Raw genomic sequence first — 72089 nt, 5'->3', positions numbered from 1 at the left:
AATTTTCATCCGATTTCGCTGAAAGTTGGAACAAAGACTTGAGTTATGATTTCCAACGTACATGCGAAGAATTATCTGAACTGGTGTATAAACTGATATAGCCCCCATATAAACCGATTCCCGGATTTGCCTTCTTGAGTCCCTAGAAGCCTCAAATTTCATCCGATTTGGCTGAAATTTGGAACAAAGACTTGACTTATGACTTCCAACATCCATGCCAGGTATGAACCGAATCGGTCTTTAAACACATATAGCCCCCATCTAAACCGATACCCGGATTTGCTATCTTGAGCCCCTAGAAGCCTCAATGTTCATCCGATTTGGCTGAAATTTGGAACAAGGTCTTGACTTATGAACTTTAATATTCATGCCAAGTACGATGCGAATCGGTTTTTCAACACATATAGCCCCCGCATAACCTAATCTCCGGATTTGACTTCTTCAGCCTTTAGAAGCCTACATTTTCAACTGATTTGGCTGAAATTTAACCCAAAAACCACTCTTGTACATGACCTTTTCCAATATTTAAATGGAATAAACGTCATTTAAGTCATTAGCAGGAAAAATTTTCTTCATTTGTGCAAAAAGAAAATAATTTTTGAGAAAAAAAAACCAAAAACTCATCACCCTAGTGCACCCAGTTTTGAGCAATAAATAGACAATTATTTATTGAAATTTCTTTGTAACAGCTACAGCTATTAAAAAAAAAAAAACCAATATACCATTAAGATTTTCTATACCTTGCAAAACTCTATAAGTTTTTTGTAAGCGCCTTCATTGGATTTAGTCTTTCGCGCTACAAATCTTAACAACATGATTTCCGTCTTGTTGCTCGTGGCATTTTTCATAACCTTGTTGGTCTACATCACCTTTTGGTATTGGAGAACCATAAGCCATTGGTCCAGGAGACTCGTAATGGGACCGAAACCTCATTGGCTCTATGGCAATTTAGATGGCCTACGGAAGCAGCAGTCTTTAAATGACATCTTCGATGGATGCTATCAACAGTTTCAAGGACATTCAGTACGCCTCTTAGGCGTATACCTCTTCGTTTGGCCCGGTGTACTTGTAACAGATAGGCATTTGGCAAAACGCATCTTAACCAAAGATTTTCGCAACTTTCGCAACCGTGGTATGTACCACAATACCGAAGATCTTTCCGGAAATTTATTCACTCATGACTATGAGAAATGGAGAATGTTTCGTACAAAACTATCATCCTCTTTTAGCAACTTTAAATTGAAGGCCATGCTTCCGACATTTGTCAAAGCCTCCCAGGAGTTGATCTATGTCATGGAGAAGGATCTGGAGCTTGGTAATACCACATTGGATGTTAAAGATCTGATGTTACGTTTTACCATAGAAATTATTGCCACCTGTGCCTTTGGCTTACAAACGAACAGTTTAAGGAATCCCAATTGTGCATTCGCTCAAATAACTGAAAAGGCTAATATTGGAGAAGATACATCCATTCTGGCAAAATTCATAATGTTATGCTTTCCGAATGTGGCTAGAATACTGAGACTTCGCTACATGCCCCAGTATATGGTGGAATTGTACATTGATATGGTGCGTAACATTTTGGAACTAAGAAGTCAACATAAAATTCGTTACAACGATATCATGGACACACTGAATGACATGAGACTGCAAGATCCTTCAAAGCTATCGCTGAAAGAGATGGCTGCCCAAACTCTAATATTCTTTCAAGCTGGCTATGAGACTTCTGCTTACACCCTGACCTATGCCCTATACGAATTAGCCCATCACGAAGAGGTGCAACAAGAGGCTCGTCTTGAAATACTTAAGACCCTGGACAAATATAACCATAAACTGACCTATGAGTGCTTGGGCGAAATGGTATATTTAGAGCAGATCATTAATGGTGAGTAAACAGAGTGTTTCGGTAAATGATGCAAAAGTAAACGTAAACAAGTTATACTACGATTCGGACCATAAATGAATGCTGATTATTGTAGAAGGCACTGTGTAGTATTTTAGTTCATTCGGATAAGAATTGCGCCTTGTAGGGGCTCAAAAAGCAAAATCCGGAAGATAGGTTTATATGGGAGATGTATCAAGCTATTGATCGATTTGGACCATATTAGACACGTATGTTGAAGGTCATGAGAGAAGCCGTTGTGCAAAATTTCTGCCAAATTGGATGAGAATTGCGCCCTCTAGAGACTCAAGAAGTCAAGATCCCAGATCGGTTTATATGACAGCTATACCAGATTATGAACCGATTTCAACCATACTTAGCACAGTAGTTGAAAGTTATAATTAAACGCTTCGTGCGAAATTTCAGTCAAATCGGACGAGAATTGTGCCCTCTAGAGGCTCAAAAAGTCAAGACCCAAGATCGGTTTATATGGCAGCTATATCAAAACATGGACCGATTTGCACCATACTTAGCGCAGTTGTTGGAAGTGATACCAAAACATCACATGCAAAATTACAGCCAAATCGGATAAAAATTGCGCCCTCCAACAGCTGAAGAAGTCAAGACCCGAGATCGGTTCATGTGGCAGCTATAGCAGGTTATGAACCGATTTCAACCATACTTAGCATATGTGTTGGAAGTGATACCAAAACACCACGTGTCAGTCAAATCGGAGATTTGCGCCCTCTAGAGGCTCAAAAAGTCAAGACCCATGATCTGTTTATACGCCAGCTATATCAAAACATGGACCGATTTGGCCCAATTACAATCCCAACCGACCCACACTAATAGGAGGTATTTGTGCAAAATTTCAAGCGGCTAGCTTTACTACTTCGAAAGTTGGCGTGCTTTCGACAGACAGACGGACGGACGGACATGGCTAGATCGACTTAAAATGTCATGACGATCAAGAATATATATTCTTTATAGAATCTTAGACGTCTATTTCGAGGTGTTACAAACAGAATGACGAAATTAGTATACCCCCATCCTATGGTGGAGGGTATAAAAATCACGATTTTTCATAGGCAGAAGCAAAATTGAAAATTTGGGGAGGGTATAGCTTTTTATACCTACCTCCATAGAATGGGGGTATACTAATTTCGTCACTCAGTTTGTAGCACATCGAAATATTGATCTGAGACCCAACAAGGTATATATATTCTTGATCGTCTTGACATTCTTAGTCGATTTAGCCATGTCCATCTGTCTGTCCGTCCGTCTATCTATCTGTCTGTCTGTCGAAAGCACTCTAACTTGCGAAGAAGTAAAACTAGGTGCTTGAAATTTTGCATAAATACTTCTTATTAGTGCAGGTCGGTCGGGACTGTAAATGGGCCAAATCGGTCCATGTTTTGGTATAGCTGCCATATATACCGATCTTGGGTCTTGATTTCTTGAGCCTCTAGAGGGCGCATCGTCGTTACATTTTAAATCCATCTAGCCGTGTTCGTCTGTCTGTCCGTCCGTCTGTCTGTCGAAAGCATGCTAACTTTCGAGGGAGTAAAGCTAGCCGCTTGAAATTGACCACAAATACTTTTAGTTAGCGTAGGTCGGTTGGGATTGTAAATGGGCCAAATCAGTCCATGTTTTGATATAGCTGCCATATAACCGATCTTGGGTCTTGATTTCTTGAGCCTCTAGAGGGCGCAATTCTTGTCCAATTTGATTGAAATTTTGCACTTGGTGTTTTGGTATCACTTCCAACATCTTCGCTAAGCATGGTTCCAATCGGTCCATAACCTGATATAGCTGTCATATGAACCGATCTTGGATCTTGATTTCTTGAGCCCCTAGATGGCGCAATTCTTATCAGATTTGGTTCAAATTTTGCACAACGTGTTTCGCTATGACTTCCAACAACTGTGCTAAATTAAGTTCAAATCGGTCAATAACCTGATATAGCTGTCATATAAACCGATCAGGGGTCTTGACTTCTCGAGCCACTAGAGGGCGCAATTCTGATCGGATTTGAATGAAATTTTGCACGAAGTATTTTGTTATGATATCCATCAATTGTGCCGAGTATAGTTCAAATCGGTTAATAACATGATATAGCTGTCATATAAACCGATCTCGGGACTTGACTTCTTGAGCTTCTAGAGGGCGCAATTCCTATCCGATTTGGCTGAAATTTTGCATGAAATGTTTTGGTTTGACCACCAACAACTGTGCCAAGTATGGCATAAATCGACTCATTACCTAATATAGCTCCCATATAAACCGATTTTTGACTCTTGACTACTTGAGCCGCTAGAGGGCAATATTATTGTTCGATTTGGCTGAAATTTTGCATGAAGTGTTTTGTTCTAACTTCTTAAACTGCCCCAAGTATGGTTTACATCGGTTCATAATCTAATATAGATCCCATATATTCCGATCTCAGATCTTGACTTCGTGAGCCTCTATAGGGCGCAATTATTATCCGATTGGGCTGAAATTCTGCATGAAGTGTTTTTGGTTTTACCAGCAAACACTGCGCCAAGTATGGCCCAAAACGGTTCACAACCATATATGGCTCCAAAATAAACCAATCTCCCAATTTTATTTCTTGAGCCACTATAAGGGGCAATTCTTATCCGACTTTGCCCAAATTTTGCACAATGAATTCCACTTTGGTCTCCAATACCAAATCTTAGTATATTGGGTTGCCTAAAAAGTAATTGCGGATTTTTCATATAGTCGGCATTGACAAATTTTTTCACAGCTTGTGACTCTGTAATTGCATTCTTTCTTCTGTCAGTTATCAGCTGTTACTTTTAGCTTGCTTTAGAAAAAAAAGTGTAAAAAAAGTATATTTTGATTAAAGTTCATTCTAAGTTTTATTAAAAATGCATTTACTTTCTTTTAAAAAATCTGAATTTACTTTTTGGGCAACCAGTTTCAGCATAGCAATTCTTATCCATTATTCTTTGTTTGCCTATAAAGAGATACGGGGCAAAGAACTTGACAAATGCGGTCCATGGTGAAGGGTATATAACATTCGGCTCAGCCGAACTTAGCACGCTTTTACTTCTTTTATTGTCCATCAAAGTTGAAAAATAGTGAGAAAATGGGTACTTCTCATACCCGCCATAGGATGGGGGTATACTAATCTAGCCATTCCGTTTGTAACACCTCGCAACATTCGTCTAAGACACCATTGAGTGTATATATTCTTGATCGTCGTGATATTCAGAGTCGATCTAGCCATATCCATCCGTCCGTCCGTCTGTCGAAATCACCATATAGCCCACTGCAATCTCCGATGGCTTACGTCAATGGTTAGTATCTGTGCAAAATTTAAAATTTCGCTTGAAATTTTGCACAGTAGTAACCATTGACGTAGGTCGTCGGGGATTCCAAATGGGCTACATCGGTTCACATTTAGATATAGATCCCATATAAACCGATTGCCCGATTTGACTTCTTGAAGCTAGAACAAGTACGGTCCAAATCGGTCTATAACCTAATATAGCAACCATATAAACCGATCTCCCGATTTTACTACTTGAGACCCTAGAAGCCGCAATTTTTGTTCGATTCGACTGAAATTTGCATTTAGTTTTCTGTTAAGACTTCCAACAACTGTTATAGCTCCCATATAAACCGATCTCCCGAGTTGACTTCATGAGCCCTTACAAACCGCCGTTTTTGTCGGATTCGGCTCACATGAAAATTTTGATTTTTACCACAGGTTTCCTCTGTCCGCTCCATTAAGCAATGCCTCAGTAGCTTGCTGGACGGCGACGCAGAAGTGGCGCATCGTAAGGACATACCCAAAGGTTCAGAGAACATATTGTCTTGACATAGGTGGGCGATGAGAACCAAGCCTACTAGGAGACTGGAGACAGTTATACATGTTCCACCCAGAAGCCATACACATGAGGCAGCCACCGCGGTTATGAGACTTAAGACGTTGGGAGAGTGGATAGAAGATAGCAGCGGGTCATACCAACGAGAGATAATCGAGGCGGCGACAGAAAACCCGGAAGGACTAGAAGAGGTTACGTATCGGACATCTGAGAACACACTTGAGGTCGAACGCGAGGCTTTGCTGTCAGCAGATTAATGAAACCTGATTTTGCCATCTAGAAGCCATACACATTAGATATGAGGCAGCCACTGCGGCTATGAGACTTACGACGTTGGGAGAGTGGATAGAAGATAGGAGCGGGTCATACCAACGAGAGATAATCGAGGTGACGACAGGAAACCTGGAAGGAATAGAAGAGGTTACGGATCGCATACCTGAGACCACACTTGAGGTCGAGCACGAGGCTTTGCTGTCAGCAGATTGATGAAACCTGGTTTTGCCATCTGGAAGTTAGTGCTGCACGGATGGATCAAAGCTAGAGGGTAAAGCGGGTCCGGGGGATTTTCATTGAGAATCCAGGAACTGAGATTTGTTTCCGAGTGCCTGACCTGACGACAGGTTCAGAGAACATGTTGTCTTGGCATAGGCGGAGTGATGAGGACCACGCCCACTAGAGCAATGGAAACCATTCTAGATATCCGACCCATTGACATACAGATTAAGTTAAGGCGATGGGAGAATGGATTGAGGATGGCAGCAGCTTATACCGCCGCGGTACAATCGAGGCGACGATACGAAACCTGGAAGGAAGGGAAGAAGTTTCCGATAGGATACCAGAAATGAACCTTGTGGTCGAGTGAGAGTCGCTGCTGCCAACGGCAGAGTCTTGGATTGAGGGAACCCTAGTATTGTCATCCGGAAGATCATGTTACACGAATGGATCAAAGCTAGAGAACAGAGTGGGCCTGGGGGTCTACATTGAGAAACCAGAGACTGAGATCTGTTTTAGACTACCTGACCATAATACGGTCCTGCAGGCGGAGATCCGGGCGATCACGGAATGTGTGAAGTGGTGTGGTGCTTACGCAAGGACGTCGAGTGTGAACATCTTTACGGACAGTAAAATTGCCATAAGGGCAATAACAACCTGCAGGGTAAGGTCACCAACAGTCTTGCAGTGTAAGAAGGAGATTAACGCCTTCTCTGAGTATGGCAAAATCCGCATCGTTTGGGTGCCGGGCCATAACGGAGTAAGGGGAAATGAAAGGCCAGAGGACTGCCGTCAATAAACTTGGTTAACCCGAAGCCTTTGGGGTCGATGCAGTCCGAGTTAAGGGAGTGGGCGTCGAATGCGCATGCTACATTGTGGCACAGCGAAACGGTCGGTAGGACGGCGAAAATCCTATGGGGAAATCCAGATCTTGAGAAGACGAGGCTATTACTGAAAGGTACAGAAAAAATGTCAGTGAAATTTTCTCTAAAGAAAAAATTTCAGTGAAATTTTCTCTAAAGAAAAAATTTCAGTGAAATTTTCTCTAAAGAAAAAATTTCAGTAAAATTTTCTCTAAAGAAAAAATTTCAGTAAAATTTTCTCTAAAGAAAAAATTTCAGTGAAATTTTCTCTAAAGAAAAAATTTCAGTGAAATTTTCTCTAAAGAAAAAATTTCAGTGAAATTTTCTCTAAAGAAAAAATTTCAGTGAAATTTTCTCTAAGAAAAAATTTCAGTGAAATTTTCTCTAAAGAAAAAATTTCAGTGAAATTTTCTCTAAAGAAAAAATTTCAGTGAAATTTTCTCTAAAGAAAAAATTTCAGTGAAATTTTCTCTAAAGGAAAAATGTCAGTGAAATTTTCTCTAAAGAAAAAATTTCAGTGAAATTTTCTCTAAAAACAAAATTTCAGTGAAATTTTCGGTAACGACAAAATTTCAGTGAAATTTTCTCTGAAGACAAAATTTCCGTGAAGTTTTCTCTAAAGACAAAATTTCCGTGAAATTTTCTCTAAACACAAAATTTCCGTGAAATTTTCTCTAAAGACAAAATTTCGGTGAAATTTTCTTTAAAGACAAAATTTCGGTGAAATTTTCTCTAAAGACAAAATTTCGGTGAAATTTTCTCTAATATAGTCACTCTGAATATGTTGCAAGGTGCTGTGCGAACATAGACAGCAGTGGTTCACTTATGTCGTCGGCGTCGCCTTTTACGTCCTCGTTGTCGGACTTTGTGACCCCCCTGACCTCTTCCGTGAGGCAATATACGCAGCAGCAGCACCCCAGTCCCAATATTCCCAGTCCAGTGCCGGGAAGTGAATCTTTTTTGCAACTGTATTGCAATGGTCTGAGAGGTAAGATCGACGAGATAGTGGACTTTACGAGTCAGAAGAACAAATTGGTTGCAGCGATCCAGGAGACAAAGCTGACCAATACCTGCAGTTTGCACAGTTGTCACGGATACAATGTGCTACGTAAGAGTCGCTTAAGGAATGGAGGTGGGGGATTGGCCTTCGTGATTCACCATTCCGTGTAGTATAGACCCATCTCGCTTGCGCCTGGCGCTAGTGACCTCAACATGGAGTGCATGGGGATAGCAGTTAGGTTCGGCACTTCCGATGTAGAGCTTTACAGCGTGTTATACCGCCGGTTGGTAGCAGTGGCTTAGTTAATGGCCAAGCTTACAAGCCCGACATAAGTGGGCTACTGTACGGCCATAATCGCCAGGTTCTATTGGTATCATAATGGGATACATAGGACTACGAGCTTACTTATGTAATATCGGTGCAGCAAGTGATAGCATGTGTAGGGCATGCGGGGAAGATGATGAGACGTTGCCGGGCTTTCGCGTCTAACAGATACTGGCACTTAGGTGGAGAGACAATACCAGACATGAACCAACTTAGGGGAGTGGTATTGAAGACAATTAAGGATTTTGTAAGTAGCACGGAATTCCCAACTTAAAATTTTCTTATTAGAGGTTACTTCATAGTTTTTAGAGCGCACAACAAACCGATTACTGGCTTAGGTGTATGTCCATAGTGGCATAGCGGCAGATTAATATCTGCACCCTCTTTTCAACCTAACCTAACACAAATAGCGCTCGTATGTGAAAACGCTCTAAGTACGTATAACCTCAAAAATGTCAAGCTTTACGATAGAGCTGTCAGTTGGCAGATTGAAACACAATGGTTGTCCAATCCCGAAATATAAAGGGCAACCCTCGTACGATGGAGATATATAAGATTTGGCCCATCCGAACTTAGCACGCTTTTACTTGTTAAGACTTTCAACAGCCATGTCAAAGACTGTCCATATCTGTCGATGACTTGATACAACTCTTATACGGTCTGAATCTAATAAATCTAAATCTAATATCTGATATGCAAATGCAAACTTCTTACATACCAATAAGATTTAGCTATAGCTATTAGGTTGCCCAAAAAGTAATTGCGGATTTTGTAAAAGAAAGTAAATGCATTTTTAATAAAACTTAGAATGAACTTTAATCAAATATACTTTTTTACACTTTTTTTCTAAAGCAAGCTAAAAGTAACAGCTGATAACTGACAGAAGAAAGAATGCAATTACAGAGTCACAAGCTGTGAAAAAATTTGTCAACGCCGACTATATAAAAAATCCGCAATTACTTTTTGGGCAACCCAATACATATCCATCACCCGATTTTATAGTCTATAGTCTTTGCCACCGCATTTATTACAACAACACTTTCTTCTTTTCATTTCAGAAACCCTTCGTCTATATCCCGCTTCTCCTCTTATAATACGACAATGCACCGAGGACTATAGAGTAGCAGGTACAGAAAATATCTCTATTGACAAAGGCCAAATGGTTATAATTCCGGTGTACAGTTTGCAACGTGATAAACGTTACTACTCTCATCCCAATAACTTTAATCCTGACAATTTCAGACCAGATAGCATAGATTCAGAGTCAATACTGAGCTTTGGCGATGGTCCACGCAATTGCATTGGAAGGCGTTTTGCCAAAATGCAAATAACGATAGGCCTAATAAATCTCCTTAGAAAATTTAAATTTCAAATATGTGAAAGCACTCCAAATCCCATTGAATTTAAAAATTCGAGTGTTCTGTTATCACCGAAAAATGAAATCTATTTAAAAGTAGAGAAAATACAAAATTAAGGGTCGTTCAGGGCGATAACAAATCCAAGCACAAAAAACTACATATTTTTATACCCACCACCGTAGGATAGGGGGTATATTCATTTAGTCATTCCGTTTCCAACACATCGAAATCGAAATCAGTATCCGACCCAACAAAGTGTATATATTTAGGATCGTCGTAAACTTCTAAAACGATTTAATGATGCCCGTGTGTCTATCCCTCCGTCCGTCCGTCTGTCCGTCCGTCTGTTGTCATCACTCTAGAGTCTTCAAAAATTGAGATATTGAGCTGAAATTTGGCACAGAGACGTCTTTTTGATGCACGCTGGTTATGTTCTTGAACGGGCCAAATCGGACCATATTTGGATATAGCTGCTATATAGACCGATCTGGGGATAATGGGTCTAATGCCCATAAATGCTTTATTTTTTATCCGATTTTGCTGAAATTTGAAACAGTGAGTAGTTTCAGGCCTCTTAACAACTGACCCAAATATGTTTCAGATCGAACTATATTTAGATATAGCTGCCATATAGACCGATCTCCCGATAATGGGTCTGAAGCGCCTGAAAGCTTTACTTATTACCCGATTTCGCTGAAATTTAAAACAGTAAGTAGTTTTAGGCCTCCCAATACCTGACCTAAATATGGTTTAGATCGGACTATGTTTGGATATAGCTGCCATATAGACCGATCTCCAGATAAAGGGTCTAATGCCCATAAATGTTTTATATTTTATCCGATTTAGCTGAAATTTTAAACATTGAGTAGCTTAAGCCTCCATGACATCTGACCCAAATATGTTTCAGATCGAACTATATTTAGATATAGCTGCCATATAGACCGATCTCCCGATGAAGGGTCTGATGCCCATTTAAGCTTTACTTATTACCCAATTTCGCTGAAATTTGAAACAGTGAGTAGTTTTAGGCCTTCCAGCACCTGACCTAAATATGGTTAAGATCGGACTATATTTGGATATAGCTGCCACGAAGACCGATCTCCCGATAAAGGGTCCAATGCCTGTCATGTTAGGTTAGGTTGAAAAGAGGGTGCAGATATTAAGCCGCCCCATGCCACTTTGGAAATACACCGTATCCAGTAATCGGCTTGTTGTGCGATCTAAAAACTATAAAGTCACCTCTAAAAAGAAAATTTTAAGTTGGGAATTCCGTGCTACTTACAAAATCCTTACTTATTTTCAATACCACTCCCCAAATTTGGTTCATGTCTGATATTGCATCTCCACCTAAGTACCGGTATCTGTTGGACACGAAAGCCAGGCAATGACAAAGGAAATGCTCATCATCTTCCTCGCATGCCCTACACATGCTATCACTTGCCGCATCGATTTTACATAAGTGAGCTCGTAGTCCTATGTCTACCGTTATGATACCAATAGCTATACTGACCTCCTTCTTGCTACCTTTCAGTAATAGCCTCGTCTTCTCACGATCTGGATTCCCCCATAGGATTTTCGCCCTCCTGCACATGCGCATTCGTCGCCCACTCCTTTAACTCGGACTGCATCGACCCCAAAGGCTTCGGGTTAACCAAGTTTATTGACGGCAGTCCTCTGGCCTTCCCCGCCAAATCGTTTGCCTTTTCATTTCCCCTTACTCCGTTATGGCCCGCCACCCAAACGATGCGGATTTTCCCATCCTCAGAGCAGGCGTTAATCTCCTGCTTACACTGCAAGACTGTTACCTTACCGTCCCGGTTGTTATTGCCCTTATGGCAATTTTACTGTCGGTAAAGAGGTTCACACTCGACGTCCTCGCGTTAGCACCACACTACGTCATGCATTCCGTGATCGCCCGGATCTCTGCCTGCAGGATCGTATTATGGTCAGACAGTCTAAACCAGATCTCAGTCCCTGGGTTCTCAATGTAAACCCCCAGGCCCACTCTGTCCTCTAGCTTTGATCCATCCATCCGTGTAACATGATCTTCCAGATGGCAATACTAGGGTTCCGTCAGTCCAAGACTGTGCCGATGGCAGCAATGCCTTGCACTCGACTTTAAGGTTCATCTCTGGTATCCAATCGGAAAACTCTTGCCTTCCTTCCAGGTTTCGTATCGTCGCCTCGATTATAGTATGAGCTACTCCCACCCTCAATCCATTCTCCCATCGCTTTAAGTCTCATAGCCGCAGCAGCTGCCTCACACTTAATCTGTATGTCAATGGCTCGGATGTCTAAAATATTGGGTTGCCCAAAAAGTAATTGCGGATTTTTCATATAGTCGACGTTGACAAATTTTTTCACAGCTTGTGACTCTGTAATTGCATTCTTTCTTCTGTCAGTTATCAGCTGTTACTTTTAGCTTGCTTTAGAAAAAAAGTTAAAAAAGGTATATTTGATTAAAGTTCATTCTAAGTTTTATTAAAAATGCATTTACTTTCTTTTAAAAAATCCGCAATTACTTTTTGGGCAACCCATACAACTCACATGTATAGGCTGGAGCTACAAAATCATCCCTGGAGCAACTGGACCGTGTACAGAGGAGACGCAGTGAAATTTGACGCAGTGACGTATGTTGGGCGTTTCGACATCCTTGACCTTTATGGTTCAGATCGGTTTATATTATTGGACTAGCTGACCCGGGCCCGCTCCGCTGCGCCTTCTTTTACTTTATGTGGAACAAAATTTTCCTTGGAATATTCATTTTCGACAATTAAAGAGCTTATAGTGAAATACCATGCTACGAAAATATTGCCATTGGCTTAGGGGAGTTTACACGATGAGGCGTCCCCCTAACACATGGCCCCCAAGATAGATTATCAAATTCGTTTTCTAATCCCAAATACCTTTCATTTGAGCCACATATTGGCATGGTCGAAAAATTTTTACCCCACGGGGGGTGTTTTGGAGAAGGGGTGATGCCCCAAATACATGGTCCTACATTTGGATATCGAATTCGTATTCTACTCCTAAAAACCTTTATTTGAGCCCCATATTGCGATGGTCAGTAAAAAATTGCTGTTTGTGGCTTATTTTGGGAAAGGGGTCGACCCCCAGAAAATTGCTCCCGAAAATGGGTATCAATTCTTTCTCTACCCCCCAATTCCTTTCATTTAAGCTCCATATTGACATGATACCCCGAGTTAGGGGTATTTTGGGTATTGGGGTGGTCCCCCAAACACTAAACCCGGAAATATATCAGCAACGTGCTCTATTCTCATATATCTGTATATCATTTATTTGAACCCCATATTGCCATTGGCCTCAAAATTGGATATCAAATTCGTTTTCCAATCTCATTTAAACTCCTTGTTGCAAAAGTCAGCAAATATGTCCGGTTTGGGGTATTGGTCCTAAAAACTATAAGTATTTAGTTCCACTCTCTTTAAGACCCAAATTGTCTTGGTGAGCAAATATGTACTATTTGGTGGTTGTTATGGTGGTGGGACGTCCCCTAGACAGGTCCCTAACGTTGATATCAGATACGTGGTCTACTGCCAAATACCTTTAATTTGAGCCCCATATTTCCATAGTCGGCACATGACTGGCTTGGGGGGTGTTTTTTTTTTTTTGGGGGGGGGGGGGTGGGGGCCACTCAGTGAGTTGGTCTTGAAAATATATATCGGATTCGTGTTCTACTCTAAAAACCCTCTTATTTGAGCCTCATATAGAAAAAGTCAGCAAATACTTCCTATTTAGGTGGTGTTGTGGGGGTGGGTTGACCCCATAAACACTTTTCCTGAATATTGATATCAGATTCGTGCTTTACTCCCAAAGACCTTTCATTTGAGTCCCATGATGCTATGATCGTAAATTTGTCCCCTTTGGGGGAGGTTTTCAGGGAGAGGCGGCCCCCCCAAAACACTTGGTCTCATATCTGGATATCAGATTCGTATTCTACATTCAAATACCTTTTATTTATGCCCCATATTCCCATGGTCAGTAAATAAGTCCTGTTTTGGAGGTGTTTTTGGGTAAGGGGTGGACCCCCAGAAACGTGGTCCCACATTTGGATATCAGATTCGTATTCTACTCGCAAATACCTTTCATTTGAGTTCCATATTGCCATGGTCGGTAAATATGTCCGATTTAGGGGTGTTTTGGGGCTTGCGGTGGTTCCCCTAGCAGTTGGTTCGACAAATGGATACCAGATACGTTTTCTTATCCTAAATACCTTTCATTTGAGTCCCATATTGTGGTGATTGGTCTAAATATATGTTTGGTAGGTTTTAGGGTGGGGCAGCCCCCCTAGGTACCCCATCCGAAATTAGGATACCAAATTTTTATTTTTAGGGTACTATATGAGAGCACACAAAATTTCACCACCCATCTCCGAGATCTGGCGTTTCTGAAAATTAGGGTAAGGGGGAGGGTCCGCCCCCCCTTCAGATATCAAAAAATGTAGTACCCTATTTTCACCACGGCGTCATTATGCACCATCTGTGAAAATTTCAAGAGAATCGGTTCAGCCGTTTCTGAGTCTATAAGTTACACACAAACATACAAACAAACAAACATACAAACAAACACAAATTGATTTTTATGTATAAGAAGATATAGCTGCCAAAAAGACCAATATTTTGTTCTACAAAATTGAACAGTGACTTAAATTTATTAGACCACTCAATGTCCGTGCCGAATTTGGGTACATAAGTTATGCAATATTCACCGGACTGTGACGTTTAGTGACGGAAGTTTACATGTACACCCGAGGTGGTGGGTATCCAAAGTTCGGCCCGGCCGAACTTATTGCCTTTTTACTTAAAAATTCTATTATGCAAAAAGAAAAAAAATTTGGAGAAAGGTTTTATTAATTTTTTGTGCTCTAGGCCATATGATTTCGTGCCAAACTGTGTCGACAAATTGACCCCGCACCCCATAAAATTTATGCACTTCTTATTCGGCAAGACATTCTAAATCATTCTAACTTCGTCTTCTCTTGAAAAAAAAAAACCAACTGATTCTTGTTTTCTTAATTTGTATTTTATTTATTTAAAATTAATTAACAATTAAATAAAAGTTCTAAGTTTTATATATAAAATGAAATTCACTAAGGGACAAATATTACGGGAGCACACGCGCAATGCATGTGTGGACCCAAATAACATTCAACAAAAAGCAAAAATAGGACATGAGTATACAAATCGAATGCCTCGATGCTGCTACAGCAGCATCCTAGCATTTGGGGGGATATAAATAAAATCAATACTAATAAACTAGAGTGGCATTTGCTCATGGCATACTTCAATAAAAACATGAAGCAGGACAATGCCAGCAGGGAGGAAAGGGATGGCAGGGAAGGAAAAGGTTTGGGCAGTTAAATGATCATCCATGGCTTTAATACAAGCTCACGTGTCGCACGAATTCCACAAAACCGGCAAAAGTTTCCTTACAAATGTGTATGATGTCAGAGTTGGCCACCTGGAAATTATCACCGGGCAACTCCAGGGTAAAGGACATGGGTATACCCAAATTTCCATAGGCATAATCATCCAGGCCACCCGAAGCTTCGTACAAAATGTTGGCAGAAGTGCCCACATTGTAAGTAGTGCCACGATATTTGGCTATTTGACTTGCAGCACGTAACGCCACCTGGTGCAGGAAACCTCTGGTGGGAGCAAAGGCGTTTCTGTAAAAAAACACAGAGAAATTTTCATTAGTAACAGTTTTCCCCTAGGACCACTTATGTACCTGGCATATCCGAAAGGATAGAAAATAAATTTGCCAAATGAATGCACATCCAAGCTAAGCTTGACACGATTACGATTGTATTCCAAGTAGCGGGAAATAGCTGCTGTTTCGGGTTCTGAGGCGGGTGAAGTACCCGAGAAGACTTCCGAGCATAGCTGAAAGTATGGCAGAGAATTTGAATGTTAGATCTGTTGTAAAAAAAAAATGATGTGCACAATTCAGATTACATTTTGACTGGCACCACGAGCATTCCAGTTATTGGGGAAATTGCGATTGATATCAACACCAACACATGAACGGCCGGGATAACGATGTCTGTTCTTACGCCAGAAACGATCCTGAAAAGAAAAGTCAAATATTAAACAAAAAGAACAACAAAATCTTCTTGGTTTATAAGAAACCTGCCAAGTTTCTAAGAAACATCGTAAGATCCTTTTACATTCCAAGCACCTCCTAAACTCCAAGGGACCTCTTAGGTTCCACAGGACCTCTTGGTTGTCAAGGGACTTCTTAGCTGTCAAGGAATCTCTTAGATTCCAAGGGTTGTCTTAGATTCCAAGGGACCTCTTAGGATACAATATACCTCTTAGGTTCCAAGAGACCTCTTAGTTTCCAATGGACCTCTTAGGTCCTAAGGGACCTCTTGGATTCCAAGAGATTCTAAGGATCCAAGGGACGTCTTAGGTTCCAAGAGACCTCTTAGTTTCCAAAGGACCACTTAGGTTCCAAGGGACCACTAAAATTCCAAGAAATCTCTTAGGATCCAAGGGACGTCTTAGGTTCCAAGGGAACCCTTAGGTTTCAATGGACCTCTGAGTTTCCAAGGGACCCCTTAGGTTCCAATGGATCTGTGAGTTTCCAAGGGACCTCGTAGACTTCAATGGACCTCTTAGTTACCAAGGGACCTCTTAGGTTCCAAGGGACCTCTTAGGTTCCAAGGGACCTTTTAGGTTCCAAGGGACCTCTTAGATTCCAAGGGATCTTATAGGTTCCAAAAGACCTCTTAGAGTCCATGGGACCTCTTAGTTTCCAAGGAACCTCTTAGTTTCCAAGGAACCTCTTAGTTTCCAAGGAACCTCTTAGTTTCCAAGGAACCTCTTAGGTTCCAAGGGACCTCTTAGATTCCAAGGGATCTCATAGGTTCCAAGAGACCTCTTAGGTTCCAAGGGACCTCTTAGCTTCCAAGCGACCTCTTAAGTTCCAAAGGACCTCTTAGGTTCGAAGTGACGTCTTAGGTTGCAAGAGTTCTATTAGGTTGCGAAGGCGCCTCTTAGATTCCTAGTGACGCCTCAGGTTCCAACGGACCTCTTAGGTTCCAAGGGACCTCCTTGGTTCCAAGGGACCTTTTAGGTTCCAAGGGACGTCTTAGGTTCCAAGAGACCTCTTAGGTTCCAAGGGACGTCTTAGGTTCCAAAGGATTTCTCAAATTCCAAGGGACCTCCTAGGTTCCTAAAAACCTCCTTGGTTCTCAAGAACCTCCTAGGTTCTCAAGAACCTCCTAGGTTCCCAAGAACCTTCTAAGTTTCCAAAGAACCTCCTGGGTTCCCAAGAACTTCCTAGGTTCCCAAGAACTTCCTAGGTTCCCAAGAACTTCCTAGGTTCCCAAGAACCTCCTAGGTTCCCAAGAACCTCCTAGGTTCCCAAGAACCTCCTAGGTTCCCAAGAACCTCCTAGGTTCCCAAGAACCTCCTAGGTTCCCAAGAACCTCCTAGGTTCCCAAGAACCTCCTAGGTTCCCAAGAACCTCCTAGGTTCCCAAGAACCTCCTAGGTTCCCAAGAACCTCCTAGGTTCCCAAGAACCTCCTAGGTTCCCAAGAACCTCCTAGGTTCCCAAGAACCTCCTAGGTTCCCAAGAACCTCCTAGGTTCCCAAGAACCTCCTAGGTTCCCAAGAACCTCCTAGGTTCCCAAGAACCTCCTAGGTTCCCAAGAACCTCCTAGGTTCCCAAGAACCTCCTAGGTTCCCAAGAACCTCCTAGGTTCCCAAGAACCTCCTAGGTTCCCAAGAACCTCCTAGGTTCCCAAGAACCTCCTAGGTTCCCAAGAACCTCCTAGGTTCCCAAGAACCTCCTAAGTTCCCAAGAATCTCCTAGGTTCCCAAAAACCTCCTACGTTCCCAAGAATCTCCTGGGTTCCTAAGAGCCTCATGGGTTCCTGAGAACCTTTCAGGTTAATAAGAGCTTCAAAGGTTCCTCAGGATCGACCAGGTTCTAAAGAATATTCTACGTCCGTAAGACCCTCCGTAAAAACCTCAAAAGTTCGTATGATCCTCCCAGGTTCGAAAGAACTTCCCAGGATTCTATAAACCTCCCAGGCTCATAGAAACTTACCAGAATCTTGAAGACCTCCTAGGTTTCCTAAGAATCGTCCAGTTATCGGAAAACCTTCCAAGTTTCTGACAACCTCCCAATTTTCATAGGTCTTGCCGGATTCCAAAGCACCTTCCAGGATCTTACAAACTTTCGAGGATTATATAAATCGTTGAGGTGCCTAAAAACCACCCAGAGTTCTATGAACTTCTAATAATCCTATCAATCTACAAAGTTCCCTAGATCCCCTTAACAACCTCCCAGATTTTTAAGAAGCTCTAAGGTTCCTCAGAAACCACCAGGTTCCAAGGTACCTTCTACGTTTGTAAGAACCTTCGTAAAAACCGCAAAGGTTCTTATGAACCTCCCAGGCTCAAAAAAACCTCCGAGGATCCTAAGAACCTCCCAAAATCTTTAAAACCTCACATGTCCTTATGAACCTCCCAGGATCTTGAAAACCTTCCAGTTTCTTGAGAACCATTCAAGTTTTTAAAAAACTTTCAGGTCCTTGAGAACCTCACAAATTCTTGAAAACCTCCAAGGCTCTTGACAACCTCGAAGGTTTCTTAGGTTCGCCTAGGTTATTGATAACCTCCCGGGTTTTTGAGAACCTCCAAGGTTTTTTGAGAACCTTCCAGGTTCTTGAGAACCATTTAAGTTTTTGAGAACCTTCCAGGTTCTTGAGAACCTTCCAGGTTCTTGAGAACCTTCCAGGTTCTTGAGAACCTCACATGTTCTTGAGAACCTCCCGGGCTCTTGAGAACCTCCCAGGTTACCCCCCAGGTTCTTGAGAACCTAAAGAATGTCTCCGGTTCGAAACAACCTCACAGGTTCGTAAAACCTTGTGTCCTAAGAACCTTTCAATATCCTAAGAACCCCTTAGGATACCAAGAATCTCTCAGGATTCCAAAAATCTCCTAAGTTTCTAAGAAAATCCTTGGTTTTTATCTGACCGACCTATTTCCTTAGAACCCCTTGCATCTCAACAGGTTCTAAAGAATCGGCCAGGTCCAGTATCCTCCCAGGAACCTGGGAAATTCCCAGAGACCTCCCATGGTCCTAGGAAATTATAGAAATCGTCCAGGTCCAGGTTTTTCAAATCGTCCAAGTTCTTGGGTCCGTTCAGGTTTTCTTTAGAACCTCCCAAAATGCAAATTTGCCCATAAACATTCCACTGAGGAACTTGGGCAAGCTTCCCACATATTGTTGAGTGCTGTCCGATTCAAGTTTTAAGCTCAATGACAAGGGACCTTAATTTTATAGCCGAGTCCGAACGGCATGCCACAGTGCGACACCTCTTTGTGAGGAGGTTTTTACATGGCTGCCATACCAAATGGTACAGAAGCTCCCAAATGTCGCCAGCATTAGGAGGGGATAACCACCGCTGAAAAATTTCATGATGTTCTCGCCAGGATTCGAACCCTGGGGTTCAGCGTCATAGGTGGCCTCCTGCCGCCGGCATTAGGAGTGGATAACAATCTCTGAATATTTTTTCTGATATGCTCGCCAGGATTTGAACCCAGGCGTTAAGCGTCATAGGCGGACATGCTTGCTTATGCGTTACGGTGGCCTCTTTTTTGGAGCCATACCGGTTATCTTTAGCCATCCGGTTTCTCTTTAGTTCAATGCAGATCATCAAAGTTCGCTGTAGTATCCTTCAGGTTCTCTTTAGATCTACCCAGGTTTTTGAAATCGTCTACCTCAGACCGTCAAACTCTTTAAACGGCCCAAATTCTCAAGAACATTTTAGGTTTTCTTCAATCGTTCAGGTTCTCTAGAACCGTCTTGATTCTCTGGAATAGTCTGGGCTTTCTAAAACAATTCAGGTCGTTTTAAAAAGTCCAGGCTCTCTAGAACCATTCAGAATCTCTTGAGTCGCAGGGGTTGATTTTCGAGAATATTGCGTCTCATCTACAACAGCCCATGCTCTGTAGAACAGTTAAGGTTCGCTAGAACCATCCAGGTTCTCTACAACCGTTCACCATCCAGGCTATTTAAACCGACGAAGTTCTAGAACCGTCCTGGTTCTCTGCCACATCTCAGGTTCTCTAGAGCACTTCAGGTTATCTAGAGCGTCTCAGGTCCTCTAGAGCAGTTCAGGTTGAGAGTTGAAGAGGTTCTAGAAGTCTCATTTTTATACCCTCCACCATAGGATGGGGGGTATACTAATTTCGTCATTCTGTTTGTAACTACTCGAAATATTCGTCTGAGACCCCATAAAGTATATATATTCTTGATCATCGCGACATTTTATGTCGATCTAGCCATGTCCGTCCGTCTGTCCGTCCGTCCGTCTGTCTGTCGAAAGCACGCCAACTTCCGAAGGAGTAAAGCTAGCCGCTTGAAACTTTGCACAAATACTTCTTATTGGTGTAGGTCGGTTGGTATTGTAAATGGGCTGCCATTTAAACCGATCTTGGGTCTTGACTTCTTGAGGCTCTAGAGGGCGCGTGAAATTTTGCACGACGTGTTTTTTTATGATATCCAATAATTGTGCCAAGTATGATTCAAATCGGTTCATAACCTGATATAGCTGCCATATAAACCGATCTAGGATCTTGACTTCTTGAGCCTTTAGAGGTCGCAATTATTATCCGATTTGCCTGAAAATTTGTACGACGGTTCCTCTCATGGCCATCAACATACGTGTTTATTATGGTCTAAATATAAATCGATCTCTCTATTTTACTTCTTGAGCCCCCAAAGGGCGCAATTCTTAGTCGAATTGGCTGACATTTTGCACAGGTCTCCAACATATAATTTAATTGTGGTCTAAACCAGATCATATCTTGATATCGCTCTAATAGCAGATCAAATCTTTTCTTATAAAATTTTTGCCTAAGACGAGATGACGGGAAAAGTACTCGACAAATGCGCTCCATGGTGGAGGGTATATAAGATTCGGCCCGGCCGAACTTAACACGCTCTTACTTGTCTCTCTTTAACAATCGCTAAATAAATCATTTTGCATCTACTCACATTGGTAAAGGAATATTCATAGCCATCGGGATTCACCAAGGGCAACAAATACAATTCAACATCACTGAGCACTCTTTGGAAAGCTCTGATATTAGTCAAAATCTCATTGGCAAAGTACAACACCGACAATGGGGTAATCCATTCGCGACCATGGGTGCCAGCTTGTATATACGCAACACGACGTTGACGAACGCGGCTGTTCAAAGATATGGACAACACTGCCAAGTGGCGTCCTTCAGAAGAGCGACCCAAGGACTCATAGCGACAGTATTGAGGATAACGGTGGGACAAAGCACTCATGAAACCTAAAATCTGCAAAGAAAGAGAGATAAGTTACCAATGCAATGCCGGTTTTATTCCAACTCACCTCAGTGTATCGTGGAAAATGTGCAAAGAAACCACGTGCCTGTCTTCTTGTTCTGCTACGTTCACAGTGGGAACCCTCACAGTCACTTTCATTGCTGCTGCTTATGGTTTCATTGAACAATCTCATCTCTTCCATCAAAGGCTTAGCTTGATATGTTACACCCAGTTCATGTAGGCGTTCTTCGAAGATAGGTTGCATTATGGGACTGACCGAAACAATGGACATATTACGTGACAATAGCCAAAAATCTAAATCAACATCTTGTGTTTGGAGCTCAACCATGTAGTTGAAGGCTTCCTCTCTGTCATGGAATATCGTGTATTTGTTGTAGCTGTAATTAAATATAAAATGTAATTCTTAAGTGAAAAAGTATAAAAATAATTAAAGTTTAGTTATATCTGTAGGCTGGTACAATATTCGTTATTCTCAGGTTCTGATTGCTCAACATTAATACCGGCGATAGATGATGACGATCGTAAAGGATCGGTGAATCGTTTATACAACAACAAACAGCACTGGGTCTTACGTGCATTACTACTCTAATCAATCGACCCCGCTCTGAAACGGCCATCACGTCCTGGCAGAGTGTATCATTCATAATTCGCCTTCTGTCCACAATTTCTTGAAGACTCGCCCTATGGTCGACAGCAAATGAATGACAGAGTTCATTTTCTTTCGGTGTAGGTCGTATTCAAAGTCTGATCCAAAAGATCGCAAAAGACATCCCGCGAAGCGATTTCAGCGGAACCCCTACTGCCGCTCACTAAGAATATCGTTGGACTCCAAATCACTCACAAAATGGTGATTAGCCATGTGCTCCATAATCTTAGAAAGTGCGGAGCATATGGCAATTGGCTGGTAAAATTGTTCGCCTCGCACTTCTTGGGAATCGGCTGAAGGTTTACAACCTTCCAAGACGCTAGGAAAACTCCCACACTTTAAGGAAGCTTGAATAGGTTGCGTAATGGATGAGTAAGCCTTGAAGAACACTTAGACAGGACAAGCGTTGATATACCATCCGGGCCCTGGGATTTATTTACATTGAGATCCACATATAACCATATTGACCGATTGGGATTTAGCACTGATGTTGTAAGTCATAACAGGGATCAAATTGCAACCAAGGGTCAAAATTCAACCAAATCAGGTGAAATTTAAACTTCTAGGGGATCGAGAAATTAAAACCTGGAATCGGTTTATATGGGGGCTATATCAGTTTATAGACCGACTAGGATCGTACTCGGCATAGACATTGGAAGTCATAACACAAGGCTTTGTTTCAAATTTCAGCCAAATCGGGTGAAAATTGAGGCTTCCAGGGGCTCAAGAAATCAAAACTGAGGATCGGTTTATATAGGGGCTATATCTGTTTACAGACCGATTCATATCTTACTTAGCATGGATTTTGAAAATCAAAACTCCGGTATTTGTTTCAAATTTCAGCTAAATCGGATGAAAATTGAGGCTCCTAGGGACTCAACAAGTGAAATCGGGGGATCGGTTCGTATTGGGGCTATATTAGTTTTTAGAGCGATTCATACCAACTTGGCTTGGATGTTGGAAATCATAACTCAAGTCTTCGTTTCAAATTTCAGCCAAATCGGTTGAAAGTTAAGGTTTCTAAGAGCTCAAGAACTTAAATCCGGGGTCGGTTTATATGGGAGTTATATCTATTATGGACCCATTCTGACCATACTTGTCCTAGATGCTGGAAGTTATAACACAGGTCATTGTTCCATAGTTCAGCCAAATCTGACGACAAATTGAGGCTCCTAGGAGGTTAAGAACTCAAATCGGAGGATTGGTTTATATGGGTGCTATATCAGTTTATAGATCGACTAGGATCGTACTTAACATGGATATTGGAAGTCACAACACAAGGCTTTGTTTCAAATTTCAGCTAAATCGAATGAAAATTGAGGATTCTAAGGGGTCAAGAAGTCAAATCCAGGTATCGGATTATATGGAGGCTAAATCAGTTTATAGACCGACTAGGAAAGCCTGTTTGGTGCTACGAAAGCCTGCTGGGCTGGAACATTGAGTTTCAATCTGTGTGGTGTTAATTGCTGCCATGAGAAGCTTAGCTGCGAGTTACCTGGCGCGTCCATAGGTTGCGGATAGTGGAACGCTTCATACGGAGTAGCTGCAATGGCAGTCGCGAACTATCAGCGGTATCAAGTGGTATCGAGGGGTGAGTCTCAGTGAGGGGTCGGACGGCACCTGCTCTTGAACAAATACTGAGTGCCTAGCCACCCAGTTCCCATGGCGATCGGTCCTTTTGACCGGAACGAGCTTGACGAGGATCAGAAGGACGGAAGGACGGACGGACGGAAGGACGGACGGAAGGACGGACGGAAGGACGGACGGAAGGACGGACGGAAGGACGGACGGAAGGACGGACGGAAGGACGGACGGAAGGACGGACGGAAGGACGGACGGAAGGACGGACGGAAGGACGGACGGAAGGACGGACGGAAGGACGGACGGAAGGACGGACGGAAGGACGGACGGAAGGACGGACGGAAGGACGGACGGAAGGACGGACGGAAGGACGGACGGAAGGACGGACGGAAGGACGGACGGAAGGACGGACGGAAGGACGGACGGAAGGACGGACGGAAGGACGGACGGAAGGACGGACGGAAGGACGGACGGAAGGACGGACGGAAGGACGGACGGAAGGACGGACGGAAGGACGGACGGAAGGACGGACGGAAGGACGGACGGAAGGACGGACGGAAGGACGGACGGAAGGACGGACGGAAGGACGGACGGAAGGACGGACGGAAGGACGGACGGAAGGACGGACGGAAGGACGGACGGAAGGACGGACGGAAGGACGGACGGAAGGACGGACGGAAGGACGGACGGAAGGACGGACGGAAGGACGGACGGAAGGACGGACGGAAGGACGGACGGAAGGACGGACGGAAGGACGGACGGAAGGACGGACGGAAGGACGGAGGAGCGGACATGTATAGACCGATTTGGACCGTACATGCCACAGTTGTTGAAAATCATAACGGAACAACACATGCGAAATTCCAGCCAAATTGTGCACATATTGCGGCTTGTAAGGGCTCGAGAACTCAAATCGGTGGATCGGTTTATATGGGAGCTATATCAGATTATGGACAGATTTGGAGCGTACTTGGCACAGTTGTTGAAAGTCATAAAAAAATACCATGCACACAATTTTAGCCAAATAGTACAAAAATTGCGGCGCGGCTTCCAAGGGCTCAAGAAGTTAAATCGGGAGATCGATTTATATGGGACCTATATCAAGTTATGGACCGATTTGGACCGTACTTGGCACAGTTGTTGGAAGTCAAAGCAAAACCCTACACGCTCAATTTCGGACAAGTTCCACTTTCGGTTCTTATTACATTGAAGATTTGTCTTTGCTACAAACGGGAAGACTAGATTCAAGGGTTGCCCAAAAAGTAATTGCGGATTTTTTAAAAGAAAGTAAATGCTTTTTTAATAAAACTTAGAATGAACTTTAATCAAATATACTTTTTTTACACTTTTTTTCTAAAGCAAGCTAAAAGTAACAGCTGATAACTGACAGAAGAAAGAATGCAATTACAGAGTCACAAGCTGTGAAAAAATTTGTCAACGGAGACTATATGAAAAATCCGCAATTACTTTTTGGGCAACCCAATAGCTTTCCTTCAGTAATAGCCTCGTCTTCTCACGATCTGGATCCCCCCATAGGATTTTCGCTGTCTCATCGAACGGTTCGCTGTTCCACAATGTTGCAGGAGCATTCGTCGCCCCCTCGTCGGATTGAGTCGACCCGAAAGCAGTCGGCAGTCCTCTGGCCTTCACCGCCTTTCACTTCCCCTTACTCCGTTATACAATTTCCGGTACAATCCTTCCACTTTAAGAAGTTGATGCATACAATCTGCCTCGGCTCGGCTTAAATTTTGTCAGATTCTTTTAATTGATAAAACAATAGCTCCCACAACAACCATATCTTTCATAAACTGGTCCGTTTATACAAAATATTTCCTATCATCAACCATTTAGGCATTGGCTTCTGACCTCAAAATACGGCAATACTTAAGAACTAATTTTCGATTAATTTATACAAAGTAATAAAATAATCGATAATTATGTTGTATAGAAACTTGTTTTAGAGCACACAAAGATAAATCGCACATTGAGATATAACTCTAAATTAATGAGCAAACCCATAGTAGCCACCGAACACCGTTTGACTATAACGGTTTGTGACTACTGGTGACAACATTTGGTAGTGTTAAAAATCTATGATTGGAAGAACAAGTTCTTCTGCCAAAGACCACCCTCAGTTACTGATCCAAGATAGTTGTGATTGCTATCACAACTTCCAGAAGTAAACAAATCGCAGTCATTCTTAGAGGACCTTGAAATGTCAAGATGAAGGTTAGAACTATTTTGATGGGCAGATTAAAATGTTCATGGATCAACGGATTACATTAGCATTTTGCAATGATTCCATGATATATGGAAGAGTGTAACTTCTCAATGCTTGCGATTAAGACACAAAGTCAATGAAGTTGTCACAAGAAGTGTCAGTGTCCAAATGCCTTGAAAACAGACAAAATAAAACCCCCAACCTCAGTCTCTAGATATAGTGACTCTTCACCAAAATAGCATCAGGCCAAGAAGTTGAAGTTTGCACAAGCCCTCACATGTTTTTTGAGGTCTAAACTGGCATCCATACATAAACCAATGAACATTGAAAACCAGATTCCAATAGATGACTAAATAATGCTCAATTTCGGCTTCATTGAATTGAGCCGCTCATCAAGTTGGTATTGTTCAACTCCCATCTCTAGCATTATTGGCGATAGCTGTGACCATTGGTTAGTGGCGTCGGCGGCACTGTAGGTCAACCCCAAAAGAGACGACCATATTTACACTACAAAAAAAAAAAGGTTAATGCTTTTCTATGGTCAACAAAGCAAAACATCATCATCAGCTGGAGGGACAGACAGACAATTAGACTGATGCTGATGGATGAGTGAAGACAGCCGGGGAGTTACAGACCACAACAACAATTTACAATAATTTTTTATCACATTGTGGTTGCTGTTGCGGCTGCTGGCGCTATTATTTTTTTAAGTATTGTATGGCCGTCGTGTTATACATAGTAAATATGTCCATAAATAGATATGCATTTAAAAATATTTTATGTTAATTTTAAAACAATTATAAATCTTTGTAACACTTTTAAATGATCATTAATCAATGCAACATAAACACTGGGCTTTGTGCATTCAAGCAGCCATTGGAGCGTTTCCCGCTCGCCTATGAATCTATTACAGGTACGTACCAGCAGCAGCAGCAACAGCTACAACTTCAAAAGCACTTAAAACATCCTATGCTGCTGGCCCTTTGGCAGGCAGGTATGGATGAATGTTGGTATGGCGGCATGCAAATATGCTTCATATACGTCATCATCACGACCACTTATGTGGAGGAAGCCAGCCAGTCAGCCAGCCAGCAGACATGGTAATGTGATGTTTCCAGTTTCATATGTCGCTAATTACATTCCGTTGATAATTTTTGAATAAATTTTGTCAATACATGTGTTTTTTTCCCCCATATATTTTTATTTTATTTTAAAAATCTCATTAATCTACAAAACGGATCTTTATGGGATCGTACAAATTCATTAATAATTCCACTATGAATTATAATAAATGATTATTTGAATAATTGAAAAAATTCCAAAATCAAAGATTGATGATATGGTTAGGGAGGGTGAATCAATATATTGGAAACTATTTATAGTAACACTGAGCAAAACTGCACACATTTTCAAAATGTGATTTCTTGGTAGAAAACATGTCATAGAATTAAGGAATATGTATTACAAGATGGACAGGGCCCCCTCCGCGGCGCCTTCTTTAACACTTCGCCCTCGAATTGGTGACATTGAAGCCTATGATGGTGAACGCGTTCGAATCCTGGCAAGAACATCGGACAAAGCGGTGTTTATCACCTCTTAATGTTGATGCATGGTATTTTAAAAAATTTTCCTCAAACAGGTGTGGCACTGCGCCGTTGGGACTCGACTATAAAAAGGCCTAGTATCATTGAGTTTAGATTTGTATCGGAACTTTATCTACTCTCAAATACCTTTCATTTGAGTCCCATATTGTCATAATGGGTCAAATAACCACCTAGCGCCACCTAGACTTGAGCGCAAATTTTTAAGTCATATTAGTAATCTACTTCCAAATACCTTCCATTTGAGTCCCATATTGACATGAACTTCGAATATATCTGTTTAGAGGAGCCGCTGGCTACTTGGACCCAAATTTTAATACCATTTTCGTTTTCTGGTCTCCAATACCTTTCATTTGATACCCTTATTGTGCCCATCGGACTACTTTAGCACATAGGTGGCGTTTTTAAGGTAAGGGGGAGGGTCCGCCTCCACCCAAAATCGAAAAATTATTGGGTTGCCCAAAAAGTAATTGCGGATTTTTTAATAGAAAGTAAATGCATTTTTAATAAAACTTAGAATGAACTTTAATCAAATATACTTTTTTACACTTTTTTTCTAAAGCAAGCTAAAAGTAACAGCTGATAACTGACAGAAGAAAGAATGCAATTACAGAGTCACAAGCTGTGAAAAAATCAATCAATCAATCAAATCAAAAAATCAACGCCGACTATATGAAAAATCCGCAATTACTTTTTGGGCAACCAATATATATAAGATGGGGTCTTTGACTAACCTAACGAGGTGTTACAAACGGAATGACTAGATTGATATACCCCCATCCTATGGTGGTGGGTACAAAAAAAAAAACAAGTAAAAGGGTGGTAAGTTCGGCCGGGCCGAATCTTATATACCCTCCAACATGGGTCGCATTTGTCAAGTTCTTCGAATGACTTTTCCAATATGTATATGAGCAACATCAAGTTATTGACCGATGTGGACCATATTTACTGTCATAGCTGTTAAAAGTCATAGAAAATTACCACTTCCAAAATTTCAGGCAAATCGATTAAAAATTGCGCCCTCCAAGGGCTCAGAGTGTAAAGTCGGGAGATTGGTTGATATGACAGCTATATCAGGTTATCGACTGATTTAGACCATACTTGGCACAGTTGTTGTCATACAAAAACAATGTATGCAAAATTTCAACCAAATTGGATAAGAATTGCGCCCTCTAGAAGCTCAAGAAGTCTAATCGGGAGATCGGTTTATATGACGCCTATATCAGGTTGTGGACTGATTGAGACCATACTTGGCACGGTTGTTGGAAGTCGTCCCTCGACTTTATGTGCATAATTTCAGCAACATCGGATAAGAATTGGGTCTTCTAGATGCATGCTAACTTCGACCGGGCCGAACTTTGGAATAAATAAATTCAGTTGAGGGGCCTAATTTTATTCTATTGGGTTGCCCAAAAAGTAATTGCGGATTTTTTAATAGAAAGTAAATGCATTTTTAATAAAACTTAGAATGAACTTTAATCAAATATACTTTTTTTACACTTTTTTTCTAAAGCAAGCTAAAAGTAACAGCTCATAACTGACAGAAGAAAGAATGCAATTACAGAGTTACAAGCTGTGAAAAAATTTATCAACGCCGACTATATGAAAAATCCGCAATTACTTTTTGGGCAACCCAATATATAGCCTATATTTCGTTCCAGACAAACGTACACAATCTATGAAAATTTTAAGAAAATCGGTTCAGCCAAGTATCATATAGTCATAATCGGTCTAATGGCGTTTTTGAGGGGTGGCGTGATCCCCTATACTTCGATCTGATTTTGTATGCCAGATTCGAAATCTACTCCCGAATACCTTTCATTTGAACCCCATATTGAAATTAACGTCCAATATATCTGTTTTGGGGAAGTTTTGGTATTGGGGCGGCTCGATTAGTATATAGACTCAAATTTTAATACTCTTCAATACCTTTCATTTGATACCTATGTTGTCCCGATCGGTCCACTTTTGATTTTGGGTTGTGTTTTTGGCATAAGAAGGAGGGTTCGTCACCCTTTCGATACCGAAAAATTATATAGCCTATGTTTCCTTCCAGACCAACCTACACAATATGCGAAAATTTCGAGAAAATCGGTTCTGCCGTTTTTCAACAAACAAACCGAGCCCCATATATGGGCGATTGGCAAATGTGCCCATTTTGGGCGTTTTTGTGGAGGTGGGGTAACCCCCTATACTTCGACATGAATTTGTATGCTCGATTCGTTATCAACTCCCGCATACTTTTCATTTGATGCCCATATTGTCTTTATCGGTCCACTTTTGATTTTGGGTGGTGTTTTTGGGGTAACGGTGGATGCTCCGCCCCCTTCCGTTATCGTTAAATTATAAAGCCTATTCCTACTTCCTGACCATATTCGTAATCTACTCCCGAATACCTTTCATTTGAGTCCCATATTGTCATGATCGTCAAATAAACCTATTTTAAGGAGTTTTGGGGCTGGGGCGGCCCCCAGGTATTTGGACCCAACTCCTGATATCAAAAAATTATATAGCCAATGTTTCCTTCCAGACCAACCTACACAATCTGTGAAAATGCCAAGGCAATTGGTTCAGCCGCTTTTGAGTCTATACGTGACAAACAAACACAAATTGAATTTTATATATTAGATAGATGGACAGGGCCCGCTTCGCGGCGACTTCTTTCACTCTCTTATTTAATAGGAGCCCCATACTGGCACGGTCAGAAAATAAGTCCTGTTTGGGGGTGCTGCTACGGCCGCTCAGATATTTCGCCCCAATGTGGATATCATATTGGTGCTCTACTCTCAAATACCTTTCATTTGGGCCTTTTATTGCCATGGTCGGTAAATATGTCCGGTATATGGGTATTTTTGGAGGTGATGCGAACCCCAATATATCAGATTCGTGCTCTAGTCTCAAATACCCTTCATTTGAGCCCCATATTCTCATTATTGGTTTATATTTTCATTTGGCGGGCTTTAGAGGAGGGGCGGCCCCCTAGATATCCCACCCTAGATAGGGATGCCAAATTTCTGCTAAAATCAGCTCACCCATCTCCGAGATCTGGAATAGTTAACAAGTAAGAGCGTGCTAAGTTCGGCCAAGCCGAATCTTATATATCCTACACCATTGGACCATGGCACGATCAGAAAATAAGTCCTGGTGGTGCTGGTATGGCCTTTCAGATATTTCGCCTCAATGTGGATATCATATTGATGTTCTACTCCCAAATACCATTCATTTGGGCCTTATATTGCTATGGTCGGTAAATATGTCCGGTATTGGGATATTTATGGGGGTGAGGCGAACCCCAATATATCAGATTCGTGCTCTAGTCTCAAATATCTTTCCTTTGAGTCCCATGTTGTCATTATTGGTGAATATTTTTATTTGGCGGGCTTTAGAGGAGGGGCGGCCCCCTAGATATCCCACCCTAGATAAGGATGCCAAATTTCTGCTTAAATCAGCTCACCCATCTCCGAGATCTGGTATATTTAACAAGTAAGAGCGTGCTAAGTTCGGCTAAGCCGAATCTTATATACCCTACACCATATATCGCATTTGTCGAGTTCTATGCACAGTATCTCATTTTAGGCAAACAAAGAATATTGAATAAGAATATGCTATTGTGTAATATTTCAGTTCATTCGAATAAGAATTGCGACTTGTAGGGGCTCAAGAAGCTAAATCGTGAGATCGGTTTATATAGGAGCTGTATCAAGCTATTGATCGATTCAGACCATATTAGACGCGTATGTTGATGGTCATGAGAGAAGCCGTTGTACAAAATTTCTGCCAAATCAGACGAGAATTCCGTCCTCTATTGGCTCAAGAAGTCAAGATCCCAGATCGGTTTATATGGCAGCTATATCAAAACGGGGACCGATTTAAACCATACCCAGCGCAATTGTTGGAAGTGATACCAAAACACCTCATGCAAAATTTCAGTCAGATCGGACGAGAATTGTGCCCTTTAGAGGCTCGAAAAGTCAAGACCCAAGATCGGTTTATATGGCAGCTATATCAAAACGTGGGCCGATTTAAACCATACTTAGCGCAATTGTTGGAAGTGATACCAAAACACCACGTGCGAAATTTCAGTCAAATCGGACGAGAATTGCGCGCTCTAGAGGTTGAAGAAGTCAAGACCCAAGATCGGTTTATATGGCAGCTATATCAAAATATGAACCGATTTGGCTCATTTACAATCCCAACAGTCCTACACTAATAAAAAGTATTTGAGCAAAATCTCAAGCGCCTAGCTTTACTCTTTCGAAAGTTAGCGTGCTTTAGACAGACGGACGGACGAACGGCATTAGTAGACCCCAATTCTATGGTGGAGGGTATAAAATCATTTGTGAACCCATAGCATCTACATCGAAATATGGTCTCGTTTATACCAAACTCTTCTCGGATTTTGAGGTACTAAATACAATTCGATCTTCACTGGACTCTATCCCTTACCGACATTTTCAAAAAAAGTCAGATGTCGGAGATGGGTGCACCGATTTAAGCGAGATTTTGTATGCCACCTTATGGTAACCCAGCCCAAAACCACTACACAAATTCCGCCCAAAATCAAAGTGGACCGATCGGGACAATATGATACACAAATGAAAATTATTAGGAAGTTAAATACGAATATGGTATTAAAAATTGGGTCCAAGTACTTACGTACCGGGCCCAAAACCACCCCAAAAGTAGAGTACAAAATCAAAAGTGAACCGATCAGGGCAAAATGGGGCTCCAATGAAAGGTATTCGTGAGTAGAGTACGAATATGATTCTCGAATATTGAAAATTGGGTGTAATTACCAAGGGGGCCGCACCAAAACTAATACCCGCTCAAGTTGGGGCGCCTACCCCCACAAAACCCCCCAACAGGACTCTTTCACCGCTTTGGCCAATATGGATATCAAATGAAAAGTGTTTAAAAGTAGATTAAGAATCTGAGATAAAAATTTATTCCTTGGTATCTGAGGTGCCTCCAACACCCCCAAAACCCTCCAGCAGGGCTTATTTACCAATTGGGACAATGTGGATATCAAATGAAAGGTGTTTGGTGCAGTTGAGTGCACATCTGTTATAACAATTTGGTCCAAAGTGTCTATGGGGCCTCGCCAACCCCCAAACCCAATAAACGGGCATGAATGTCCAGCGTCCAAAACAAACAAAAAATTTATTAGTGTAGATCTGAACGAGACCCGTTGCCCTGAATATCTTGATTCAAAATGCTTGACATTATAGGGCCAAAGAAAATCGGCAGAAATTATTTTAGGTTCCGCCCCCTAAACTTCCTAAAATAAGGTCTCAATACAATAAAGCCCCAAGTGTGGAAAGTGAAAAAAGGTCCCTAATTTTTATACATAAAACAAAAACAACGATAATTGGGGCTTTATTTCGCTTTTGTGGCCTTATTTCATTAAAAAAAAAATTAGGGCTTAATTTGATATGAAATAGGACCACAAATTTGGTATTGAAACAAAGCCTCAATCCTAATTTTTAGGGCTTTATTTCTTTTTACAAATATTTCAAATAAAACAGAGAGAGGAGCACTTTTCGCGAGATATACCGGACATAAGTCAATCGACTTAATAACGCCTTAAGAATGTGGGGCCTTTTTTTTCATTTAAGTTTGGGGAGTTTTTCATTTCGTTGCGATCCGATTTCATTTTTACTTTTTGGGGTATTTTATTTCATTTGGGGCTTTATTGCATTGGGGTCTTATTTCATACAGCTGAGGGCGGATCGCGTGCCGTGATAACTGTGAGCACCACACAGGCTGGAACATTGAGGTTCGACCTGTGTAGTGTTCATTGCTGTAACGAAAAGCTTAGCTGCAAGCTACCGGGCGCATCCACAGCTTGCGGATAGTGGAATGCTCCATACGGTGTAGCTGCAACGGCAGTCGCGGACAATCAGCGGTAGCCAGCGAAGAGTTTCAGTGAGAGGCCGGAGAGGAGAGTTTCAGAGAGGAGCATTTTTCGCGAGATATACCGGACATTAGTCAATCGACCAGTTATTGGGGCATTATTTCATTATAAAATTGGGACTTAATAGTGCCTCAATAATGTGGGGCCTTATTTCATTTTAGTTTGGGGAGTTTTTCATTTCGTTGCGATCCGATTTCATTATTACTTTTTGAGGTACCAAAAATGGGTCAGTTAAACCCATTTTTGGTATTTTATTTCATTTGGGGCTTAATTGCATTGGGGTCTTATTTCATACCGCTTAGGCCTTGTGGCCTTATCTCATTTGTCGTTTGGGGCTTTATTGCAATGGAACCCTACTTCATACCGCCATGAAAAATTTCAGAAAAAGGATAAGGGTGATCGTGTAAAAAAACCCAATTGCCAATCCAAATTTTCCCACAAACTTTTCAAAAAGAAATAGGTCGCACTTTTCTCATACGAGTATAAAGCTCGGCTGTCCGATTAAAATTTAAGATCAATTATAAGTGACTTCCTGTTTGAAGCTGAGTCAAAATCTCTTCCTAGAGATGTGTCACACATCTAAATGCTTTACAAATGTTTGTAGCATTACTGAGAGAGTAATCATTGATGAAAGTTTTTTCTCAACTTATCACCAGAGTGCATCACGATGGCAAACATTATTAAACCGATTATATTATGGGAAACTATTATTTTTCTCTCAGTGTACCATAACCTGCTATTAGTGGAAATTTTTAGATTTCTTAGGAATGCTACTAAACACCAAATAGAAACGCCTACCCTTCTGACCTGACATTTAAACTTACTACTGTTTCAAATATTGGTAGCATATGTTATGTCTATACTGTAACAATGTAAGTTATAAAGATTTATTGTGGTTTATTGCAAAAGAGTATGAACTTGAATTACTAGCTAACTTTGATTTGAACAATTAAGAAATTCATTACCAAACTATGAAAAATAAATAAGTGTGGACTATAGGTGGGCAAAGTTGAACCATTTGCACCCTACACTACAGTGGCTACAATTGTAAAAGTTGATGACATACCACCCAATCGATATCATTACTCCAAATACTGAGAGGTGAGTTGCACACTCATACCGGCTTATTTCAATTGAAGAGCGACTGCAGACCAAATATAGTGTGGGAGCAATGATATCGGTTGGGTGGCAGCTATATCAGGTTTTAGGCCGATTTGGACCGTACTTGACACAGTTGTTAGAAGTCATAAGAGAACACTATGTGCAAAATTTTAGCCAAATCGGTAAAAATTGCGGCTTCCAGGGGCTCAAGAAGTAAAATCGGGAGATTGGTTTATATGGGAGCTATATCCAAATCCGAATCGATATAGCCCAATCCCCAACGACCTACACCAATAGTATCTGTGCAAAATTTCATGCGGCTAACTTAACGCATTCGACCGCTATCGTGATTTCGACAGATGGTCGGACGGGCAAAGCTGGATCGACTTAGAATGTCGAGACGATCAAGAATATATGTACTTCAGGGGGTCTCCAAAAAGTCAAATCCGGGGATCCGTATATATGGGGGCTATATCTGTTTATAGACCGATTCGGATCGTACTTCGCATGGATGTTCAAAGTCATAACTTAAGTCTTTGTTCCAAATTTCAGACAAATCAGATAAAAATTGAGGCTTCTAAGGGCTCAAGAAGTAAAATCCGGGGGATCGGTTTATATGGGGGCTATATCTGTTTATATACCGATTCGGATCATACTTGGCATGGATGTTAAAAGTAATTCAAGTCTTTGTTCCAAATTTCAGCCAAATCTGATGAAAATTGAGGCTTCTAAGGGTTCAAGAATCAAATCCGAGGATCGATTAATATGGGGGCTATATCTGTTACTAGACCGATTCGGATCATACTTAGCATGGATGTTGGAAGTCATAACTCAAGTCTTTGTTTCAAATTTCAGCCAAATCGGATGAAAATTGAGGCTTCTAAGGGTTCAAGAAGTCTAATCCAGGGATCGGTTTATATGGGGGCTATATCTGTTTATAGACCGATTCGGATCATACTTGGCATGGATGTTGAAAGTCATAACTCAAGTCTTTGTTTCAAATTTCAGCCAAATTGGATGAAAATTGGGGATTCTTAGGACTCAAGGAGTCAAATTCGGGGATCGGTTTATATGGGGGCTATATCTGTTTGTAGACCAATTCGGATCATACTTGGCATGGATGTTGAAAGTCATAACTCAAGTCTTTGTTCCAAATTTCAGCCAAATCGGATGAAAATTGAGGCTTCTAAGGGTTCAAGAAGTCAAATCCGGGGATCGGTTTATATGGGGACTATATCTGTTTACAGACCGATTCAGATCATACTTGGCATGGATGTTGAAAGTCATAACTCAAGCCTTTGTTTTAAATTTCAGCCAAATCGATTCAGAATATCGAGACGATCCAGAACATAAAGTATGTTCTGAATCGTCTCGATATTCTGAGGTGGGGTCGCAGATCAATATTGCGAGGTGTTACAAAAAGATTGACTAGATTAATATACCCTCATCCGATGGTGTGGTTATAGAAAATTAACTTTCTAAGGTGGGCGCCCCCGTTGTCGAATTGGTAATGTGCTTGGATTACCAGTGCTGGGGTCGTGGGTTCGATTCCCCCCAGAAGCCTTGGTCTGTTGCTGTTGTGGCATCACAATGAACTTCAAAAATTGCCTAAGTGAGCCTGTAAAGAGCTGCCACTCTTATCTAACCTAACCCAAGATTTCCCATTGCCTTGATCTTTTGCGCTCCTTCTTCAATATCTGACACTCAGTTTCGAGATGTCTATCTTGACTTGGTCTCGCCAACGGAGTTTTGGTCTTCTCCATTGGCGAATTGCATTATGGTCGCCTTTCAAAGACTTCTTGTCATTAATACTGACAACATGACCTGGCCAACGCAAGCGTTGTATCTTGATGCGTGTAACTATGCTATCGTCGTAATACAGCTCGTGGTTCATAAGACACCTATATTCTCCATTAACGCAAACTGGTTCATATATTGTACGAGATATCTTTCTCTCAAACACTCCAAGTACTGCCTCATCGGATTTCTCAGATACCTATGCTTCGGCACGGGAAGTAGCAGTTTTTAATATTATCAGATTTTCCTTTGTCGAGTGGTTGCTCTGCTGTTGAACAAAGTAGCATCTGTGAGGCAAATGCAAATTTTGCCCATGAACATTCCACTAAGGAACAGGGGCAAACTTCTCCTATATCAATGAGTGCAGTCCGACTCAAGTTTAAACTCAATGATAAGGGGCCTCCTTTTTATAGCCGAATCCGAACGGCGTGCCGCAGTGCGACACTTTTTTGGAGAGAAGTTTGGCATAGTACCTCACAAATGTTGCCAGCATTGGGAAGGGAAAGCCACCACAGAAAACTTTTTCTGATGGTCTCGCCAGGTTTCAAACCCCGGCGTTCAGCGTCATTGGCGGACATGCTAACCTCTGCGCTACGGTGGCCTCCAAGACTGTGAGGCAATATTACTTATTTAGTGCGTGGCAGGTGTACAGGACTTTGCGGGAATTGATACCATCCACTTTAACTTATCTTCATTAACTGCCAGACCCATTTACACTGACTCTATTTTGAGCTTTTCAAAGGCTGCAGTTACTACTTTCGATGACCGACGCATAATATCGATGTCGTTGTCATAGGTTACTACTGGTACGAGTTCAAGATCCAAGTGTTGAACCGATGTAGAGGTGATCTAATCTGGCTACAAGAGAGCCATTACTTGACTCTGTGCTGTGTACCAGGGCATAGGGACATAACAGTTAACGGAAAAGCAGATATGCTAACGGGACTAGAAGCAAAGCTGCCAAGGGTATAGATAACGGATATGTATTCACCTCTCCCGGGAATCTTCTAAATGCTTAAGGTGCCATAAAAGGAAAGATGGTTGAATCACCGGAATGAGGCGAGATTGCGAGCAGACGAAAAGGTCTTGGGATAAATGATCCAAACGAAAGGTTTGCAGCCAAATGGGGAAGATACATCTGAGTGGCATAATAGGAAACATTTCAGGGCACAACAAGTTAAGTACACATTTAACCTGTATGGTATCCGATTTGTATCATTGCACTCACGTTCAGAAAGCTAGCTTTCAATTCCTCTGCCAGTGCCCGGCTTTGTGTTGTAGTAAAAATTGCACACTTGGATCTTTCTTCTTTCAGGCACTAGAAAAGCTTTGAGGGGAAAGTCCAAACAAACTAAACGACTAAAGCCCTTTTCCCTCTAGGGCGCTTAGTATAGGAGATACAGTCATTTTAAGTTTTGACACTAAAATTTCCATTTCTAATGGACTATCAGTCCTAATGCTGATGACATTTGTAGGGAACTATGCGATGCGGTGGGGCCGAATCTTGGGAACCCACCACCATGGATTCTGCTAAAATATGGGAGCTATATCAAGTTATAGAAGATTTGGGCTTTACACGGCACAGTTGTTGCAAGTCTTGACAGAACACTATGGGGCAAAATTTCAGTCAAATCCACAAAAATAGCGGCTTGTAAGGACTGGAGAAGTCTAATCGGGATTTCGTAGCTATATCAGGAATCAGGAATAATCGGACACAAATTGAGGCTTGTTAGGACTTAAGAAATCAATTCAGGAGTTCGGTTTATATGAGAGCTATATCAGGTTAAAAACCGATTTGGAATTTACTCGGCACAGATGTTGCAAGTCTTAACAGAACACTGTGTGCAAAATTTCAACCAAATCGGACAAAAATTGCGGCTTATGAGGGCTCAAGAACTCAAATCGATAGATCGGGATATATGGGAGCTATATCCAAATCTGAACCGATATGGCCCATTTGCAATCCCCAATGAGCTTTAACAAAAGGAAGTACCTGTGCAAAATTTTAAAAGGCTAGTTTTACGCCTTCGACCGCTATCGTGGTTTCGACAGACGGACATGGCTAGATCGACTCAGGATATCGAGACGATGCAGAATATATATCGAGACGATCCAAATATAAACCGATCTGAATCATATTGAACACAAATGTCGGGCTAACACAGCCCACTGTGTCAAATTTCGAGCAATAACCGGGATTTTATAGCCCCATGAATCAGGAGATCGGTACATATGGAAGCTATATCCAAATGTAGCCCCTATACTCTGACCATACTCTGTACGAATGTCGAGGGTCCTATCGCAACTCATTGTGTCTAATTTCAGTAAAATCGGTTAATAAATTCGCAACTCATTGTGCCTAATTTCAGTAAAATCGATTAATAAATTCCCATTTTATGTATCCAAAACCTTTGATCGGGAGATCGGTATATAAGGAAAGTATATCCAAATCTGTACCGTATTGAACAGGGATGCCGAGGAGCCTAACACAACTCGCTATACCAAATTTTTGCAAAATCGGACAATAAATTGCGCCTAGTAGGGACCCATGACCTTCAACGAGAGATCGGTCTATATGACAGCTATATCCAAATCGATCTGGGCCAAATTTCAGAAAGATTTTGAGGGGCCTAACACAAGTCACTGTCCCAAATAACGGCGATATCGAACAATAAATGCACATTTCATAGGGCCAGGACTTCATATCGAGAGATCAGTCTCTGTGGCAGCTATATCCAAATCTGAAGCGATCTGGGCCAAATTGAAGTGGAATGTCGAAGGGCCCTACACAACTCACTGTCCCATATTTCGGCGAAATCGGGCAATAAATGCGTCTTTTATGAGCCCCAGACCTCAAATAGAGAGATCGGTCTATATGGAAGCCATATTCAGATCTGGACAGATCTGTGCAAAATTAAATAAGGATGTCGAGGAGCCTAACACAACTAGCTATACCAAATTTCTGCGAAATCGAACAATCAATGCGCCTAGTATGGGCCCTAGCCTTTAAACGAGAGATCGGTCTATATGACAGCTATTAACAAATCTAGACCGATCTGAGCCAAATTAAAGAAGGATATCGAGGAGTCTATCTGTATCATTGCACTGGACGTCAGTGCAATGATACAGATCGGATACCGTGCAGGTTAAATGTGTACTTAACTTGTTGGGCCCTGAAATGATTCCTATTATGTCACTCAGATATATCTTCTCCATAGACAGTTGGCTGCAAACCTTTCGTTTGGATCATTTATCCCAAACCTTTTCGTCTGTTCGCAATATCTCGCCTCTCTCGCCTCATTCTGGTGATTCAACCATCTTCCTTTTATGGCACCTCAAGCATTTAGAAGATTCCCGGGAGAGGTGGATACATATCCGTTATCTATACCCTTGGCAGCTTTGCTTCTAGTCATGCTAGCATATCTGCTTCTGCGTTAACTGTTTTGTTCATATGCCCTGGTACACAACACAAAGTCAAGTAATGGCTCTCTTGTAGCCAGATTAGATCACCCCTACATCAGTTCAACACCTTGAATCTTGAACCCGTACCAGTAGTAGCCTTTAATGCCGCCTATGACAATGACATCGATAGTGAGGGTCGTTCATCGAAAGTAGTAACTGAAGCCTTTGAAAAGTTCAAAATAGAGTCAGTGCAAGTTACTGAAGATAAGTTAAAGTGGATGGTATCAATTCCCGCAAAGTCTTGTACACCCGCCAGGCACTAAATAAGTAATATTGCCTCACAGTCTTGGAGGCCACCGTAGCGCAGAGGATAGCATGTCCGCCTGCGACGCTGAACGCCTGGGTTCGAATCCTGGCGTGACCATCAGAAAAAATTTTTACCGATGGTTCTCCCCTCCTAATATTGGCAACATTTGTAAGGTACTATGCCATGTAAAACTTCTCTCCCAAGAGGTGTAGCACTGCGGCACGCCGTTCGGATTCGGCTATAAAAAGGAGGCCCCTTATCATTAAGCTTAAACTTGAATCGGACTGCACTCATTGATATGTGAGAAGTTTGCCCCTGTTCCTTAGTGGAATGTTCATGGGCAAAATTTGCATTTACTTTTTATCGGTCTTTGGGTATCGCAAATGGGCGAGGTCGGTTCAAATTTGGATATAGCCCCCATATAAACCGATTCCCAGTTTCGACTTCTTGAGCCCCTAGAGACCTCAATTTGCATGAATATAGACATCCACTTGAAATTTTGCACGGATACTTTTTATCGATGTAGGTCTTTGGGTATCGCAAATGGGTCATATCGGTTCAGATTTGGATATAGCCCCCATATAAGCAGATTCCCAGTTTCTTCTTCTTGAGCCCCTAGAGACCTCAATTTGCATCCAATTTTGCTGAAATTTGGCACAAGGACTTGGGTTCCGACTTCCAGTATCAGTGTCAAGTATAATCCGAATAGGTATTTGAACTAATATAGCCCCCATACAAATCGTTTCCAGGATTTGACTCCCTGAGCCCCTAGAAGCCTCATACTTCATCGGATTTGGCTGAAATTTGGCACAAGGTTTTCCGTTCTGACTTTCAATATCAGTGCCTAGTATGATCTGAATCGGTCTATAAACTGATATAGCCCCCATACAAACCGATCAATGGATTTGGCTTCCTGAGCCCCTAAAAGCCTCAGTTTTCAACCGATTTGCCTTTAACTTGGTAAAAGGACTTCTGTTATGACTTCCAACATGATTATGATCCGATATGGGTCCTTATACTACTATACTCTATATAAACCCATCCCCGGCCAACCTCACCCCCATCTGGAGGCCACCGCAGCGCAGAGGTTAGCATGTCTGCCTATGACGCTGAACGCCTGGGTTCGAATCCTGGCGTGACCATCAGAAAAAATTTTCATCGATGGTTCTCCCCTCCTAATGCTGGCAACATTTGTGAGGTACTATGACATGTAAAACTTCTCTCCAAATTGGTGTCGCACTGCGACACGCCGTTCGGACTCGGCGGAGGCCCCTTATCATTGAGCTTAAACTTGAATTGGACCGCACTCATTGATATATAAGAAGTTTGCCCCTATTCCTTCAAGAATGTTCATGGGCAAAATTTGCAAACCCATCCCCTGATTTGACTTCTTGATCTCAGTGCAAAATTTCAAATCGGTAGCTTTATTCGTTAGAGTATTTTAGTGATGTTGCCAAATGGCATGGAATCAATCTTTCGAATTGCTACAAGCCGATGTACGAAATTGGTATACCCCCATCCTATGATGTCGATTAGAGTTCTTTTTTTGCGGTGCATATTACCCAAAAGTTAAACACCCAATGACATAGCACCATATGTAGCCAGCGTCACGTGAGTTCACATTGTCACCAGCAACAGCTTGAAGTTGGTGAATACCAGGTCGTAAACACCGGCCGGGTTGTTGTCAAGACAAACGAAAAGAAAAATAACAAAAGCATTTATGCTAATTTTTCATCGAATGACGAATGAATATTGAATTTGGCTGCCGTAATGAAATAAAAGTAGCAGCCGATCATCTGATGGCTCTGGTTTAGATTTCAAAACCCCAAAAAAATTGGTGTCTTCTTGTCATAGACGATTTTATCGATGAATGCTTTGAGATAAGAAAGAACACTAAAAGATCAAAACATTGTTGGAGATTCCTGACCTTACCTTCGTTTTGTTTGTTTTGTCTTGGGGGTTTTTTTAATGTTTTGCTCAAAGAATTCCAAAAAAGTTATTGATTATCGTCTTTTATTTATAACAAACAAAAGAAACTTTTAGAAAGGCGGAAGGTAGACATAAAATGCAGTTGCTTTGATGTGAACCTAATTTTATACCCACCACCGGAGAATGGGGTATTCAAGTCTAGTCACTCTGTTTGTAACATCTCGAAATATCGATCTGAGATCCCAAAAAATTTATATATAGTATAGATCGTCTCGACATTCTGAGTCGAACTAGCCATGTCCGTCCGTCCATCCGTCTGTCGAAATCACAATAGCGTAAGGCTAGCTGTTTGAAATTTTGCACAGATATTAACCATCGATGTAGGTCATTGAGCATTGCAAATGGGTCACATCGGTTCTGATTTGGATATAGCCCCCATATAAACCGACCCCCGGATTTGATTTCTTGAGTCCTTAGAAGCCTTAGTTTTCAACCGCCTTGACCAAAATTTGGAACAAAAACTTTAGTTATGATCTCCAACATCCATGCCAAATGTGATCCCCATCGGTCTATAAACAGATATAGCCCCCATATAAAACGATGCCCGGATTTTACTTCTTCGGCCCTTAAAGTAAAAAATTTTCACCTGATTTGGCTGAAATGTGCCCGAAAAATCTACAAAGACTTGTGTTATGACTTTCAACATCCATGCCAAGTATGATCCGAATTGGTCTATAAACAGATGGAGGCCACCGTAGCGCAGAGGTTAGCATGTCCGCCTAGCATGTGAGCGTTGTTTTCCCCTCCTAATGCTGGCAACACATTTGTGAGGAACTATGCCATGTAAAACTTCTCTCCAAAGAGATGTTGCACTGCGGCACGCCGTTCGGACTCGGCTATAAAAAGGAGGCCCCTTATCATTGAGCTTGAAACTTGAATCGGACTGCGCTCATTGATATGTGAGAAGTTTTCCCCTGAAGTTTTTCGGTTCCATATAAACCGATCCCCCGACTTGACTTCTTGAGCCCCTATAAGAACGCCTGGCTTCGAATCCTGGTTAGACCATCAGAAAAAAAATTTTCAACGGTGGTTTTCCCCTCCTAATGCTGGCAACACATTTGTGAGGTACTGTGCCATGTAAAACTTCTCTCCAAAGAGTTGTCGCACTGCGGCACGCCATTCGGACTCGGCTATAAAAAGGAGGTCCCTTATCATAGAGCTTAAAACTTGAATCGGACTGCACTCATTGATATGTGGGAAGTTTGCCCCTGTTCCTTAGTGAAATGTTCATGGGGAAAAAAATAAATTTGCATTTAACTTGAGACAGATATAGCCCCCATATATACCGATCCGATACCGATATTTATGGCGGAAAAATCTGTGCAAAGTGTCAGCTCAATTTCTCTATTTTTAAACACTGTAGCGTGATTTCCACAGACTGACGGAGAGAAGGACGGACTTGGCTATATTGTCTTAGATTTTTACGATTGGATTTTGTTGGATATAAAAACAAGTAAAAACGTGCTAAGGTCGGCCGGGCCGAATATTGGCTATCCACCACAGCCAATATTCGGCCCGGCCGACCTTAGCATTAGAAATTGAGCTGACACTTTGCACAGATTTTTTTTTTGTCCATAAACAGGTTAGGTTCGAAGATGGGCTTTATCGGATTATATCTTTCTATAGCCCCCATATAGACCGATCTGCCTATTTAAGACTTAGGGCCAGATCGGTCCAGATTTGCATATAGCTGCCATATATACCGATCTCCCTATTTAAGATTTTTGGCCCATAAAATGTGAATTTATTAAAAGATTGCGCTAAAATTAGGTACAATCAATTGCGTAAGGCCCTTCGACATTCGTACCGAGTGTGGTTGAGATCGGCCTATATTTCGATACAACTGCCACTAAACTGATCTCTCAATTTAGGGTCAAGGGCCCATAACAGGCGCGTCCATTGTCCAATTCATTGAAATTTGGTATAGCGGGTTGTGTTATGCTCCTCGACATCCCTGTCGAAAACGGCCCAGATCAGTCTAGATTAGGATGTTGCAGCCATATATACCCCAATTTAAGGTTTTTGGCCCATAAAAGGTTAATTTTTCAACCGATTCCAAATTAAGCACAATGAGTTCTGTTAGTCCCTTTGACATGCGTACCGAGCATGGTCAAGAGCGGGCTATATTTGGATATAGCTGCCAATCTCTCTTTCTTTTGGACAATAAAAGAAAGTTTATTACTCGATTTCGCTGAAATTTGACACCGTGGGCTGTATTAGGTCTATACTGGGCTATAACTGGCCTATACATATACCAATCTCTCGATTTAAGTTTAGGGGTCATAAGCGGGAACTGTGCCATGGGCCGCATGGCGGCGCGCATGGGAATACCACAAAATGACTTCTGCAGGAGTTGCCTCGATGAGGATGAGAAGCAGACTACCGAGGACTTACTGTGTTCATGTCCAGGTCTGCAGAGACGTAGTCTCTCCTTTCTGGGCAGCCGTTTCTTCTGCGATCTGGGTGAACATACTAACGTACCTCTGGTAGGTTTCCTGAGATTTGTTGACGGAAAAGGATGGTTCCGACGGGGGGGTGCCATAAGCTCCGGCGTTGGTACATCAGTGCTTGCGTGGGGATGAGCGTTCTCCACCCCCCCGCTCGGGTACTACATTCCTCCTCTTTTTATACCCACCCCTACAGGAAAGGGGTATACAAATCTAGTCATTCCGTTTATAACACCTCGAAATATTAGTTTAAGACCCCAAAAAATATATTCTTGATCGTCTCGACCTTCCGTCCGTCCGTCTGTTGAAATCACGATAGCGGTCGAACCCTAAAAGCTAGCCCCTTGAAATTTTGCATAGTCACTTAATACTAATGCAGATGATTGAGGATTGCAAATTCAGATTTAGAAATAGCTCCCATATAAACCGATCTCCCGATTTGACTTTTTGAGCCCCTGGAATCCGCAATTTTTGTCCGGTTTGGCTGAAATTTTGCATGTCCTGTTCTGTTATAACTTCCAACAACTTTGCCAAGAACGGTCTACATCGGTCTATAACCTGATATAGCTACCACATAAACCGATTTGACGTCTTGAACTCTTACAAACCGCAAGTTTTGTCCGATTTGACTGAAATTTAGAATGTGGTGTTCCATTATGACTTCCAACGGTCTACATCGGTCTATAACCTGATATAGCTACCACATAAACCGATCTCCCGATTTGACTTCTTGAGCTCTTACAAGCCGCAATTTTTGTCCGATTTGACTGAAATTTAGAATGCAGTGTTCTTTTACAGCTTCCAACAGCTGTGCTTAATACGGTCCAAATCAGTCTATAACCTGATATAACTCCCATGTAAACCGTTCTCTGGATCATCCTTGTTCGGTTCCTAGAAGCTCTAGCAGAATCCATGGCAGTGGGTTCCCAAGATGCGGCCCGGCCGGACTTAGCACGTTTTCACTTGTTCCTTTTATTCGTGTATACTCTTCTAGTCCAAGGTCTCACATCTTCTTTCTCTTCCCTTTCATTCTAGGGTTCAACAATGGGCCAAACTGGTTAGAGAACTCACTTTTGCACTGTGGTCGGACTTGTATGGAAAGAGGGGTAAAAAATTCATAGAAGCCACATTTATTACCCGATTTCCCTGAAATTAGCAACGATGAATTATACTATGCCAACCAATGTTCGAACCAAATATGGTCTATATGGGACGATATTTCAATAAAAGCTGCCATATAGACCGATCTGCCGATTTTCAGTCTTAAACCCATAACTGCCGCAATTATTACCAGATTTCGCTGAACTATGAAATGGTGAGTTGTACTATGTCTGCCAATGTCCGAACCGTATATGGTCCATATCGGACTATATTTTGATATAGCTGCCACATAGACCGATCTTTAGTCTTAAGCCCATAATTGCCGCAATTTTTTACCCAATTTCGTTGAAATTTGCCTACCGACGCCCGAACCGAATATAGCCCCAATCGGACTATATTTCAATAAAACTGCCATACAGACCGATCTGCCGATTTGCCGATCTTCCGAGACCATTTTCAGTTGTTCATAGTAATTTATCAAGATTTTCATGAAAATTTATAGTTTCACAAGTTCAAAACTGTCTGAAGGAGCATTCCAATGCTTTTGCGTTGTACTAGAGAGTTCTTATCTATTGTCTTGGCTTTAATTTTTGACTTGGTATTGTTAAAAACTGAGAAAACAAAATCTGGAGTCTTGATTATCACAGTAGACGTATGGTCTAACGGACTTTTTGACTCAGTTCAATCCAAAAAATCAGAAACGCAAAGTGCCTATTAAGATTTTTTATACCCTCCACCATAAGATGGGGGGTATACTAAATAATTTCGTCATTCTGTTTGTAACTACTCGAAATATTCGTCTGAGACCCCATAAAGTATATATATTCTTGATCGTCGCGACATTTTATGTCGATCTAGCCATGTCCGTCCGTCTGTCCGTCCGTCCGTCTGTCTGTCGAAAGCACGCTAACTTCCGAAGGAGTAAAGCTGGCCGTTTGAAATTTTGCACAAATACTTCCTATTAGTGTAGGTCGGTTGGTATTGTAAATGGGCCATATGGTTCCATATTTTGATATAGCTGCCATATAAACCGATCTTGGGTCCTGACTTCTTGAGCCTCTAGAGTACGCAATTCTTATCCGATTGGAATGAAATTTTGCACGACGTGTTTTGTTATGATATCCAACAACTGTGCCAAGTATGGTTCAAATCGGTGCATAACCTGATATAGCTGCCATATAAACCGATCTGGGATCTTGACTTCTTGAGCCTCTAGAGTGCGCAATTCTTATCCGATTGGAATGAAATTTTGCACGACGTGTTTTGTTATGATATCCAACAACTGTGCCAAGTATGGTTCAAATCGGTCCATAACCTGATATAGCTGCCATATAAACCGATCTTGAATCTTGACTTCTTGAGCCTCTAGAGTGTGCAATTCTTATCCGATTGGAATGAAATTTTGCACGACGTGTTTTGTCATGATATCCCACAACTGTGCCAAGTATGGTTCAAATCGGTTCATAACCTGATATAGCTGCCTTATAAACCGATCTTGGGTCTTGACTTCTTGAGCCTCTAGAGTGTGCAATTCTTATCCGATTGGAATGCAATTTTGCACGACGTGTTTTGTCATGATATCCAACAACTGTGCCAAGTATGGTTCAAATCGGTCAATAACCTGATAAAGCTGCCATATAAACCGATCTGGGATCTTGACTTCTTGAGCCTCTAGAGGTCGCAATTATTATCCGATTTGCCTGAAATTATGTACTACGGATCCTCTCATGACCATCAACATACGTTTTTATTATGATCTGAATCCGTCTATAGCCCGATACAGCTCCCATATAAATCGATCTCTCTATTTTACTTCTTGAGCCCCCAAAGGGCGCAATTCTTATTCGAATTGGCTGACATTTTACACAGACAGAGCAAATCTTTTCTTATATCCTTTTTTGCCTAAGAAGAGATGCCGGGAGAAGAACTAGGCAAATGCGATCCATGGTGGAGCGTATGTAAGATGCGGCCCGGCCGAACTTAGCACGCTTTTACTTGTTTTCCTTCCATACTGTAGTGTCCTGTTATGACTTCCAATAACTGTACTAAGCAGTCTTCTTGAGCCCTTACAAGCCGCAATTTATGTCCAATGGCAGCGACCACTGTGCTATGGTGGGCAACCCACTCATCCTAACCTAAGTTTTCATTTTTTGTCGGGCAAAATATTATTCTCAAGAGGGTTTTGAGGTAAATGCATCTTTCATGACCCCAAAAAGTATCTGAAGATCGGTATATATATAACAAGTAAAGTACAGACCGATGTGAACAGGTCAAGTTCAACTCTATGTTTCAAATTTCAATAAATAGGCGACTGAAAAGTTTTTCTTCAAAACCAGCCATGAAACGCACAATTCTATGCCAAATAAAAAGAAATACACAATAAAAATACCAAAATCGATTAAGGCGTAACACAAGCATTTTCACATCATGTTTCGGCAGAAAATTAATTACTTCACTTTTGGCAAAAAAAATTTGCAAAACCGAATTAATATAGCAAAACAAAAAAACACATAAAAAAAGATCAAAACAACCAATATGTAAAAATATTATCGATGTTGTCAAAATCCATTAGTGTAGCACTACCAAGTTAACCTAAACAACTGATATGTATATATTTCATATTTAATTATGCTTGATCATATGATCACACGTATATGAATATATAATTTTGTATACATTCGGTTCAGTAGCATACAATTAATGGCATATAAAAATTAAATGAGCTGATGTTTAAGATTAAGACCATTTTTCAAAACGGCACTTCTTTTTTGATATGCCCCAAAGGGCAATATCATGGGTGTTTCCATTCAAACGAGTTCAATGCCTTGAATCATTAAGATATGGACCTGTCATAACACAATTCCGTTAACTTAAATTATAGTTATAGAACTTTAAAGTATGTTTTTTTATCAGAAATTACAACATCCGGGTAGGTTTTTTCTAAATCTAGTTTAAATTTTTCTGGGACAAATGGAATCGTCAAGTATTAGTATGGTCAACTTTTATATCTTTTGTGTGTTTTGGCAGTAAACAAAAATTAATCGGTTTATCACACTGTTGGTGGTAAATTTCAGCTGCTAAAGTGTCAAAACAAAAAATTAAGCTTGATAAAAAATTAAAGACATAATCACAGTCATTGCCAATTATAGATGTCGTTTTTCATCTCATATGTTTCGATGAATTTAATAATACATTTTTCAAAACAGAAAAGTGTAATAAATAACAAAAATTTCAAAATTATAAAAGTAGAACACAATTCACTCCATAGAAAAATTTAAAAACAAAAAAAAGTACTTTTCATTAGGAACCACAACCCTTTAAGGTTTAATGAAATCGCATGACAAAACAAGTAAAAAAGCGTTAAGTTCGGTCGGGCCGAACGTTGGATACCCACTAGCTGGGGTATACATGTAAACCACCTATCATCAAAATCCGGTGAAAATTTCATACCTTATGTCCCATAGCAGTAATATCGAACTATGGTTGCCCAAAAAGTAATTGCGGTTTTTCATATAGTCGGCGTTGACACTTTGTGACTCTGTAATTGCATTCTTTCTTCTGTCTGTTATCAGCTGTTACTTTTAGCTTGCTTTAGAAAAAAAAATAAAAAGGTATATTTGATTAAAGTTTATTCTAAGTTTTATTAAAAATGCATTTACTTTCTTTTAAAAAATCCGCAATTACTTTTTGGGCAACCCAATATGTTCCAATTTGGACCAATACTAATAAGTACAGCAGCTATATGTAAAAATAAACCGATCTGAACCATATACGACACGGATGTCGAAAAGTCTAACATAAGTCACTGTATCAAATTTCAATAAAATCGGATTATAAATGCGCCTTTTATGGGCCCAAAAACCTTAAATCGAGAGATCGGTCTATATGGCAGCTATATTCAAATCTTGACCACCCCAAATTTCAGCGACATCGGACAATAAATGCGCCTTTTATGGCCCGCAAACCTAAAACCGAGAGATCGGTCTATATGGCAGCTATATATAAATCTCGACCGATCTGTGCCATATTGCAAAAGTATGTCACAGGGCTTAACTTAACCCACCGTCCCAAATTTCGGCGACATCGGATAATAAATATGGCTTTTATGGGCCTAAAACCCTAAATCGGAGGATCGGTCTATATGGCAGCTATATTCAAATCTGGACCGATCTGAGCCAAATTGACGAAGGATGTTGAAGGGCCTAGCACAACTCACTGTCCAAATTTCAGCAAAATCGGGTAATAAATGTGCGTTTTATGGGTGCAAGACCCTAAATCGGAGGATCGGTCTATGTGACAGCTATATCCAAATCTGTACCCATCTGAGCCAAATTGACCAAGGATGTTGAAGAGCCTAACACAACTCACTGTCCCAAATTTCAGCAAAATCGGATAATAAATGTGGCTTTAATGAGTCAAGACCCTAAATCGGCGGATCGGTCTATATGGCAGCTATATCCAAATCTGGACCGATCTGAGCCAAATTAAAGAGGGATGTCGAAGAACCTAACTAAACTCACTGCCTGAAATTTCAGCGACATCGGACAATAAATGTGGCTTTTATGGCCCCAAAACCTAAAACCGAGAGATCGGTCTATATGACAGCTATATCTAAATCTGGATCGATCTGTGCCATATTGCAAAAGTATGTCAAGGGTCTAAACTTAACTCACTGTCCCAAATTTCGGCAACATCGGATAATAAATGTGGCTTTTATAGGCCTATAACCCTAAATCGGAGGATCGGTCTATATAACAGCTATAACCAAATCTGGGCCGATTTGGGCCAAATTGCGAAAGTATATCTAAGGGCCTGACACAACTAACTGTCCCAAATTTCAGCGCCATCGGACAATAAATGCGCCTTTTATTGGCGCAAGACCTCAAATCGAGAGATCGGTCTATACGGCAGCTATATCCAAATCAGGACCGATCTAGGCCAAATTGAAGAAGGATGTCGAAGGCCCTAGCACAACTCACTGTCCCAAATTTCGGCGACATCGGACAATAAATGCGCCTTTTATGGCCCCAAAATCTAAAACCGAGAGATCGGTCTATATGGCAGTTATATCCAAATCTGGATCGATCTGTGCCATATTGCAAAAGTATGTCAAGCGGCTTAACTTAACTCACTGTCCCAAATTTCGGCAACATCGGATAATAAATATGACTTTTATGGGCCTAAGACCCTAAATCGGAGGATCGGTCTATATGGCAGCTATGTTCAAATCTGGACCGATCTGAGCCAAATTGACGAAGGATGTTGAAGGCCCTAACACAACTCACTGTCCCAAATTTCAGCAAAATCGGATAATAAATGCGCTTTTTATGGCCCCAAAACCTAAAACCGAGAGGTCGGTCTATATGGCAGTTATATGCAAATCTGGACCGATCTGTGCCATAATGCAAAAGTATGTCAAGCGGCTTAACTTAACTCACTGTCGCAAATTTCGGCAACATCGGATAATAAATATGACTTTTATGGGCCCAAGACCCTAAATCGGAGGATCGGTCTATATGGCAGCTATGTTCAAATCTGGACCGATCTGAGCCAAATTGACGAAGGATGTTGAAGGGCCTAACACAACTCACTGTCCCAAATTTCAGCAAAATCGGATAATAAATGTAGCTAATATGGACCCAAGACCCTTAATCGGAGGATCGGTCTATATGGCAACTATACCCAAATCTGAACCGATCTGAACCAAATTGACCAAGGATGTTGAAGGGCCTAACACAACTCACTGTCCCAAATTTCAGCAAAATCGGATAATAAATGTGGCCTTTAGGAGCCTAAGACCCTAAATCGGAGGAACGGTCTATATGGGGGCTATATCAAGATATAGTCCGATATAACCCATCTTCGAACTTAACCTGCTTATGGACAAAAAAAAGATTCTGTGCAAAGTTTCAGCTCAATATCTCTATTTTTTAGCGTGATTTCAATAGACAGACGGACGGACATGTCTAGATCGTCTTAGATTTTTACGCTGATCAACTTTATAGGGTCGGAAATGGATATTTTGATGTGAGGCAAACGAAATGACAAAATGAATATACGCCCATCCTTCGGTGGTGGGTATAAAAACGCACAGTTATGTCCTCGTTGGCTAGATTTGAAGTCTAATTTCTCTTATTGCCATTTACAGATCAGTGTCTAATTAGAAGGCTCGCAGAAACATTTGAGTAATGATTTCTGCAGAACTTGTAAGGTCGTTTAAGGAAGTTCAAACTATAAAAAAAAACTTCTGTGCCTTTCATATTAGGTTCACTTCACATTGATGGCTTGTCTAAATTAGATCGTGCTAACATTGACTAGTTTTTAGGCTTTTTAAGCCTATCTAATTGGTTCCTACTATTGGTTCATGGTATCAAAATGAAATCAAATACCAAAGGAAGTCTGATGTGGTTGCCTAGTAACACCTTTTTGATCATCACCATAAATTATAACCTCAATTTTGAGATAACAGTTCTCTTTTCAATTGCCTAAGAATATGTTTTTTACATTCTAATTTATTTATAATGATTGCCAAATTTAAGTGGTTTCAAGTGGCAAAATAGTTGACACATTTCCATAGGTTGTCAATGAATTTAAAAATGTGTTAAACAGATGGACAAAAGACACTTAAATAAAGGGAACACGCTTTTTGAGAAACTCGTAAAAAATCAGTATTTAAAAGTTCTTCAGCGAAAAAAACACGGACAATGACCCAAGCTGGTTATAATTTGACCATTTAAAGGCAAAAGAAAGCAATAAACCAGAAGATTCAGCTACAATTTAATTTACTAGCAAGAAATTAACATTTTAATCTGCAAAAGTGCTTATTCCTATACAGAGTGAGAATTTAAATGAGGTGTATTAAGTTATTCATCATGAGATGATGCTGGGAACCTGTTGTAATTGCTAAGCCACGATCAAAGTTTATATAACTGAATCAGCAACATAGTGTTGCCAAAAATTGAGGTTTTTGGAATTATTTAATTTGATAACTTTGGCATTCGGCTTCCCGGTTCTTTTACTCTCTCTCTCCCCATCAAATCTCTCTCTCTCTCTCTCTCTTCCTCTATTGTATGGAATTTTTAAAAATATTCGTTTTTAAACCAGTTTAAAATCTTATAAACAGATATGTCACAGACTTATAGTTGCCCCTAAGCAACTAAAACGATGAATGCAGAACGATCGTATGAAAACATTTTTTATACCCACCGCCATAGGCGGAGGGTATATTTATCTAATCACTCCGTTTGTAACACCTCGAAATATTGATCTGCGACTCCTTAAAGTATACATATTCTGGATCGTATTGACATCCGTCCCTCCGTCTGTCGAAATCACGATAGCGGTCGAACGAATATAGATATCCACTTGATTTTGCACAGAGACTTCTTATTGATGTAGGTCATTGGGGATTGCCAATGGGTCATATGGGTTCAGATTTGGATATAGCTCCCATATAAACCGATCCCCCGATTTGAATTCTTAAGCCTCTGGTAGCCGTAGTTATACCCCCCACCACCTTAGGATGGGGGTATAGTAGTCTAGTCATTCCATTTGTAACACCTTGAAATTTTGATGTGCTACCCCATATTTTATGGATCGCCTCGACATTCTGATTCCATCTAGCCATGTCCGTCTGTCGAAATCACGATAGGGATCGAATGCGTAAAGCTAGCTGCTTGAAATATTGCACAGATACTTCTTATTGATGTAGATCGCAAATGGGCCTTATCGGTTCAGGTTTGGATATAGACCCCATAATAATCCGATCCCCGGATTTGACTTCTTGAGTCCTTAGAAGCCTAAATTTGCATCCGACTTGGCTAAAATTTTGAACAAAGACTTGAGTTATGACTTTCAACATGCATGCCAAGTATGATCCGAATCGATCTATAAACAGATATAGCCCCCCATATATTTAGCTTGATTTGACTCAGTTTTCATCCAATTTGGCTGAAATTTGAAACAAAGACTTGAGTTATGACTTTCATGTCTATAACCAGATATAGCCCCCATATAAACCGATCCTCGGATTTGACATCTTGAACCCTTAGAAGCCTCAATTTTCATCGGACTTGGCTAAAATTAGGAACAAAGACTTGAGTTATGACTTTCAACATCCATGCTTAGTATGAACCGAATCGGTCTATAAACAGATATAGCCGTCATATAAACCGACCCCGGATTTAACAACTTGAGTTCTTAGAAGCCAATTTTCACCCGATTTGGCTGAAATTTTAAACAAAGAAAGAGTTATGACTATCAACATCAATGCCAAGTATGAATCGAATCGGTCAATAAACATATAAAGTCCCATACAGGGACGTAGCCAGTATTTTATTTTGGAGGGGGGGCTCTCGGTCCCCCCCCAAAAGCTGAAGATCGGTCTGTATGGCAACTATATCAAAATATAGCCCGATCTGGACCATATAGAGGACAGATGTTGGGAGTCTTTGTACAACTCACTGATCCAAATTTCAGTGAAGTCGGGTAAAAAATGCGCCTGTTATAGGCCCAAGACCCTAAATCGCCAGATGGGTCTATATGGCAGCTATGTCCAAATATGGTCCGATGTGGCCAATTCAAGAGCTTAACCTGCGTATAGAAGAAATACGAGTCTAAGCAAAATTTCAACTCAATATCTCAATTTTTGAGGTTAAGGTTGATATAGCCCCCATTTAGACCGATCCGTAGATTTAAGGAATTAGACCCATAAAGCCACAATTTATTATGCGATTTTGCTGAAATTTGGGATAGTGTATTGTCTTCGACCACTCGATATCCTTCTTAAATTTGGCCCCGATCGGTCCAAATTTGGATATAGCTGCCATATAGACCGATCTCTCTATTTAAAGTTTTGGGCCCATAAAAGGCGCATTTGTTGGCGAATTTCTCCGAAATTTAGAACAGTGAGTTGTTTCAAGCCCCTCGACATCTTTTTGTAATTTTGCCTAGATCGATCCAGATTTGGATATAGCTGTCATATAGCCCGATCTCTCGATTTAAGGTTTTGGGTCCATAAAAGACTCATTTATTGTCCGATGTTGCCGAAATTTGGGACGGTGAGTTGTGTAAGGCTCTTCGACGTTCTTCATAAATTTGGCCCCGATCAGTTCAGAATTCGATATAGCTGCCATATAGACCGATCCGCCGATTTAAGGTTTTGAGCCCATAAAAGGCGCATTTATTATCCGATGTTGCCGAAATTTGGGACAGTGAGTTATGTTAGACCCTTCGACGTCCTTCTCTAATTTTGCCCAGATCGGTTCAGACTTGGATATAGCTGTCATATAGACTAATCTCTCGATTTAAAGTTTTGGGCCCATAAAAGACTTATTTATTTTCCGATGTTGTCGAAATTTGGGACAGTGAGCTGTGTTAGGCTCTTCGACATCTTTCTGCAATTTTGCTCAGATCGGTCCAGATTTGAATATTACTGCCATATATACCGATTTTAGGTCTTGGGCCCATAAAAGGCGCATTTGTTGGCCAATTTCTCCGAAATTTGGGACAGTGAGTTATGTTAGACCCTTCGACGTCCTTCTCTAAGTTGGCCCAGATCGGTCTAGGTTTGTATATAGCTGTCATATAGACCGATCTCTCGATTTGAGGTTTGGGGCCTATAAAAGACGCATTTATTGTCCGATGTTGCCGAAATCGGATCGGTCTAGGTTTGGATATAGCTGTCATATAGACCGATCTCTCGATTTGAGGTTTGGGGCCTATAAAAGACGCATTTATTGTCCGATGTTGCCGAAATTTGGGACAGTGAGTTGTGTTAGACACTTCAACATCTCTCTGCAATTTTGCCCAAATCGGTCCAGATTTGGATATAGTTTCCATATAGAGGGATCTCTCGATTTAAGGTCTTGGCGCAGAAAAGGCTTATTTATAAAACGATTTCGCTGAAATTTGACACAGTGCCTTATGTTAGGCTTTTCGACATCCGTGTCGTATATGGTTCAAATCGGTTTATATTTGGATATATGGCTACCAAAAAGAACAATATTTTGTTCTATAAAATTGAACAATGACTTAACCTCTCTATATCCGTGTCGAATTTTATCCAAATCGGACCATATTTCGATAGATGTGCTATGGGGGCATAAATTATGCATTTTCTCCGAATTTTGGTTCGATCTTTACAAAATTTAGCATGAGATGTTTTATTTGACGTCCTAATATGTGTGTCAAATTGCATCAAAATCGGTCCAGATTTATATGTTGCTCCCATATATATTTGTTTGCTGACATTTGCTTTTAAAACTGCGGTAGCCAGCATTTGGGTCCCATTTTAAAAAAATCTTGCTATTCATTTCGATATTACACTAAGTATACAAAATTAAAGTCTGACAAGATTAAGATATAGGTTACATTTATTTAGTTGGTAGTCTCTGTCGTGTAGGGTATTATATAGTCGGTTGCGCCCGACATTAGCCTCTCCTTACTGGTTTTATTAGTTCTTAAGTGTTGTCATTGAACATACATTTATAATTTAGTAGCAGTTTAATAAAAAAAGATAATTTTTTAGTATTAGCAACAATGACTATTGTCAATGATTTTATAAGTCTCTCATTCGGGATAGAAACAGCAAACGTTTTTCGCTATTTAAACTTCAATAAAAAAAATGCAAATTAAGCACGCACTTAAATATCAAAGACCAAAGAACACACTCAGTCAATTAATTAATGGACATTAATGAATTGCTCTAAAAAATTAATCTAGGATTATTATAATAGTTCAACACTAAGCCAAAGAGTTATTAAAGAACAGTTTCTTTACTTGTTTTAGTATTTCTAAAAGATGTTTAATAACAAGTCGACGAACATCGGTCTTTGTTAAGACCAACTTTTTTAAGAACATTTGAAAATTTTCAAAATTAGCTCTATGTGGCTTTATGATTCTAATTTGCAGAAGCAGATAGATTATTATACGCACCACCATAGGATGGGGTATACTAATCTAGTCATTCCGTTTGTAACACCTCCAAGTATTCGTCCAAGGCTCCATAAAGTTGAAAGTTTATTTTAATTGTCTCGTCATTCTGAATCGATCTAGCCATGTCCGTCCGTCCGTCTGTCGAAATCATGATAGCGGTCGAACGCGTAGAGCTATCCGCTTCAAATTTTGCACAGATACTAAATATTGATGTAGGTCGTTGGGGATTGCCGATATGGACCATATCGGTTCAGATTTAGTTATAGCTACCATACATATGTTCGTCCGATTTTTAGAAATATTTCAATAAAGTGCTCATTTATTAACCGTAACCCTTCGAAATTTGGCGAAATTTGGTGACTTTCATAGAAATCAGTTCAGCCACTGAAAGCGCATGTTTCGACTAATCTTGCTAACATTTTACACAACGCATTCCTCAATGCCTAGTATATAAGAAGTTTGGTCAACATCGGTTCAGATTTAGATGTAGCTCCCATATCTGTGTTCGTCAGATTTTGGGTAATTTACAATAATGTCGTCATTTGTCAACCGCATTTAATACAGTTTGATTTGCTCGAAATTTAATGCGGATTGTTTAACATCCACCGTGGTCCATCAAAATTGATTCAGAATTAGATATAGCTCCCACATTGTATAGGGTAGTACCGACCGACTTTTGCCCATCCTTACTGGTTTGGACATAAGCACCCAATACGTCAACTTCCACGTAGGTTTAAAAATTCTAGATGGGGAGGGTGGTTAGCCCACCCCCAGAGGCCTATCTACGCTTATGTCCATAATACATGATATGATACATTTAGAATTGTGTTTTATACACTCCACCATAAGATGAGGGTGTACTAACTTTGCCATTCGATTTGTTACTCATCGAATTGTAGACTTAAGACCCCATAAATTGGATTTAAAATGCCAAGACGATCAAAAATATTTGCCATTATCTTCCTGACGATTAATCATGTACGTCCGTTCGTCCATCTGTCTGTCTTTCAAAAGTACGTTAACTTTTGAAGGAGTTGATCCTGGCACTTGGGTCGAAAGGGATTGCAAATAGGCCAAATAGATCCATGATTGGTAGCACTCATAAAGCTCTATGTCCCGATTTGTGGTTTTTGTTACGACTTCCAGAATCCATGCTAGGTATGATACAAATCAGTTCATCACCTGATATAGCTGCCATATAAATCGATCTCTACCTATGTGAATTCTTGAGACTCTTGTTCTTTTGCTACCACCTTAAACATCCATGCTAGGTATAATGAAAATTGGTCCAAGTGTTATATAGTTTCTCTTGTTTTGACTTCTCGAGCCTTTCAAGGGCGGTTTGAATGAATTTTTGCATGACTGTCTCCATTAATGTCAAGTATAATCCGTGGTGTTTTGTTATGACTTCTTACAGCCATAACTTGCCCATAACTTGATTAAGCTTCTATTAAAAGTAATCTCCTTATTTGGAAAACTCATTCGATGAACTTCCAACAACCGTACCAAGCACGGATCAAATCGATCCATAACCAAGATTTGAGATCTTGAATCTCCATAAGCCGCAATTGTTATCGGAATTGGCAGAAAATTTCTACGTAGTATTCCGATATAAACCGATTTTCTGATTAGTCTATTACTTCCCCAAAAAGCTTAAATTATTAGCCGATTTGACAGAAATTTTTAAAATGCAGTGCCCTTTCACTGCAAGTTTCTAGTAGAATCCAAGTTGGTAGGTTCCTAAGATTCGACCCGGCCGAACTTAATACGTCTTTACTTGTATTTATTACTAGCTGACCTGGTGTGTTCGTATTTGACTCTCAGTTATGTACCTTTCATTAGAATTCCTTTTTGTCCCGATTGGTAATCATGTTCATTTGGGGCATAATTTTGGGGTAGGGCAACCCCCCGGCAATTGACCCAAATTTTTTACAAGTTTCGTATTCTACTCTCAAATATCTTTCGTGTCACTCCCATATTGTCCCGCCCGATGTACATGTCCATTTGGGGCAAAATTTTGGGAAGGGGTGACTCTCCTGGGAAGGGGTGACCCGTCGGGGAAGGGGTGACTCGCCTGGGAAGGGGTGATCCTCCTGGGAAAGGGTGACCCGCCTGGGAAGGGGTGACTCGCCTGGGAAGGGGTGACTCGCCTGAGAAGGGGTGACTCGCCTGGAAGGGGGTAACCCGCCTGGAAGGGGCTGAACCGCCTGGGAAGGGGTGAATCGCATGGGAAGGGGTGACCCGCCTGGGAAGGGGTGACTCGCCTGGGAAGGGGTGACTCGCCTGGGAAGGAGTGATCCGCCTGGGAAGGGGTGACCCGCCCGGGAAGGGCTGACCCGCCTAGGAAGGGGTGACCCGCCTGGGAAGGGCGCCCCGCCTGGGAAGGGCGCCCCGCCTGGTAAGGGGTGACCCGCCTGGGAAAGGGTGACCCGCCTGGGTTTCATATTCTTCTCTCAAGTACCTTTCATTTGAATCCCATAGTGTCCTGATCGCCCTACATGTCCACTTGGGTGTGATTTTTTGGGGGGTGGTCTTTTGGGGTGGGTGGGCGGCTACCCTGGCACTTGACCCCAAATTTTTATTGTACAAGTAATTTTAGAGCAGTTTTTGGACGGTTTTTTGGGGGTGGGCGTGCCCCTCGACACTTGCAATCAAATTGTTATATAAAGTTCATACTGTACTCATAAATACCTTTCATTTGACGCCCATATTGTCCCAATCGGTAAAAAAAAGTCCGTTTGGTTGGGTTTTGGGGTAGGGCATCCCCCACGGTTATATGGCCACAAAGTTTCATACCAATTTTGTGTTTTTGGATTATCTTAAGGGGGGCAAACACAATTTTGCTTATATCGATGCACCCATCTCCGAGATCTGGGGTTTTTGAAAATTGAGGTAAAGGGGGAGGGCCCGTCCCCCTCCCGGATATTACAAAATGAAGTACCATATTTTCACCTGAAGGTACAAATTCTACCTTCTGTGAAAACTTCATGAAAATCTATTCAGCATTTTTTGAGTCTATTTGGAATAAACAACATACAAAGCGCAACATTTTCATTTTTATACCCTACACTATAGGATGGGGGTATACTAATTTTATCATTCCGTTTGTAACACCTCGATATATTGATCTGAGACCCAACAAAGTAAATATATATTCTCGATTGTCTTGACATTCTAAATCGACTTAGTCATGTTCGTTCGGCTGTCGAAAGCACGCTAACCTTCAAAGGAATAAAGCTAGGCGCTTGAAATTTTTCACGAATACTTCCTATAAGTGTAGGTCGGTTGGGATTGTATATGGGCTATATTGATCCCTGTTTTGATATAGCTGCCATATAAACCGATCACGGATCTTCAATTCTTGAACCTCTAGAAGGCACAATTTTGATCCGATTTGGCCGAAATTTTGCATGAAATACTTTGCTTAGACTTCCAAGAACTATGCCAAGCATGCTTTAAATCGGTTCATAACCTGATTTAGCTTCCGTATAAACCAATCTCCCGATAGTTCTTCTTGAGTCTCCAGAGAGCGCAGTTATTATCCGATTTGACTGAAATTCGGCACAGTATGTTTTGTTTTGACTTCGAATAACTATGCCATGTATGGTGTAAATCGATACATAACCTGATATAGCTCCCATATTAACCGATCTCGGATATTGATTTCTTGAGCCTCTAGAGGGCGCAACTTTTATCCGTAATGGTTGAAATTTTTGACTCCGACTTTTTCTATTACCTTAAACATACATGCCAAATATGGTCTGAATCGATCCATAACCTGATATAGCTTCCATTAAAACCGCTGCGCCTTCTTTTACTTCATATGGAACAAAAGTTTCCTTGGAATATTTATTTTCGAAGATTTTTTAGTGAAATACCATGCTAACTTGACTAAGAGTTTAACAATATAAGTGCCTTTATCTGAATCCCATATGATCGCTATTGGTCTACGAATTTAAGTTTGGATGTAAGGAGTACTCTATTCTTAAAATACTTTATTTCAGCCCGATATCCTCATGATATCTGACTTGGTGGTGTTTTCGGGGGGTGAGGTGGTCCCCCAGACACTTGGCCCTGAAAAAATATCAGCATCGTACTCTTTTCTCAAATACCATATATTTAAACCCCATATTACCATTGGTTTTGAGGGGAGTTTACAGGATGAGGCGTTTCCCCAAACACATGGTCCCAAAATTAGTTATCAAATTCGTTTTCTTATCTCAAATACCTTTCATTTGAGCCACATATTGGCATGGTCGAACAATTTTTACTATTTGGGGGGTGTTTGGTGAAGGTGTGATGCCCTAAATACATGGTCCTACATTTGGATTCGTACTCTACTCCCAAATACCTTTATTTGAGCCCCATTTTGCGATGGTCACTAAAAAATTTCTGCTTGTGGGGTATTTTGGGAAAGGGGTTGACCCCCAGAAAATTGGTCCCGAAATTGGGTAACAATTCTTGCTCTACCAATACCTTTCCTTTAAGCTCCACGTTGACATGATCTGTTAATATGCCCGATTTAGGGGTGTTTTGGGGATTGGGGTGGTCCCCCAAACACTAAGCCCGGAAAACATATCAGTAACGTGCTCTATTCTCATATATCTATATATCATTTATTTGAACCCCATATTGCCATTCGTTTTCTAATCTCATTTAAACTCCTTATTGCAAAAGTCAGCAAATGTGTCCGGTTTGTGGTATTGACCCTAAAAACTATAAATATTTAGTTCCACTCTCTTTAAGACCCAAATTGTCTATGGGAGCAAATACGTCCTATTGGGGGTTGTTATGGTGGTGGGATGTCCTCTAGACAGTTGGAATGTTGATACCTGATTCATGATCTACTACCAAATACCTTTCATTTAAGCCCCACATTTCCATAATCGGCAAACATGTCCGGTTGGAGGGGTGTTTTGGGGAATGGGCTGCCACTCAGTGAGTTGGCCTTGGAAATATATATCGGATTTGTGTTCTACTCTAAAAGCCCTCTTATTTGAGCCTCATATTGCAATAGTCAGCAAATACTTTCAATTGGGTGGTGTTATGGGGGTGGGGTGGCCCCATAGACTCCTTTCCCGAACATTTCGTGCTTTACTTCCAAAGACCTTTCATTTGAGTCCCATATTGCTATGGTCATAAATTTGTCTTCTTTGGGGTATATCCTCGGGGTTGGGCGGCCCCCCCCCCAAACACTTGGCCCCACATCTGGATATCAGATTCGTATTCTGCACTCAAATACCTTTTATTGAAGCCCCATATTGCCATGGTCAGTAAATAAGTCCTATTTGGGGGTGTTTTGGGGAAGGGGAGGACCCCCAGAAACTTTGTCCTAAATTTGGATATCAGATTCGTAGTTTACTCGCAAATATCATTCATTTGAGTCCATATTGCCATTGGCCTCAAAATTGGATATCAAATTCGTTTTCTAACCTCAAATACCATTCACTTGAAAACCTTATTGAAAAAGCCAGCAAATATGTTCGGTTTAGGGAATGGGCCCTAAAACTATAAACATCGAGCTTTAGTGTCTTGAAGACCCAAATTGTTTTGGTGAGCAAATATGTCCTACTTGGGGGACGTATTTGGTGAGCAAATACGTCCTATTTGGGTGGTGTTCGCAAATACCTTTCATTTGAGTCCCATATTGCCATGGTCGGTAAATATGTCCGATTTAGGGGTGCTTTGGGAGTTGGGGTGATCCCCCAAACACTTGGTTCGACAATTGGATATCAGATACGTTGTCTTATCCTAAATTCCTTTCATTTGAGTCCCATATTGCCATGGTCGGTAAATATGTCCGATTTAGGGGTGTTTTGGGGCTTGGGGTGATCCCCCAAACACTTCGTCCGACAATTGGATATCAAATACGTTTTCTTATCCTAAATACCTTTCATTTGAGTCCCATATTGTCGTGATTGGTGTATATATATATTTGGTAGGTTAAAGGGTGGGGCGGCCCCCCTAGGTACCCCATCCGAAATTTGGATACCAATTTTTTATTTTTAGGGTACTATATGAGAGCACAAAAAATTTCGCTCATATCGCACCGCCACCCATCTCCGAGATCTGGCGTTTCTGAAAATTAGGGTAAGGGGGAGGGTCCGCCCCCCCTTCAGATATCAAAAAATTTAGTACCCTATTTTCACCACGGGATCATTATGCACCATCAGTGAAAATTTCAAGAAAATCGGTTCAGCAGTTTCTGAGGAACACACAAACAAACAAAGAAACATACCATCACATATTGATTTTTATGGGTTGCCCAAAAAGTAATTGCGGATTTTTTAAAAGAAAGTAAATGCATTTTTAATAAAACTTAGAATGAACTTTAATCAAATATACTTTTTTACACTTTTTTTTCTAAAGCAAGCTAAAAGTAACAGCTGATAACTGACAGAAGAAAGAATGCAATTAGTGAGTCACAAGCCGTTGAAAAAATTTGTCAACACCGACTATATGAAAAATCCGCAATTACTTTTTGGGCAACCCAATATATATAAGATTTTTAGCAGAATCCATGGTGGTGGGTTCCCGAGATTCGGCCCGGCCGAACTTGGCACGCTTTCACTTATTTTACATTATTAATAACAGTTGGTAGCATTTACTTACCCCTCATATCCTGCCAGATTACTGGCAACGGTTGATCCCACCAACACCACGATGATGGCAAATATGAATTGTGACCGCATTTTAAAATGACTGCAGCTGCTGCAACTGACTTTTAGCATAGGAATGTGAAATAAGGGCGTTTATTTTAATTAAAACGTATTAATGTTAAATTTAATTTACACAAGCGATTATTGTGCAATAATAACAACATTAATTGAATTTACTTATTGTTGTTGTTGTAATATTTTCGTTTTGTAATTCGTGATTTACACTGACGTTTGAGGTTGTCTTTTTTTAAAAAAAATTGGTTAACACTTTTTTCACTGTACGTACACTAAACGCGCATTACAGACAGGCGACAAAAGCGCATTGGGAGTAGGTATCGGTTAGCGTGATGGATTAGAGTGGCTAACTTGTGCAAGTTATTTTGTTGTGTTTCTGTTTAAAGCATCTTCCAATGCACTTATGTTGGAGATGGAGGAAAAGCAAATGAGGAAGAAAGGAAGGCCATATAAAAACATGCGCGCACACACACACACACTCACACACTTTACATAGAATTTGCACTTGACTGTGTGTATTGAGTTAAAGTTTCGCCCAATGCAGTGCAATGCAACCAAGTTTGGGATGGATAATTTATGTAATTCCGTTTTACTAAGTTTTGTTTACTTTTTTTTTCTTAATTACAGCTTGGCTTTGTTTTAAAGGCCTTTTGTAGTTTGTGGCTTTAATTTTACTTCATTTTTTGTTTTACAACAATTGAACAACTAACGTTTATTTGTGGCTATTTTTTTATGTTCATTTTAGTGGGCAGTTGATTTTTTTTTTAATTTTCTTTATTTGAATTCAATCGTTTGGCGGGGCTCAAGATGGCTTTATTCGCTTAAAGGCTTAGCCAGAAACAATTCAGCGATTTCCGTCCGATACGCTTAGGTTAACGCGACAGACTGACAATCATGCAAAAGTAAAACTTAGAAGGAAGACGTTACCGAAATCTCCAGCCAGATTCCGATAGAGAGATGCGATGAGAGACTAAAAGACAGCCAGAAACAAACAAAATATCCGTAAAACCGTAATTCATATACAAATTTTTGTGGATTTTGTTGTCTATTTTCGGTTATTTTAATTTTTTGCTTTCCGAATTGTATGATTTGTCTGTTTTTTTTTTTTTATTTTCAATACAAAACAAGCATATCTGTGTGTGAGTGTGTGCGTGTGAGTTTTTCAAGTGGTATTGGCCATTCGGCAGTGAGTGTCAAGGTTAAGAGACGATTTGAGACGAGACGTGTGTCTACCATCCAAAACTAAAACATAGCACACCAAAGAGCAATCAATAGCTAGCGATAGATAGCCAGGCCTTGCCAATCCGCCAACGACCACAAGCACCAACCCACCACAATGACCAATTCCAATCATCCAATTCAGCATTAATGCCTGACCACTTGCCACTTAGATCCAAATTTCAAATTTCCACTGACCGTTAAATAACAAACAACTTTTGCAATGCAAATGTTTGCTGGGTCTGTTTTGGTGTATGTCACCAATAAAAATTCGGATACAGTAGCTTTGGTATGTGTGTTAAGAACGAACTGGGCAAAATATCCATGTTGTATGTGCGCAAATGTGTTGGGAAAAATACACACAATCAATCTACTTAATTAGTTGCACTAGCTTACAAAAAATTTTGGCAAAAGGTTGCAAATAATGTTTTTATACCCACCACCCTAGGATGGGGGTATGCTAATCTTGTCATTCCATTTGTAACACCTGGAAATATTGATCTAAGACCCCATAAAGTATATATATTGGGTTGCCCAAAAAGTAATTGCAGATTTTTCATATAGTCGGCGTTGACAAATTTTTTCACAGCTAGTGACTCTGTAATTGCATTCTTTCTTCTGTCAGTTATCAGCTGTTACTTTTAGCTTGCTTTAGAAAAAAAGTGTAAAAAAAGTATATTTGATTAAAGTTCATTCTAAGTTTTGTTAAAAATGCATTTACTTTCTTTTAAAAAATCCGCAATTACTTTTTGGGCAACCCAATATATTATTGATCTTCTCGAGATTCTGCCATGTCCGTCCGTCCTTCTGTCGAACTCCAGATGGCGGTCGAACTAACGAAAGCGGTCGTACGCATTAAACTAGCCTCTTGAAATGTTGCACAGATACTTCATATAGATGCAGGTCGTTGGGGATTGCAAATGGGCTATATCGGTTCAGATTTTGGATATAGCTCCCATATGAACCGATCTCCCGATTTGACTTCTTAAGCCCTGAAAGCCTCAATTTTTTTACGATTTGGCTAAAAATTTTGCACATAGTGTTCTGTTATGACTTCCAACAACTGTGCCAAGTACGGTGCACATCGGTTTATATGCCAAGGCGGAGTAAGAGGCTTATGGTTCTGTAGGCCTTTGGTGTCGCATAACTTGCCTTGTCGGGCTTGGGTTTAAACACCACCCTTGCCTCCTGCCAGGTTTTCGGAGTATATGCAAGTCCTTGGCACGCTGTGAAAATATTGGGCAGATGAGACGCCAGATGGTCTACATCTTTCTGTAGTAACGCCGGAAATACTCCATCAAGTCCGGGTGAATTAAATGGTTTGAAGCTCCTCGAGGATTCCTTCACCATAAGTTCCGTAATCTTATATATAAACAAGTAAAAGCGTGCTAAGTTCGGCCGGGCCGAATCTTATATACCCTCCACCATGGAACGCATTTTTCGAGTTCATTTCCCGACATCTCTTCTTGGGCAAAAAAGGATATAAGAAAAGATTTGCTCTGCTATTAGAGCGATATCAAGATATGGTCCGGTTTGGACCACAATTAAATAATTTGTTGGAGACCTGTGTAAAATGTCAGCCAATTCGAATAAGAAGTAAAATAGAGAGATCGATTTATATGGGAGCTGTATCGGGTTATAGACCGATTCAGACCACAATAAACACGTATGTTGATGGTCATGAGAGGATCCGTCGTAAAAAATTTCAGGCAAATCGGATAATAATTGCGACCTCTACAGGCTCAAGAAGTCAAGATCCCAGATCGGTTTATATGACAGCTACATCAGGTTATGAACCGATTTGAACCTTATTTGACACAGTAGTTGAAAGTAAGAATAAAATACGTCATGCAAAATTTCAGCAAAATCGGATAGGAATTGCGCCCTCTAGAAGCTCAAGAAGTCAAGTCCCCAGATCTGTTTATATAACAGCTATATCAGGTTATAAACCGATTTTTACCATACTTGGCACAGCTGTTGGATATCATAACAAAACATGTCGTGCAAAATTTCATTCCAATCGGATAAGAATTGCGCCCTCTAGAGGCTCAAGAAGTCAAGACACAAAATCGGTTTATATGACAGCTATATCACGTTATGGACCGATTTGAACCATACTTGGCACAATTGTTGGATATCATAACAAAACATGTCGTGCAAAATTTCATTCCAATCGGATAAGAATTGCGCCTTCTAGAGGCTCAAGAAGTCAAGACCCAAGATCGATTTGTATGACAGCTATATCAGGTTATGGACCGATTTGAACCATACTTGGCAAAGTTGTTGGATATCATAACAAATCACGTTGTGCATTCATTTCATTTCAATCGGATAAGAATTGCGCACTATAGAGGCTCAAGAAGTCAAGACCCAAGATCGGTTTATATGGCAGCTTTATCAAAACATGGACCGATATGGCCCATTTACAATACCAACCGACCTACACTTATATGAAGTATTTGTGCAAAATTTCAAGCGGCTAGCTTTTCTCCTTCGGAAGTTAGCGTGCTTTCGACAGACAGACGGACGGACGGACATGGCTAGATCGACATAAAATGTCGCGACGATCAAGAATATATATACTTATGGGGTCTTAGACGAATATTTCGAGTAGTTACAAGCAGAATGACGAAATTAGTATACCCCCATCTTATGGTGGAGTGTATAAAAATGATACCGTGGTGAAAAAAGGGTACTGCATTTTTTGATATCTGATGGAGGGGGCGGACCCTCCCTCTTACCCTAATTTTCAGAAACGCCTGATCTCGGCGATGGGTGGGAAATTTTGTGTGCTCTCATATAGTACCCTAGAAATAAAAATTTGGTATCCAAATTTCGGATGGGGTACCTGGGGGGCCGCCCCACCCTTAAACCTACCAAACTTATATTTAGACCAATCATGACAATACGGGACTCAAATGAAAGGTATTTAGGATAAGAAAACGTATCTGATATGCAAATGTCGGACCAAGTGTTAGGGTGAAAACCCCAACCCCCAAAACACCCCTAAATCGGACATATTTACCGACCATGCCAATATGGGACTCAAATGAAAGGTATTTGCGGGTAGAATACGAATCTAACATCCAAATGTGGGACCATGTTTCTGGGGGTCCACCCCTTCCCCAAAACACTCCCCCAAACAGGACTTATTTACTGACCATGGGAATATGGGGCTTAAATAAAAGGTATTTAAGTATAGAACTCGAATCTGATATCCAAATATGGGACCACGTGTTTGGGGGGCCGCCTCTCCCCAAAAACATCCACCAAGGTGACAAATGTACGACCATAGCAATATGGGGCTCATATGAAAGGTCTTTGGGAGTAAAGCACGAATCTGATATCAATATTCGGGAAAAGTGTCTATGGGGCCACCCCACCCCCCTGACACCACCCAAATAGGAAGTATTTGGTGACTATTGTAATATGAGGCTCAAATAAGAGGGTTTTTAGAGTAGAATACGAATCCGATATATATTTTCAAGGCCAAATCACTGAGTGGCCGCCCATCCCCCAAAACACCCCCAAGCCGGTCATATTTTACCGAGCTCAAATTAAAGGTATTTGGGAGTAGACCACGTATCTGATATCAACATTAGGGACCAACTGTCTAGGGAACGTCCTGGTGGGACAATCCCCAAATAGGACTTATTTGCTTAACAAGACAATTTGGGTCTTAAAGAGAGTGGAACTAAATATTTATAGTTTTTAGGGCCAATACCACAAACCGGACATATTTGCTGACTTTTGCAATAAGGAGTTTAAATGAGATTAGAAAACGAATTTGATATCCAATTTTGAGACCAATGGCGATATGGGGTTCATTGCTGATAAATTTTCCGGGCTTGGTGTTTGGGGACCCACCCCAATACCCAAAATACCCCTAACTCGGGGTACCGATCATATCAATGTAGAGCTTAAATAAAAGGTATTGGGGGGTTAAGCAATATCACGAGAATATCGGGCTGAAATAAAGTATTTTAAGAATGGAGTACACTTTACATCCAAACTTAAATTCGTAGACCAATAAAGATCATATGGGATTCAGATAATGGCGCTTAGCAATATTAAGTGTTATTCGGTCGTTAGTATTCAAGAACTCTGCCAGGGCTTGGCCCGCTTATTAATGTTGGTACTACCCCACGAAATGTGGTGAGAGTTCTTATCGCACCCCTATAGTACCTCGATTTCTGTCTGCTTTGCTTTCCCTTGCCCTTGCTGATTTTCTCCATCAGAGTGTGTGTAGCAGTCTCACTCCGGTGGAAGTTTATCTGGATCACCTCAATCATTCGTCGTCCAGTAAATGGGCATCTTGGGAGTAGGTGATGATCTCATCGTCTGCTCTCTGTTCTTTAGACTGCATTGACTTTCCTGCACTGCCTGATGTCATCGTTTTAGGTTCTTTGCCTAGTCTAGTCTTCCGACTCTTTATAAAGTCGTTAATCCGTCGTTCGTCGTCGTCGTTCCATCGTCGGGTCCCTGTTCTTTAAACTGTATTGGGTTTCCATTCCCTGACTGCCTGATGTTTCAATACTAGGACTTTTGCCTATCTTAGCCTTCCAAATCCTTAGTAAATGGGCTTCTTGGGAGTAGGTGATGGTACCATCATCGGTTCCCTGTTCGTTAGGTTGCACTGAGACTCCTGTCGCTGCCCTTCCTCATGCTTCAATATTGAGATCTTTACCTATCCCAAAATTCCGAATCTTGAATTCGGTGATGGGTCCGTCGTTGGGGGCCTGTTTGTTAGGATGTATTGGGTCTCTCGCCACTGCACGCATGATATTTTAATATTAGGATCTTTGCTTATCCTAGTCTTTCCAATATTGAGAGATGACGTGATTGTCTCGTTGTTGGCTCCCTGTTCTATGGGCGGTGTTAAATCACCTCCCATTGCACGGCCTGATGTCTTGAAATGAGAATTTCTGCCTATACTAATCTTCTCAATCTCGCCATGCCTTTAGACTTAGCCAATCTCGTCACGGAGACTTGATCAAGGAGAGTTCCTTCCTCCTTCTTCTCCCTGTGGACGACCTCCCACTTCTCTGCGACCAAACCTTGGTTTTGCTTGCCCAAGAATCCCAACATGCGTTCCGTCGCAAATTCACTACCCCATCCCTTGATGAAGACCGTTGCCTTTGTGAGGCGGGGGGATATCCATCTTTCTCACCAGGTCGAGCTTTGCGCCCTCCCAGGGAGCTTGAATACCTCTGACGAGCTGTTTGACGGTATCAATACATTCCGCCGAAGCAAAACGCAGCGTAAAGATGTCCTCTCTAAACTCGCAGCTCATCATTTGTATGGGTGGGCCCTCTACAGAGTTCCACACATGTTCGAAAATCCGATAGTTAACCAGATCCTACACTTGGGACCGATGATCTGGTGGAATCCTATCGGATGTATAGCCGATATTGATGACTGGATAAATCAGCTCATCTCTGTTGTGCTTCCTTGCCACTCTGGCGTAAGAGGGTCGGCTCCTTACCATTCTCAGCGACAATCTTCCCATTCCGTGACGGCTGTGGCCTCCTATTGGAAGTCACAGTCCCCCATAAAGACTCAAGGGCTGTGCGCGCTTCCTTCATTCCTGTTCCGACTTTGTCTACCACCGCAGGACACTATCTGGAGTCTCCATTGCGGAAGGGCTGGCTTGGTTTTCCCAGAGTACTTGAAAGCGGGGAGCTCTTTTTCTTCTTCTTAGCATTTTAGCAGTGTTATGCTCTTCGGAAGATCTGATTCTTATTCCATCTTCCGTAGAAGTGCTTGGAATGTTAGTTCTATCCCTTCCAGCTCCTGCACTTTCGCCCGATTACGCTGCCGGTACATACTCCTCCGTCGCCTTCATGGTGCACCGGATCGCTTTCTCGGTCTGCTTGTGAGCTTAGCAAAGCGGTCTCTCACCATTTTTGTCCGATTTAGCTGAAATTTTTGCATGTGGTGTTTTGTTTTGACTTCCAACAACTGTGTCTAATACGGTTAAAATCGGTTTTTAACCTGATATAGCTCCCATGTAAACCGATCTCCCGATTTGACTTCTTGAGCCCCTGTAAGCCGCAATTTTTGTCCGATTTGGCTGAAATTTCGCACATGGTGTTCACTTATGACTTCCAACAACTATGGTAAGTACGGTCCAAATCGGTTTATAACCTGATATAGCTACCATGTTAACCGATCTCCCGATTTGACTTCTTGAGCCCTCACAAGCCGCAATTTATTTCCGATTTGGCTGAAATTTTGCATACGGTGTTTTGTTACGACTTCCAATAACTGTGCCAAGTACGGTCCAAATCGGTGAATAACCTGATATAGCTCCCATATAAACCGATCTCCCGATTTGACTTCTTGAGCCCCTGGAAGCCTCAATTTGCATTCGATTTCGCTTAAATTTTGCACATGGTGTTTTCTTATGACTTCTAACAAATGTGCCAAGTACGATCCAAATCGGTTTATAACCGGATATAGCTTCCATGGAAACCGATCTCCCTATTTAACTTCTTGAGCCCTTACAACCTGTAATTTTTATTTCCGATTTGGCTGAAAATTCGCATGTGGTGTTCTGTTATGACTTCCAACAACTGTGCCAAGTACGGTGCAAATCGGTCTATAACCTGATATAGCTCCCATATAAACCGATCTCCCGATTTTACTTCTTGAGCCTTTACAAGCCGTAATTTTTGTCCGATTAGGCTGAATTTGGTCCGAATCGGTTTATAACCTGATATAGCTCCCATATAAACCGGTTTCTCGATAATCCTTGTTCGGTTCCTAGAAGCTTTAATATTTGCCTGTTTGACTGAAGTTTGGTATGTAGAATAGAATTATGCCCTTCAACTAAATTTTGTTTGTATTTTTTAGCAAATCCATGGTGGGTTTCAGCCCGGCCGAACTTATCACAGTTTAACTTGCTTTTTGTACTAGAATTTTGAACACTCATGTAACTATATATTGCTGTGCGTAACACTGACCAGTTGATAGGCGATTATTGAACATTAGATTGATATCGCTGACTGTCAACACTTTCAAAAAAAAACAAAAAACTTACCAAATTCTCTTTTCTCTAGAATTATTGAGTTGCTTTTGAGGTTCTTTGTTAGAACTGATACACTTGTCTGATTCTCATTCTTCTTTACTTCAAACACACAGAAAGAACGTTCTTATGTCAACCATTGAATTCCAGTTTAAAAGCGTGTTTATCAATTTCCGTCACTTGTGCAGAAGAAGAATATTATCGGTTGGTACCCAAATACAAGAACTCGTTTATGTTTAATTAAAGCCCCCCCTATTATCAAATAACAATTTTCAAGAATTATTTCTACAACAAATCGAAGATAAAAGAGAAGAAAAACAATCACCACAAGAATAAAATAGAAATTTACATTTCAAATCGCATCCGCCTGCCACAATTAAGCATATAGAGAGTCCATACAGTAGAGCCAAACTAGTTGCCAACTCAAATAATTTGGCTTGGCAAATTTAGTCATAAATATGGGAAATCATTAAAAATTAATTTTGTAAATTTTATAGCCTAGAACGTACAGTGGGAAATATACCAGTTTTGAATTTAGGTTTGTAATGTCTCCAAAATACCGATACGACATTCGAAAATATTGAAAAACATTTCCGGCCACGCGTCTGCTCTGATTAGCATGGCATCTGCATACCGAAGGAAAGCTGCTTTAGCAACTCAAAGATTTTTGTGTGAGCAAAAACGCCTACACTCTTGCCCTTTTAGATTGACTACGGTTTTTTTTTGCCCTTAATGACAATATTGTTTTTTTTTTCGGAATTTGAAGATTTATTTCTGATAGTGAATTCTTTTAAAACGCTTCTCTTCATCCAACGACTAATAACTCAACTCTGAACAATAACTTAAAAGTAAACAAGTAAAAGCGTGCTAAGTTCGGCCGGGCCGAATCTTATATACCCTCCACCATGGATCGCATTTGTCGAGCTCTTGCCACGGTATCTCTTTTTAGGCAAACAATGGATAAAAGAAAATAATTGCTATGTTATTGGAACAATA

General features: G+C 41.0%; 2 protein-coding genes across 2 annotated transcripts; one reads left to right on the top strand and one right to left on the bottom strand.

The window, feature by feature from the left end:
• The first annotated feature begins 739 nt into the window (after window positions 1-739).
• LOC106088955 (cytochrome P450 6a9) lies at window positions 740-10297 on the top strand. Its single transcript, XM_013254670.2, has 2 exons — window positions 740-1885; window positions 9474-10297. The coding sequence occupies exons 1-2, from the start codon at window positions 814-816 to the stop codon at window positions 9887-9889; spliced, it is 1488 nt and encodes a 495-aa protein (XP_013110124.2). The 5' UTR covers window positions 740-813; the 3' UTR covers window positions 9890-10297.
• Window positions 10298-14977: 4680 nt separating this feature from the next.
• Window positions 14978-63504, bottom strand: LOC106088956 (carboxypeptidase B). Its single transcript, XM_013254672.2, has 6 exons — window positions 62787-63504; window positions 21179-21509; window positions 20812-21123; window positions 15752-15862; window positions 15525-15679; window positions 14978-15462 (listed from the first exon to the last, which is right to left on the bottom strand). Exons 1-6 carry the CDS (start codon window positions 62903-62905, stop codon window positions 15171-15173), a joined length of 1320 nt encoding a protein of 439 aa, XP_013110126.1. The 5' UTR covers window positions 62906-63504; the 3' UTR covers window positions 14978-15170.
• Between the last annotated feature and the right edge of the window lie 8585 nt (window positions 63505-72089).

Source organism: Stomoxys calcitrans, chromosome 1 (assembly GCF_963082655.1).
Source record: "Stomoxys calcitrans chromosome 1, idStoCalc2.1, whole genome shotgun sequence".
In the NCBI taxonomy this organism is placed as follows: domain Eukaryota; kingdom Metazoa; phylum Arthropoda; class Insecta; order Diptera; family Muscidae; genus Stomoxys; species Stomoxys calcitrans.
This window is presented reverse-complemented; position numbering and strand designations above follow the sequence as displayed.

Excerpts from the sequence above, each read along its gene's own strand:
- LOC106088955 (XM_013254670.2), top strand. The coding sequence starts at position 814 with ATGATTTCCGTCTTGTTGCTCGTGGCATTTTTCATAACCTTGTTGGTC. Across the intron at positions 1,886-9,473 it reads TTTAGAGCAGATCATTAATG|AAACCCTTCGTCTATATCCC; the intron begins GTGAGTAAACAG and ends TTTTCATTTCAG.
- LOC106088956 (XM_013254672.2), bottom strand. The coding sequence starts at position 62,905 with ATGCTAAAAGTCAGTTGCAGCAGCTGCAGTCATTTTAAAATGCGGTCA. Across the intron at positions 21,510-62,786 it reads AATCTGGCAGGATATGAGGG|CTACAACAAATACACGATAT; the intron begins GTAAGTAAATGC and ends ATTTAATTACAG. Across the intron at positions 15,463-15,524 it reads TATCCTTTCGGATATGCCAG|AAACGCCTTTGCTCCCACCA; the intron begins GTACATAAGTGG and ends GTTTTTTTACAG.